Raw genomic sequence first — 72,089 nt, 5'->3', positions numbered from 1 at the left:
AGTTTACTCCAATATTCTCATCTACAATGTAATCTCCTCCTGTTCACTGTAAGAAGCTGCTATCCAGTGGAGGCACAAACTTAAAATATCACACTTGTATAGATTGTTAAGCACTGCAGGATGACAGGTACAATAATGTTATATCACTAGCACCTCTATTTCTTCACTCCAACAAAATATTCTTATAACACTAAAACATGACATGATTATTTCCATAAAGGATGTATGATAAAATCCCTGTTGTAGAGGAATTGTCCATTTGACTTTATAAGAGTACTAATTGTGCCAATTATTTCTCCCTAAATAAAAAAAAGTGTTGATGTATCATGAAAAAGTTTTTTTACAGTTCTTATTTTGCCCAAAAAGAAAATGGTATCTCTACTTCAGTTGTACAATGCTACTACAGGCTTTATTTTGCCCCACCATTTTGTTATCAGACCTTCTGTAATTACAAATGGTCAAATGTCTCTTAGCTACATCTCTGACAAATGATTTATGGTACCTGGAGAGCTACTGTAGGTGACTCTCCTCCTCTGTACGATATCTAGTTATTAAAACATGATTTCGTGGTTTTTTTTTTTTTTTTTTTTCAACAAGTGCAGAGGAAGGCAACAAGAGTGATTCCTCATTTACTTGTTCACTTTGTGGGGAGTATTTCCTTCCCAGGAAGGGCCATTATTTATAGCTATCTGAAGCATCCATATTACCACCAGTAAAGGACAGATTTTAGAGTCATTGCTTAGCTGATAATACTAATAGTATTTGAGATTGAAGCCGAGAAAGCTGAAAACAGTTTATCCCTCTCATAAAACAGTGGCTTAAAGGAGTAAAATACTGTAGGAATTTATGCTGAAAAGGAACAAAGAAAGCTTTACACAGTTGTGCAGAACAGGTATTAAAAGGGGACTATTTTCAGTGGTATTTTCCTATTCATATTTTTCAAACAGTTGGCACTGAATGTGGCACGGTAAAAATATTGAGTTTAACATCAATTACTTTAAAGGTTACTTTATTTTTCTGGTACTCAGAAATCTTTGTTAGCATCACTTCCTTTACAAGGAGAGCTTGCTCAAACATAGCCTGTGATTAGCCACCACAGGCTGCATTTGTGGTTCAGAACATGAGCTGGTGTAAGTCAGCACCGTCCTTGTGAAGTTGTTCAATAATGTTATTTTTAAGAAACAAAATCTCTCCCATTAGATGTGCAAACCCACTTTAGCCTTTTGGCATTGTATCATTAGATACACAGGGAAGAGGACACACCAACACAAACTAAAGCACTACGCTTCTCTTCACGTGAATGGGTTTGCAGTCAGTCATCGGACTGACGGGATTTCAGATCAGTGCTGTGTACCTGTGAAATCTTTAGCTCAAAAAAAAAATTTAAAAAAAAAAATCAAACTACATTAAATTTACCTCTGGTCATATTTTGACAGCAAACTCAAATGTAGGTTAAATCCTTCAAAACTATTATTAAGGTGGCATATTGATAGTTGGCTTGGGTGGGTTCTCAGATCACGGGAGAGCTTTCATTACTGTAAGTGTCACAGACATACAAACACAGAAATTGATGAAGGGCAAAACATCCTGTTTTCCCAATACAGTGAAACTCATTTTCAGAGCTGACTTTTCATGAAATTGAATTAGGTACATTATTATTTATTTATTTTTCAAGAAAAATATGCATAAGCATTTTTTGCAGTAAGAAAAATAAGAAGAAACAACAAAAGAAATATCTTCCTCAAACAGTTTTATTCAAGATGCATAAAAATGCACACAAAAAGGGAGTGCGTGCACTTTTGTACCTGAATATATCCTGACCAGCTATTCACCACTCCCTTTGAAAAATACCAGCTGAGACCCCAAACTCAGCTCTGCTTTTCCTGAAATTGTTTTCTTTTAATCATTTGAATTAATTAGGGAAAGCAGATATCAGTGTTATTCTTAATAAGCAGCATGGCTTGGAAAAATCACATCACCAGTATCTGATACACCTATCCCACTAAAAAATGCCAGTATAATATTAATGCAAACGTTGTTGTAAAAGCCAACATTTTTCAAGCACACAAGCTATTTTGACAGTGACTGCTGGCAGCCTATCAAAATACGGGAAGAGGACACTCCACAGGGTTCCTTACTGCAAGACATACACTACCCATTTGAGACTCAGGTGATTGTCTGATATTCTCTGTCAACAGAAACAGTGAACGGACTTTGGGGGGGATATAAGCTAAAACCATGATTAAGGTTTAAGCAAGCAGATACAAGATGCCCATTAAAGAGCACCTCAAGAGAGATGAGCAAAACACTTCTCTTTTCCCCTCCTTTGGGGTCAGGAATCTCTTGTGGAGCTGCTCCATTAACCAGACTGTTCCTGATGACACCTCTTTTCCTTTGTGACTAGGAGTGACAGCCTCTACCTCCCTCTGCCCCCAAGCGACAAACTGAACACCTTTCAGTCAGGTAGCACCCCTGTTTGTACACAGCTGTAAGGGTGAGGCTTTTCCGAGGGTATCAGTTATCACCAGGGAAAGCCCACCGACACTCCTGACTGCCAGGCTGGGAGAAAGTGGCCTTGTCATGAGATAGGGGTTTTTTCCCCCTTTTATAAAGTAAGAAGGACATTAATTATATTGTCTCCTGCAGCTGTAAGATTGAGATAGGCACAGACAATCTGATCATCTGACTTAAACCCGTCAGCTGACAAGTAGAGACTTTCATGTCAGCAGTGGGGAAATAAATGTTGAAAATCTCCTTTTACACATGCAGGCAAAGGCAATAGCTATACATTTCCTGAAGTGAAGCGCTTAGTCTCAATATCAGAGGAAATGAATGAGCTATGTAGCCATCCCCTGACCTCACAAGCTAAAGAAAAATTTCTGACTTAGAGACTACTTCTGCTGGCTACTCTATTATGCCATCACTGAAATTGAAATAAAAAGAAATCTAGACAAAGCTCGATTCAGAAAAATCAAGATTTCAGATTTTAAGACCTGATCAGAAGATGTTACCATTTGCAGAAATTGCAAACATTTAAGAACTTATCTACATTCCAAATTGTATTAAATCCTTGACTATCCCATTACAATGACCTTGTGGACAAATGCATAGGCAGAATATGGTAATCACAACGAGGACAGAATATATTATCTTTTGCAGAATATTCTCTAGTCCCAGATTGAAAAGAATAGGTTTTTGTTTTATGGTTGTATTTTGGGGGGGGGGGGGTTGGTTGTTGTTTTTTTGTTTGGTTTTGGTGTTTGTTTTTTTTTTTGTTTTGTTTTGTTTTTTTTTTTTTTTTTTTTTAGCTAGAAGTAAAATCTTACTCTCACCGAAGATACCTACAGAGCAAGGCTTTTTTGGAAAAACTCCGCATTACAAGGGAAGGTTTCTCTGAGCATTTCAGATATATCATCTAAGCTGCCACAGGCTACCAACTCTCACGTTCACTGCAAGTCTTATTTTTTTTATAATACAATTCTGGAAGTGTTTGCTATAGGAATCCTTAGAAAAAAATAAGCATGCAAGATTTCTATTTATTTCTGGGACTCTAGCCTTTGTAGTCGTAGCAAAAGCCATGAAAAAGTGTACCTAATTCATCCTGTAATCTCAAGGAACAAAGGGAAGAAAAAGAGGATGCCATAGACAAGAGGTGCGAGCAACTTCAAAATGCCTGAGGTTAACAATATTATAAAACAAGCATTCATATAAACAAGTCAAGGGAAAATGCTTCACGCTTTTGAAATTCCTTGAAGTATGTGACTTATTTTCCTCGTATGTGTGCATGTGTGTGTGCGTATAAAATCAGAGATAGTTTTCCGAGGACTGATGCTCTAAGAAAATAAACATTTTGGTTCTAGAAACCCTTGGTCTTAGTCTACCTTTAACTCTTCTGAATCAGTGGCTAAATAAAGATATTAAACCAACTGTGAAAAAAATAATCAGTCTATTTTCAAGGAGTTGCATACCTTTACTGAAGCTAACTTAGCAATAGGAAAAGACAATTAACCCTTATAGACAATTGTGCTTGAGACAAAACTTAGCTCCAAGCTAGATATTGTAGTTCTGTTCAGACACAGAGGAAAGATTTAGAGAGATAACATTACAAGCGCTGTCTCAAAGGCAGGCAAGAATTCATTATGCATTTCCTCAGCATTCCTTTCGTACGTGTTTATTATTTTTTCCTATATAAACATATCTGAGGAAGCTGAAGACTTTAAAGTTTCACAGGAATATAATTTTGCAGTCAGAGAAAGCTGCCACACCTAAATAGAATATCACAAAACCACTGGCCATTAGCTTTAAGAGACATGGTCAGTGGAGATAGTGTAGATCTAATGGTGTAACCTAGTCTTAAAAAAGTCTTAATACTAAGCAAAGAAGAAATTAAAAGTGTTCAAATAAAAATTGCTAGAACTACAGACCTTGAATTTGTTAAAAAAAGTGTCATCCTCCTAAGACCAGATAAGAGAACACAAAGGAAGCCAAAAGTGTCTTCAGTATTTTTTTTTTTTTTTTTTTTTTTTTTTTTTTTTTTTACACTTGCCCCTCAAATGGGAAGTTAATAGTAGCAGTATCCCCAGAGCACCCTCACCCCAAATCAAAATCTTAAACCGTCTGGGTCCCTCTCTGCACCTGGTCTGGTCCTGGTAACTCACAAAAGTCACCATGATAAGAGAGTACATTTACGAATTTCTCTAATCTCTTTAAAGTTTTTCAATAGTCCTAAATTAAATCCCTTTCACCCTTATCACTTTATCCATCAGAAAATCCGGAGGATATTTGGATTCAGACATCCATTGCACCACAGATCTTTCATTACAACACACAAACAAGCACTTTTATTGAACAAGAACCCAATTACTTAACCCAGCTTCAGGTTTCATTCTACCCTGCTGCTTCCACCTCGACATGGACCTACTAATCTCTTCTGACGGGCATTGCTACATATCAGTTCTGATACACGGAGATGATTCCTAACCTCCCTCGCAGAGAGCTACTGATTAAATAAACTGAGATCCCCATCTCAGCTTCTTTAGACCAATGAATAACAATGAGGAAATAAAGTTGGGAGATAAAGACCTTTTTCCCTTTAATATGAACAGCGTTCAGAAATAGACAGAAAATGAAGGAAAATAATTCACTAAAAGAAACAGGAATGGAAACAGCTAAGTGTTTATACTGCCTTGTATAAATGATTCATTTATTATATCAGCTAGAGGTTATGCTTCCTCCTTTTGTTTCTCTGCTGCAAATTAGTAAACAGTTTCCTTGCTACTGTAATAGATAAGTGATGGTATAACTTCAAAATGCTTACCAAGCAGAGGGTCGTAAATATTAGAACACAAAGACTTCAACCTGCTCTGCAGAACAACTCCACAGCTCAGTTAGCCGCAGTAACACATTAAGACCATGTTTCATCTCTTTCCCCAAAAGGCAACAGAATCATCACATGCTCCGAGCATATACTACCCAGATATCGACCATATGTACGAAAGTTTATTGCTGATGAAGCTGGGAAACTAGATGTGTAGGGAAAAAAAAGAGGGAGATGAATTATATAAATAAAATAACCTCTCTTCTAAATCAATTATTAGAAGTCTGGATCTACCAACCTGTTTTTCTATTAGTTTCAACAGCACCAGCTCTCAAACCGAATGTGTTAGATACAGCACTCTTGATAAAGAAATATGCAGTTCACCCATTTATCTAAGCATTATGCTATCTAAATCAACAGCGGTAAGTATACAAAAATACAAGAATCTGAACAATGACAAGGAGTCACTGAAAAATATTACAAATAAGGACATTGGTAAAAACATGGAAAGTAAATAAGAGCTGGATAAGAGGAAGAGAATGAGCAAGGGGAGATCAAAGCAAGACAGAACTAAGTCTGATCAGTGATGATGTAATTATACTGAAGAAGTAGGACAGATCTGATAGCACCCTGACTTCACAATCCATGGGGAGTTACGAAATACACACTAGTGACTGCAGGATTGGAGAGCTACTGTAATCAATTCCCTTCAATTACTATACTGTTTCTTTCTAGACAAAGAAAGACACTAATAGAGCTGCTAGCTTCATGTATGTTAATCACAATGTTAACTGAGACCTCCACTTAGCACGTATCGTTTAAATTTTGTATTGCTTGATGTCATATTTGTTTACCCTTCCCCTGCTCCCCAGATCTTTTTATCCCCTAACATGGAATTGGTGGCACAACTATTCCTTTTATTTGCAGTGTGGTTACATATTGCATTTTCTCCACACAGTAACAATAGAGAATTATAGTAGTGGATAGAATGAACATGTCATGAGAATAGCAATCATTAAATTCCTAGAACATGCCTTCCACCCACCGCAACCCCCCCCTCCCTAAAAAAAAAGCTTATTTCTAATTAGACAAGTTTCATCCCGCATTACGGGCCTCCCCAATGAAAAAAATCTATCACCTGCCCCAATTCTTCATGAGCAAAACACACAAACATAGATGATTGCTGTTTTCAAATATGCTGTGTTCTGACTGCCATTTTAGGTAAAATGCAGCAAATACAAATACAATATAGTGGTTATTCTGTCCAGCCACTTTATTTTGGACCTCATGTAATGTAGGGGAAGCTTCTGTTATAACATCCACGGTTGTTTTTAATTCCTTTTGTCATTGGATATAGAGTACTTTATTATATTAGTTAAATAGAGGCTGACTGATGTCATCAATGCAAATTAATTACGTCTAGTTAATGTTTCTGTGCCAGATTCCCTCGGCTAATAAAGTGACAGGTAAACGAAGTGTCAGAAAGGACCGTTTTCTTTTATTTTCAAGGTCAAAATGTCAATAAAGCTTTGATGCGAACTTACTGGGCAGGGAGAAGACTCTCTGAAGTAGGTCTTTCAATCATGTTTATTACTTCTGCCAGTGTAAATATATTACCTAAACTTGTGGTAATAATTTTCACAAGCAAACATTAGGCATAAAACATCTGCTTGTTATCATTGCAGGTCAATGTGAAGCTGCAGATCTATTTCTGCATTTACATCAACAAAGCTCTAACCTACCTTCTGTTTGTCAGTGTCACACATTAGTCTGTAGAGGTGACCAAAAGTGTCACTCATGTTCCATCTGTTTATGTGACTAAAATATCCTACTTATCTACATCAAGTGTTGCTGATCTGCATATAGGACAAACACTTCAAGTGGCTTTCCAGCCACTGTCTGTTATCTCACATTCAGAGGTTTTCCTTTGGAAGATGTAACTTTCAAAGCGGACATAAGTGCACTGAAAACTCTTAAAAATAAGGGGGATGAACAGAGTTCACGCAAACAATTCTTTCCCTACTAGTAACAGATATTCATTAACAAGAACTTACAGGAACCAAATAATCCAGGTGTGTCAGCACATAACTCAGAAGTTTAATTTAATAGTGGCCTCTCTACTACATATCAGAAGTGCTCAATAGTCTCTCTTATCTGTTAACTTTATGACTTCTTGGGAAACAGGTTTTCACACACTAGGAAGGGAAAACTCAGTGAAATACAGAAACAAATTCAATAAAAATTCATTAACACACAAACCCTAAAGTGATTTTTAAGTGCCTAACTGCTGAAACCAACAACTGAAGAGTAGTCTCACGTCTCAGTACTTCTGACATACATAACTTAAATTGCTGTGGGGTTCTCCAGGGGAGGCTGAGGGGCCCCAGGATTCTGTCTGCTTTCATGAGGCACAAACCTGGCCAAGCTCAAAGCAGTGTAGATACTTTGCAGCACACACCTGCCAGGCTGCGCAGCCGTGGGGTCTGCTCTTTATTGCTCATCTCAAAGTTCTCATTGACTTCAACACAATTTTTAACTTCAAGAAAACTCAATAGCTCTGTAAGAGTGTATCAGAAAATACTGATAATGTAGCTACAAAAAAAAAAAAAAAATTAGTTTGATATTTGGCACATTTGCCTCCAGGAAAACCTTTTACCAGATCCTCTAGCACTGGAAGGTCAGGCGAAGTACGAGAAACACTCTTCCCCTCATAACAGAAGCAGCTGAGTTTAGAGCTTCTGCCTTGCTCTACGAAGTGCTATCAGTACAATAAACGTGCAAAACCTATTAGGTGCTCCAAGAGTAATAGGCAATAACAAAAACATGCTTAACAAATACAATTGTAAAGCACAGCACTATTTTGTTTGGGCTGAAAGACATGCATGACATCCATTACAAACATATGGCCATATATTACAAATGCACAGTTATGCAGCAACACAAGAGACCCTTTTTGTCAGTCTGCCGATTCAAGCAAAGCCTCCAAAACGTGAACATTTTTGAACTTGCTTTAGTCTCTCCACTATGGGCTTTACGGGCTACACTAAGAGATTAAATGAAATATACTTTCATGCTATAATCTCCCCTTAATCAATAATTTATTAAAACTCTAGAAACAATTGTAGCTAATAAAGACATGACACATCCAAAGCCTCCACCCTTCAGAAGAGTCTCCTTAGACTGCATAGCTAGGATGTAAGCAACCAAGAGGAAGCCACAGATGAGTTTTTCACCTGACTGCAGTCAGTGCTTTCAAGACAACACAGAATACGACCTCAGAAATCTGAAGCTATGGTCGGTTCACTTCAGAAACAGCCTTGCCAGTTAAAGATGCAAATTAATCTCTCCAGCTGACTGTCACTACAGCTTCTTCCCCAAGAGCTGGAGCACTGCTTTTTGCGAGTACTTCCCATTCATTTCAGTACAGTTACTGAGTTATCTTACCCTACTATTTAAATATCATTCCCCGGCTTGAGAACATAGCCAGGCCCGGACTGCTAATAAAACCACTGTATTCTGTAGCACACATGAGCAGTAAAGCAAGTTCAACGGCACATCTTTCTTGCTAGTCATTTGAAAAAATACTGTTGAGCTTTTCTAGAAGGCAGCGGTCCGCCTGCTTCTCCTAACTGAAGGCTAAATTCCACTGGATAGAATACAGACTGTGTGCAATTATAGATGGTTTCATAACAATATTTATCATTTTTCTCTTAATAAAAAGATTGATATTTGGGATAATATTAGCTCCAAGTACTACAAAAAAAGTCACCAACCTCCTAGTTTTGACTTTGCTATTACTTTTTGATTAGAATTCAGATGACAATATAAACTGAAGTAGAAAGCACACTCAGATCCTGCAACATAGGGAAGTTAAAAGAACAAAAAAAGGAAAGAAAGAAAAAAGTAGAAAACCCCAAGCCTTTGAGGGCAGAACATGCACACACACAACTCCCAAAAAAGGCAAATATAACACAATACCATACAGTTTTTATGCTAGCTAAGAGTTTTTCCTCCCATTTAAGCAGTCACTTTTCTGCCCAGTGCTGCACTTTCATTTTCTAACCATCCCATTGAAAATGTTCTCTGATATGACCCTTTTAGGAATTAATAATTCATAGAGGTATCTCTGCATGGTACAGTTCTAAGATTAGATAGCACTGAGGGAATCTATTACAGTATAATGTAATAGCCAATAAAATATAAAAAAAATTACACTATCTTGTTTATAAATTTATGATCTTCAAGATACCTTTTCATATGTATACCCTGATTCAAGAAGGTATCAAGAAAAAAAAAGGAAATAGAAGTCTTTTCCCTACTTGAGCACATTTTAGTATGTACAGGCTCCCTAACAAAAGCATACATATATCTATATGTATCTTACATATATACACACACAAAACCAAACTTTTCATCAATATCTTAGCCCTCCAGCTTGTTCAAACAGAGCTATGAAATGAATGCAAAATTTAGGTGTGAATAAAAGGGAAAGAAAGAAAAACAAATTCTAAAGTATTTTCACTTTTGTATTTCTACTAACACTTTTTAGTGTTACTACCTAGAGGGCTGTAACAACAGAAGGCGGTTTTGCCCAGAGGCTGACAAGCTGAATATTGTTTATTTATAGCTTAAAGCACACAGTGGTTAAATAGAACAACTCAAAGATCTTAGTAATACCTCTCCCTGTCTAGTAGAATCTTACGGTGTATTTGCATTCTTAATAGGAAACTTATAGGGAGAAAATGTCACATTTATTTCATTCCACATATTTGGAAACCTAGGGATACCATGTTCAGCATGTTGTTGTCGTTATCTAACTGTGAAATACTATTAGCACATTTTTAAATTATCTTGATTAGAAGTGACTAGCTGCTGAATTAACTTGTTGAAAGTAAAACGAGATGTCTCTAAATAAGGGCACAGGATCCCACATTACTCTGTTTCCAATGAAGTAATTAAAAAAAAAAAACAAACAACCAACACACAAAACACTGAGTCATACTGTTGCACCTAAGGCTGGAAAAAAAAAACCAAACAATTAGAAAACAACATAGTGTGCAAATACGTTGGCCCACTGTATGTTACAGCTTTGCAAACAGGTACCTCAATGCCACCGAAGAATTACTATGTGCCATAATCACATCTTTCCCCCCTACTACTCCAGTTGCTGACATTGCTAACGGCATTGCTTTCATCTTACTAAAATTAAAAGAAAAAAAAAATCATTGTTGGAAACAATAGTGTAAACTGGACAATGAGAGAACATTTAATATTTGTCAAAGGGTCCATTTGCCAAAAAGCACAGCATCTAAACCCGCAATATTTTCTGTACCCATGGTAACTTGCACACTTCTTACTGAACCCTAGGCTTCCCTTGCTGCAGCAGAGCCACTCGGTAAGCTCCTGCCTCTCCATACTAGGCACGCATTTCAGCAAAGTGATTTCCACTGGTGGATATATCCACGGCAGTCAGCAGCAGGCAGGAACACAGGCTGCTATTCATCTGAACAGGGTGGGTGGGCACGCTGGAACATTTGTCTATTAGTTTTACTGTTGAAACAAGTGTTCACTGTATATGGGTTTTGTTTCCCTGTTTGAGATTAACTCTAACTTTACAAATCTAGCTAAAGGTAGACGAAGAGTGTCAAGTTCATTTCTCCTATATCTCGCATTTACATTGTTGCTTACTGGCAAAGCTGCCAATCTGTAAAAGTACCTGCGTGGCTCTGTGTCTATTTTCACTGCAAAATTCACCATATGAATGCAGCATATCATCCAATTTGATTTATCTACACCTATTTTTTCTTCTGATGTTTAAAGTACTGGTTTCATACACCTGCTGCTTGAGTTCAATGACAACCAAGAAATGCTGGAGTACTCAAAAGCTCCGAGAGATACCAAAAGACCTTGAATTAAAAAACCTTATGAACTTAGCTGGAGTATTTCTTTTCCCTGTTTTCAAGTGCAGCTGTAGAGAAATACAGTAATTTATTTTCTTTTATTACTAGTTTAACGGAAACTTGAACTGGAAAAGTTTCCAACAAATATCCCTTTTAAAGGACACAACAACTAGGAGGTTATAACTTGCTTCCTGCTCTACTGCCTGTTAATATCTGCATCACCCCAGACAAGGAGGTGCAGAAGGTATCCCTGGTCCGGGAGATGAACTCAAGAATGAAGAGACCAAGGCTCCGAGCGACCTGCTCTAACCTCAAGGTTAGTCCCAACAGCAGCAAGGGGGGCTCAACAAGATGGCTCAACAAGTTCCTGCTGTGATGTCACACAGGCAGATGGCCCATCCCAACCTGACATTAAACTAACAGGGAAACAATGCCAGTGAAATCGCTTCCTATGGCAGACAGTGGAAAGGGAAAAGCTGGTCAGTGTCCAGCTAGTGCTAGACCAATAACACCTTAATATGTAAGACTCCTGGACACCGTAGATAGTAAAAGGAGCATACAAAAACAAATAACAAAACCTTGCAAGTCTGCTCGAGTTTATTTGCTTCTTTATGCTATGCCGCACGTGACTCCTCAAAGAAAATGGATAATCTGACCATTTGAAAATGGAAGTTATTTGGAGTCAGGGTGTTTAAAATTGGATGCTTTGGTTAAAATATTTTAACTTGAAAGATTAATTAATATTTGGAGAGTGGAACCTTTTTTTTTCTTTCTTTTTAAAGGTTCAGTGCTCAGCTGCTCATTAAGCACAAAATTGCATCTTCAGTAATTGCTTGTAAAAGCCGAGACAAATTGTAAACATTACTGTAGCACAAGCAAGTGTACACTGCAAAGCAAGGTCCTTTTGGAAAGGAAACAAGACAAAAAGATAATAGAGCGAGCAACCCAATATTTTGAATTCTTCCACAGTCAAGGATAATCTTATCTTTATTTGTAGATTCCCTAGCTGAGGGATGAAGCACTGCACACACAAATGAAGTTCAACAGCCATGAGTTTAGGAGGATTGAGATTAGAAGGAAAGAGATCCCAATCTCTCTGCACACCATGTTCAACCATTAACAGCTGGTAATGCCAGCTGTTGTGCAACCCCATTGAGTTCTGGCATCTATAAGGGGAACTTGAAGCCAGGAGAGATGGAATGGCATTCACAGGAGCGGGCTCACTGAACAGGCATGGAAAGGTGAAGCAACCTGCCCAGTGTCACATGTAGAAGCCCTATGTCCACGCTTCTAACACAGCTCTAACTGCAAAGAGACAAGAAGTGTTTCCAAGACGGCAGTGATACAGAATTCAAACAGGGTATGTTTTTGATACAGCCAGACAACATATATTTCACATGCAAATAGTCTCAATCAAAGCTGATGCTTATACATATAAAATAATTTACATTTTCCTCACAAGGCATTTTGAAAAAATTCTGCTTAAATATGAAGTGTTCTGTTCCAGAGGGATTTCTTTGGCTATGAAAACAGTGACCTTTCATATTAACATTGATTCAAAATTATATTTTTATTTCATTTTGAAATGTCATTTTATTTTTTTTAACTGCCAAACCAAAACAAAGTGACATTTTAGCTTTAAATTCATTGAAAAGAACTTTGTACCTAAATGCCAAACTAAAATAATAAAAAAAGCATTTCTCATTAAATTATTTCTTTCCAAAACTTCAGAAACATTTGTTTCTTACCTCAACTGAAAAATGTTGTCCAAAACTTGAAATTAAAGTTTTATATCAGAAAAATACTGCTTTTTCCAAATATCAGTTGTTTTTATTATAATGTAAATATATGGATCAGGACGAGAACATTATTACCATTGCTACCCGCCATATTCAATCCCCAAACTGTCTAATCTTTTTCACTTGCACTGCAATGCACTAAAAAAAGAAAGATAATCACAGACCAACTCCCCCTCCACCACCATGCCTCACCTTCCATTTGAAAAGAGAAATTCTAAAAGTTTCTTCCATATTTTGGAGAAGTCAAACTTTTATTTCTTTTGCTGTCAAACTGATAAACCTATTAAGGTTTCTCTCACGTGAAAATAAGACATCTTACATGAAATATCACTCTTTTATGCCTTTTTTTCTTATGTCCAGTAGGAAAAAAAGAACAAATAAATCAGAGTTTAATAGTGAAGCTACATCTGTAATGGTATTCCTTTTAACTATTCATCTCTCCTGTTTTTTGTATTTTATTTTACAGGAATTTTTTTTTCCTCTACTACTTGCTCGTCCAGAAAGATAATCCAGTGCATATGTGGATATGTAATGCAATTGATACAGAAGTTTAAGTTTTAGGATTTCAAGTAACCTTATAACAGAGCAAGCCCTAACCAGAGACCTTCACAGTGTTCCACTATCAAGCTAGGATTTAGATCAAAATTCTTCTACAGTTCAAATACCTTTACCTTGAAGTACACACCAAGCATTTTTTAGTTTTAGAAAGGTCCAAAGTCTCTACCTTACACTTAAGGTGTTGGACACCTGAGACTAAAAATTTCCATTGTTTTGGCTTTAAAGTGCCACAACTTCCAAGTCCAAGAATAGCAGCCTTGCCTCCTATAGCTTTGGGCAAAGGCTGAAGTATGACTTGTTTAATGCAAACTGGTTAATTTTTTTTTCCAAAGTTATTTGTAAATGTCTGTACTACACACAAACTGGATTACTGTTTCACTTGGGTTCATATTGCCCTCCCCTAAGAAGGGGCTACAAGCATTATTGATGCATTTGGGGAAATAAAAAGCTCAGTAAGACAGGGGTTGCTCTGTGTATGTGAATGCCATTATTATTCTGTGATGTTGCAAAGAAAGGATTACGATTTTATCTCGTGGAAAAAACAAGGAGAGAAAACGGATTATAAGAAGAGCTGGTGAGGGAGGCAGGAAAAAGCAAAAACCAAAACCATGGCCAAACCCTCAACCCTGGAAAGCAAGTTCTCTTGTAACAAAATGCTGTTGAGTCCCATTAAGTCAAAGCAAAAGCCAAGTGGGGAAATAAGAGGAGTTATCACAAAAGTATCCTAATACGTATATGGAAACCAGCTACAGAAACAGGCTATTTCTCATGGCGAATGCTAGCATCATTGTTCTCTCACAATACTTCACTGCTGCCACCTCATGCTGCAGGATTCGGAAACATTTGTGCTGTAGTTCTTATAGCTCAATAAGACTGCAGCTAATCAAAATGATAACAAACACCACCTAACTGATAATTGTTCGTGTTCACCAGGGAGGATGTCATCCATTCTGAGCCATTTTCATATTTTTAGCGGCCCCCTTTTGTTTAGCTCTGACAGGACTGTGATCATAGATTGTGTTAGCTCTTCCTTTTTATTTCTCAAGGATTAAAGCAAATGCTCCTCAGTCAATATCCCCTCTTCCCACAGTTTTAATTACTCCTTTAAAATTATTAGTATTTTCTTTTATTAGGAAGCATTTCCATGGAAGGTAGACATTGGAAATAAAGAAGTCTTTCATTTTACATAAAGAATCATGGAATTATGTCCATCTTCCTAAAATGGGATTTTCAAAAGATTTAATTCTAGAAATACGAGTCCTACTGAAATGCATTCACTCTTAACGATTTATAAAGCTACCCATCAACTTAGCACCCGAAGATTCTTCTTCTTAAAATGGTAGAAAGTGCAAACCTCATCCTGGCTGCAGAGTGTAAACCCAAAATTAATTTCAAACTGTGACCTGCAAAGTTTTGTTCTCCCTGGTAAAAGCATAAGACCCAAAAGTGAAGTTAGCTGCAAAATACTTGGATCAGATAAGCACTGCAGCTGTGTTTTACTTCTGGCCTTATCCTAGCAAAAGTCAGCTGCTGCCAGCTTTTCTGAAGGGAAAGAATATTTTTTTTTTCCTGTGTAATTAAAGGAACTGAGAAAGAACTAAACAATGCTTGAGCTTCACATGCTGTAGTTTGAGAAAGACTCACACACACCTTTACAACCATCACACTTATAATTCACTTGCTCATAAACACATGAAAATCCCCTCATAATAGGTTTCTTCCCTTCTTTCTGTTATTAAAAAAGCAAATTGCTCACAAATAATGAGGGAAGCGCTTCAGAACCAGACCGGTGAGGAACACTGATGAGGGCACTGACACAGGAGACCTGGTGCAAGCCCTTGCTTGAACCTTCCTGCAACCTACGCAAGCGTGTTAGACACTGGGCTACGTGAAGTAGGTCTGCCTTGATGCATGCTGCTGGAAGCAGCCCTTTCTATATAGATAAAGAAATGTTCAGCAGAGGAGGAATATGAGCCTGGCTTTCAACTAGAAAGTCTCCCAGGCTCTCCTGCTGACCCCCCCATGTATTTGTAGTAGAGAATTACATTACAGGGGATGAAACCAAGGACATCTATTCAGCATCCTGCATCAGGACATCCCCTAGTTAAGGCAGACAGGGCAGAAACAAGTTACATGTGCCACTTCTGTAGTGCACTTGCCCCTTGCCAAGGTACTTCTGTGCTAGCCCAGTAACAGCAAAACCAGTGACTGTATGTTTCAGTTTTATGATACTAAGTCTGTTCCAGTTTAACATCTCTTGAAGTTAATAGTAAAATTAATAGTTTATCCCTACAAAAATAATGCCTTTCTAGAAAATGGACTTCCTCAGAAATGGTATTTCATGAACTGATTTCAGCTTAACAAAGTTGCACCAGTCCTGATGTTTGAAGATAGTGTATTTTTTTTTTTAAATACAAGATTAGCTAATGCTGAAATTCTTTTTTTAATCCTGGCCTTTGAGTCTTTGTAATTTAAATTTGATTTATTTCAAGTTTGAAAAATCCCCAGTTTAAAACTGTAAACACAAAATCATTAATTGTTTTATGCAGTAGAAGGGTAAACATATCTACCTAAACAAACACCTGGACAAACAGGTGCTTCCTCAATTCAATCTCCTATTAATAATTCCACTTACTTCTCTTTCCTGGTGATGCCAAACGATTTGTAAGGGATTTAAATCACAGTGGTACAAAGTGTAACCTGCTAATATCAACTTATATATCTTAAATATTCCAGGCATTTGAGTTTATCTCCTGTGTCTTGAGCTAAAATTCTGCCAAATATCATGAGGTAACTTCAGCCAATGTTGGAGAGACTCGAAATCAATACCCGAGTAATGCAGAGGTGTATCAGTCATTTAGCAGGTGATACTTTGCAGACTAGACATTGTGTCTGAAACGACAAGTTCCATACAAGTCGGTTCAGTTTTGGGGTTTTTGGGGTGGTGTGTTTGTTCGGGTTTTGTTTAAAGGCAGAAAATAGGATCCCAGCTCTTGGGTCTGATAAAAATTAAAAGTTCATTTTGTTAGAAGGAGAATGTTATTTGACCTAAGCATACTGGCCAAATGCCAGTTTTAATAATTACATCCTCAGCTCCCTAAATTCTGAATGAAGCTTCAGCTGGATATAACGACCATCCGAGGGCACAGAACTGAACAGTAGCCGTTTCTTATTCCAAAGGTGACTACATGCCAGTGCTGTGTGAAATGAGCCCTGTATATTTCTTACATATTTCACAGAAGTGTTATGTCAATTAATTGTTTGTAATAGGAGATCATTGGATGAATAATGGTGTAGAAGTACTAACAACAAGGATAAGTATCTACTGCTGGTTTAGACTTACACACTTACTGGAATGGGAGTGAAGACCAAGTCTGTCACTAACGTACTCAAGGCACCTGCTTTCCTTGACTACTTATTTTGTATGAGAAGAAAGGTAACAAAGACTTTGTTTTGTTGAACTAAGCTGCAAGGAAAGTTCATTTGGAAAAGCAAAAAGATTGGTTTAAGTGAAGTGCAATCAATCTGAACCTTCACCCAAGTTCAGTAATTCTAGATGAACGCAGAGTTCCTCTACAAGCAATTTCAAATAAGAAACTATAAATGCTCTCCCCACTTTTCCTTCTGCTATGAGCAAAGTTGGTGATGTTTTCAGATACAATGGAGGTCCTAAAAAAAAGGCAAAACAAAACAGAACTGCCAGCAAGGTAGATGGGCTAGTGAGTACCTACATACTCATCTGAATCTTCTGTTTGCTCATCCCCAGGATTTATGTATATTAGACCTTACAGGCAGATCTGTAAATAGACTGAGTGCAGGCAGTTATCTTTAATACCTTACTATAAAACCAACTCAGTTCTGTACTGTTCTTCAGAAAATAGAGCAAAGATCTCAAGTTTTAATCTTTTTCCAGGTGGATAAATATAATTCCCCAATACTTCAAGCCAGGCACAAAGTCTAACTTTAAACAGGAGATTTTATCACCAGAATTACTAAACTTCCAGGGCGGGGGGAGGGGCGGAATGCCATGTTTTTTTATTTGCAGTGCATCCACTCATGGGGTTGAGCCGAATCCTTTTTGGACTACAGAGAGCATAGTTCAAACTAGTACAATAGATGGAAAACTCTTCATTAAAAATTAGGCCCACAGAATTGTACTTTTATATGAATCACAGAACCACGGAATAATTCAGGTGGGAAGGACTTCAGGAGGTCATCCCCACACACAACAGAAAGCAGCTCTTGCCACAGATTGCAGTACCAGTTATGACACTAGAACTGGTTTGTGTTTTTTGAATAAGTTGTCTGATTGTAATAGGAAGTGGGCATAAAAATAGAGTTCAGCAACTCATCACACATGTTCATTAAAAAAAAAAAAAAAAATCTTTTCTCCTAGACTGCCAAATTAAAAAGTAGTAGAACTATTATCACAAGCAAACAAAAGATGAAAAAGCTGGACCCTCCAACTTACACAGCTAAAACGATTGGGTCTCACTTAGGGTCAGCATTCGAATTTTTCTATTTCTGAAGACATGAAAAAAGTATAAGAAATCCAGAAATGCATTTTTACATCTAGCATTGTATCTATTAGTCCTCTCCACTTATTTTGATTTCAACTAGTCTTTCAATTTAGAAGTAACATGCTTGCTTTTTTTTTTTTTTTTTTAACAAATATTTGCATCGTGAGAGAACCACTGTCATCTGAATTTTTCTATAATTCAATTTCCTAACATATTGAAGTGATGATAAATGATTTTCAGGGGTTGCTTTGTTTTGGTTTTGTTGTTCAGGGTTGGTTTTGTTTGTATTTTAGCATTTTGGCTGGCTATTGTTGGGGGGTTTTTTTGTTTGTTTGTTTTTGTTTTTAAACTAAAATGAGTTTACACACTATGCACTTAAATCTTTTACATTGAAATATGAGAGAATCTATTTGCGAGGGGATAATTCACCTCTGTAAGCTTAAATCCCTTGTAAGTTATGCATTTAAGAATCGCTCCCTTCCTGGAGAAGTGCACATATATTTCATGGCTATTATGCCTGGGTTTCTGTGATCCCCAAAGGCCACATAATACTGAAGTTCAGCACTCCATTTATAAACACAGACAGTCAAAATGAAGAGATGAATACTAGTTCAGAATCTGATCTAGAACATATTCCATTATGCTGTTTTTAAGACCTTGAAGCAGTAGCTTCCTCCTCTCAATTTTAACAATTCATCAGTAGCACAAAAAAAAAAAAAAACAAAAAAACCACAACCACAGACCCCAAAACTTCCAAGTAATTCTAAGAGTCAGAAGATGCAAGAAATTTTGTCCAAACTCAAATAGAGGGGAGTACTACAAATCGTGAGAATTGGTCAAACCAACCAAAGCACATCTGCTGGCTGGTTCTGTGCTATGTAAGAAGCTATCATTTATTTGCCTTAAAAAAGGTGAGTTTAAATAAGAATGAAGGCTACACACTCCAAGGCAGTTTTGCGCATGTGTCTTGTTTACATACCAGGTGTTTCTCCTACTTGATGTAAGAGAATAATGTATTAGATTAACTCCAATAGTTGGATCTCTAATATTTGTATTAAAGAATATGCTCACATTTTTAAATTTTTTTCCACAAGTGCCTTTTTAGAATTGAAAAGCTAAATAAGGAAAGGGAATGTGAGTATCAGAATGACAACAGGTACAACCCTTAAATCTGTATAGAGCTCAGTCAGTTGCATAGTAATCCATTACTAATTTTCCCCTCAAAGTTAACCACAAAATTCCTTCGTCAGTCCGCTTCTAAATCTACAGAGCAGGAATAGCAGTAAAATGGTAGATCCTGACGTACCAGCACTATTCCCACACTCACATAACCTCAAAGTAGTATTTGTTGTTTAATCAGGACTACGTGCAATAACAGTATACTACAACGGGGCATTAAGTTTATTATCCAAAACATAGAAGGCAAAATAAAACATAATTAGATAGACAGTGCTTTCAAACCCATCCTAAGTATAAATAACAATCTTCATTAAAAAAAATAGTGTGCAACAATCAGTGAGCTAGAAACATAGCATGGTCCTCAAAAAAGAAAGGATGGGACATTGCTAAAAAATCCTGTAGGATGTTCGTTAAACACCCCCAAAAAAATAGCGCACATAGTAAGGGGTCTCCTGAACATTTTCCTTTACCACTGCAAATTCATTATTATATTTGGCTTGGCAGGGCAACATGCTCAATTTTGACACCACTAACGATACCCAAAACTTCACAGAATGAATAGAAGCACAAAAGGATGAAAAAGGTAGATCTTGGAACTACTGGATTTCACATACCACATGCTGCTTGTGACTGTCTGAAATACAGACTGCAGAGAGATTTACAGCATTGTTCATGGAGCTGCAGAATAAATTCAGAAAGTAGAGGAGACAAGAACAAAAGAATAAAAAGAATTAAAGTGTTGCTGAAAAGAAGATGGAACTGTTAAATGCAGTTACTGAAAATAAAAAACAGCTGAACGTGTCAGATTCCAGAGAACTACATTTTATAACACAAGTTAAATAATCAGATATTCTTACCGGAAGGAATGCTGAATTTGATGTACTCTGATGAGAATCAGCTAAGTTTTCTCCTGAAAGAACATAAAATGAAAAGTATGTCAGGAAAAGGCTGCTCAAAAATTTCCTGTCAAAACAGAAGTGATTTAGATTGTTTATGTAGCATTAGTATGGATTCATTCAGGAATAAGTATTCTAAGTTATAACAATATAATATAATATTCTTCTTAACAGTCTTATTCTGGAACAGCATTTTTTCACCAAGTTCATGTTAAGACAGACGTTTTCACAAGTGCAGAGCAGCTATTATGCCTGCTTATTTATTATTTCTACTGTGGAGAGTCTAGGATTCCAGCTGTGGCCAGAGAGTACTTCGTGCTAATACCATACGGACACAAGAAGGTACAAAATGTTCATTAGAAATAAAATACTTGTTCTTTACATTAGAGAGTTTAGGTGCAGAAAACTAATGGGGTAGGGAGCGGGAATCACTAGGCCTGAATTAATCTGACGAGAATTTATATTCCTACTCTAAATCCCAATGGCTAGTTTAAAACACGTAATAATTCGGCATTAATGTAGGTAAGAGTTTGTGTTCCTGGTTATAGGCACACTGTGTGGCTATGCAATAAAAAAATCCCTGACTGAACACTTTTTACTGTCATCCTGCAATTAGAAAATCAAATGGTCAAGCGATTGGCAAGACATGTTGGTGGGTTCGAGCACACTCTCATAGATTATTCTACCAGAATTTTCACATATTTTGCCCAACAGTTGCTTAAAAGGGAGGTTCAGGCAAGAGGCTGTTTCATAGTCATCAGAAATTGACCTTTTGTCATTGTGTCCATCACTAGGCAGCAGCTTTCGTTACGGGATGGCGCATTTATTCTGTCATGCCAACATGCTTAATGAAGCAGTCACGTGTATTAATGGAGCATTATATTAGGGTTCAAACGCTGCCCTCACTAACACCGAGGCTGTTCTGTTGCTCCGTAAGGTAAGTCAGAAATGAGCCCTCCGTGTCCATATTTCCCTTCTGCAGTAGCAGCCAATTCTTCTCATGCCAAAGCCTGTTCTTATTTGAATGACTGCACTAACTCGATCAGGACACCTGTCTCCTCTCGGACAGTTCTGGGACAAGCCACACATGAAAGCCTCTGCTCAATGGCAAGCACTAACCTTCCTGCACACATTAAAAGACAACTTTTTTTTTCTTTTAGAAATACAGATGTTGGTTATGTTTTTCACTCAGTAACAAGGGATTCCTAAAGTCCATCTTCTCTGACTAATCTTATCTCCACTTGCTAATACCTTTTTCACACCTCTGTGCAAGTCACCTGGATGTGTTCCAGAGCTAACAGACTCTTCCCCCAACCACGTGTTAAGCTTTTCACTTTGCATTTCTACTAATTCTCTTCCCTGACTTATGCCATCATTATTGACTAAACAGAAGAGAAATACAGTTACTGATCTCCCATGAAAGTCTTCCTCCCGTATACATAAAGATGAAGAAATTCAAGACCAAGATACATGAAGTTTACTATAATTGTTGACATTGCTACTGTTGTGGAGTCCTTCCATTTTCCAGTGCTACATTACGCTGCACTGAGCGGAAACGGTGACAGATTTACCACTTCACGATCATTTTATTTTCATATATGACAGTAATAAGCAACAAGCTGCACTATACGTTAAATAGCATGACAATATAATAGGCAAGGTGTATGCTTTGAAGAAAACAGAGCATGCTTTAAGTTTAACTGATGGCAGTTAGCTTTTGTTACCACTGCAGAAAACAAGACACTGTAGTACAGGAACTTACAGCAAAAACCATCAAGTGAAATTGAAAGTGAAAAAGGTTTCTGACATTGAAACAGTCTTTCTGAGCCCATAAATGAAATTTCAAAGAAGATACTTTAAGTTCACACTGCTGACACGCACTCAATTCATACTCCTAAACGCAAACTGAAATGCTGAAGAAGCTCTAGCTTTACATGCGAGATGTAGAATTCGGCAGCAGTCTACGTTTTATCATCTGGTACCAGAACTTTTTCATCATGTACCTGGTTTTGAGAAAAGGGCAAAACCATGAAAGTTTTATAATATTATATTTATTTTCAAACGTTTTTCACACACTGCTTTTGTAACCTGAATGAATCTTTGCTTCACAAATTAAGGAATATAAAACCCCAGTTAAATCCATATTGAAAACACAACCTCAGTACACAGAGAGCACAGTAATTAGAGATGTTACATGATATATCATTCACATCTGTTTTCAGATAAAACATCTCCAGAAAAGATTAGATGAGGAATTCTACACTCCAGTTACAAATCAACCCTAAGTATTTTCCGTGGTACAACTATAAAGGCAAATAATTTATTTGAATTATTCAAGGAGAAGATATCAAATCAGCCAGAACTAATACATATATGCTTCAATCATTAGCATTTCTAAACTTCCATCATTAATGAGTTCAACAACATTAGGATAAGTGTGGTATTTCTTTCCCTAAAATAATACTTCAACTTTGGAAGAGAAATAGTCTCCGAAAATATGCTTTTTGTCCCTTCAAGCTCTTTAGGACACCTCACACGTTCGGGAAGGTGGGGAAAAACACACACAAAAAAAATAATCAGTATTTCTTTTGACACACTGCTTTGTAGAGTCTTTTTGTTAATAGATTATTTTATTCAAGTACAGTATAATTTTTTTTCTAATCTGTTGAAGCAGAGAAATTACTATTGTTTGTGTTAGAGTTAAAAATGACAGGAAAGCCAGCTTTTGTGCAGCTTCACCGGGGTGGAATGCACAGAAAGAATTAAGAAACTGAAATACTCAGTAGCTTCAGATTTCTAATAGCTGCATGTATACTGTAATTAGAATCTAAACTGAAGTGATATATACAGAAATAAAGCATGACGTGCACCAAAAATTAAAATTGTAATAAGATGTGCTCTACAGTCATTAATAGGTTTTCTAACAAATTAGTGCTAAAAGCCACGGTGTCTCTTCTGAAGGTCCAGCTAGCTAGCTTGCTTATGTAACTAATTTCAAAATACAAACACTCTATTGTCCAAATCCATATAAAACTGACTACTTCCCAGACAAAACACAACAGAAAGATGGAAAAAAAATTCCATTTTTCCTTGGAGACATGCTAGAGAAACATGGATGTTACTCTAATATAATTTTCACTCGGTAGATGTAAGGATAAAGCAGTAGAAGTGCATACATGCTTGGCTGGAGCCAGCTGCCCAGCCACCGTACTCCATCACAGTACAAATCCCTGCTCTGCAGCCGTACTGTACTGCAATACTGCCTCAGCTGACTCATGCCGAATTCAAAAATTCACCGTTCACTTCAATAGGGTGCTACAAGTTGCCAAGACCTTCAGAGTGGTTTTGTGTCAGTGTGTACCCGGCTCTCTGGATCTCAAGGTTGAACAGAGCCCACCCTGCCGTTTGCTTTACTTGCATAGAGTGAAAAGCCCAGTTCCCTCTGTGCACACTTGGGGAACTTCATTTCACAAAGGCAATGAAATCCTCCTGAATATCTTGGAAGAGGTCTATCCCAGGCAGTATCACACTACCTGAGGAAGCTTTTCCTAAAGAGATGTTATACCACTGCTGAGTCCTTCAGACTGTGCACTTGTCCCCCAGCCTGACAATAGGAAGCAATTTTAGTCTACCATATTTTAAGTCATTGGCAATTACTATGGACTCTCACACTGTCAGTTCCAGGTGGTATGACAAGGGCCAAGATAACCACACACTCTACAAGACCATGCAAGTAGGAGAGTAGAATCAGACTGATTTAGATTTGAGATGATCTCTAGAGATCATCTGGTCTAGGCCGACCTCAAGTTAGACGTAAAGCCAGACCAGGTTGCTGTATACCCAAGCAGAATTCTGAACATCTCCGTGGATGGAGGTCACCCAACCTCTTCTTGGCAACCTGCTCCAGCGGCCAACTACCATCAGTCTGAAACCACCCCCCTTACATTTAACTGGAATTCTTTTTTTTTGCAGCTTAAGCCTAGTCTCCTCTGCCCTTTTGCTGTACACCTCTAGGAGTCTTCATCTGCCCTATAAACTCCATATAAATAACTGAAGATGGCAATGAGATCCTCTCCTTAGTCTTAGAAGAGACACAGCTCTTCCAGTTTCTCCTCAAATATTGTGCTCCAGTCCTCTAACAATTATATTTTGATATCATTGATAATTCCAAGTTCAGCATCATCATCACGCCACCCTTGCTACTGGTGTCTTTCTCTAGTTACTGCTGCCACTGAGTAGGTTCATGAGGTCACTCATTTCTAGGATTTTTTTTCATTTTATTATACAAATATCTATTATACAAACATCTATTGCATGGCTGCAGAACACTTCTGACCAAAGTCAAAATGGATTTTAAGTCAGGCTTGGATTTGAGCCCTATTTCTTAACCAGGATGTCATTTACTAGTCTTATCTTCCCAACACCTAATAGAATAAGAACAGATGACAGAAACACAGGATAGAAACATGGGACCATGAAAATCATGCAGAAATATGACCTTTGCAGGCAGCAGGAAAAGCTCAGTCATTATCACTTAAAACAATAAGAGCACGGTAATACGAAATGGAATTATGGAGGATGACAGCAAAACTCCTCATATCTCCCAATTTGAGTTCAACTTTTCTCTGCAAGTACTCGTACTTTTTTTCTCCTCCTCATTTAAAAAAAAAAAAAAAAAAAAAAAAAAAGCCTTTTCCAGACCAAAATACAAAACCTAACGGAGAAATGATCTACCTACATCAGAAAATGAAATTTCAGCCAGCTATATGTGAGAAATCACAGTACTGGTCCAAGGTCCAGTAGTTTTACTTACACTGACACAGCAAAAGCTGTTGTTCTCCAATGCCTGCAGGGTTTGAGGTGAGGATGTGATGTGATGTTTTGATCTCACATTCCAGGGGCCAGACAGATGCCACATTAGGAACAAAAAAAAGCTGAAGGCAAGTTTGAAATCAGTCATCAGTTTGTATCTGAATGAGCTCGAAGTTCTATTCTGAATGGAAGGTAGTATATGTGAATGTATCGCTAACTGCAGATGCCACTTAGCTTTCTTCCCAGCTGCTCATCACAGAGTGCCTAACCATCCAGAGCTGCACATGTTCATTTTTCCTGACTCCTCACAAAGTGTCACAGCAATATTTTCCTTACTTCCTTACTTTTTACTGCTTTTTCCCTTCCTATCCTCTCTCAGCCGAAGCTTGCATACATTGATGGGTTAGACAGCTTTGGCATTAGATTGAGATTCTTCACCCTAAAAAAAATTGAAAGCGTTCTTTGTTTTCTCTGAAGCCATCTCTTTCAGTTAATTCAAAATTCTTACCAGCTTTTGTTCCCTGCCTAGGTACAGCCAGTTGTAGCTGCTTCCTGCCAGAAGCTCTGTGTCCTATGGATCTGCAATAATCTCTTTTAGAAGCGAGGGAAACTAGTACGGACAATGGACACAACAGCAGGGTAGGATCAGACGGGACATATAATACAGCTCTACTTTACACAGTAACACCTGGAAAAGGCTCTCAAACCAGGGCATAGTCTTTAGACAGAAGACTTCACTATGTCTAAAGAAGGCGACCTCACAAAGCTATAAACCACACGTTAAAACCCATCACACTCATGTCCCTAGAGTACAATTAAGCAGTCCTTGGTTTGGGGTATTTTGGGTTTTTGTTGGTTTTTTTTTTTTGGTTGGTTGGATTTTTTCTTGTTGGTTTTTATTTGGGGTGTGTAGGAGTGGAGGGTGGGTTTTTTGGGGTGTTTTTTTTTTTTTTTTAAACCATGAGAGCTTTTTCTCCTCCTAATGCCAAATAAGATCATGACTAAAGAAAGCTTACTACTGACTACAGGCAGACAGGATTAGAGATCTTTTGTATCACGGTCTTAGTGAAGTCACTTCCCAACAACAAGCAAGATAACGTCGTTTAATCAACGCCCGGGAAGATGACATTCTCAGATTTGAACATCAAATGACAATGCACCAGGAACGAGCACTTTAAGTAGTGGCTAATAATAACAACGACCTTAATAGCTGATTTGGTTGCCTTTTAAAAAGCACCTGCACACTCTGCAGACTGGAGGAGAAGGAAGCGTAACTGCTGCCAGCACTGGAACAGGAATGCAGGCATCATTAATGGATCGGTGATTCTAGTTCATGACAACTGCTTTGGAAAATTCCAGTTTCTGGGCACTACATGCCCTGACCTTCACAAAAAAGAACTTAAAGTGATTTTGCAAACCATCAGTTGAGTTCTGGCAAAATTAAGAAGATACTAGTGCAAGAAATTCAGCAGACGATTTCCAAATAAATGAAACCTGAACAATGTCTATTTTCAAAGGACACATTTTTATAGAATATGTATTATAGCATGCCCTCTGGAGTCCTGCTTCCACTACTAACACTATAACCATATGCAAAATATTTCCATAGAATTAGTTTATTCCCAGATTTGACTTCACAAGAGATTTCTGGCATGGAGGTAGACATGTAGAGAAATACTCTTCAATATCAGACCGTCAGCAGATCATATCAAAGACTTTGAGAGTAAAGCTGTACTGAAAGCAACTCGAAGTACTCACAAGTATTTGACCCTTTCTTGCTCCGACAAGTAAAAAAAAAAAAAAAAAAAATCAAGACGCTTGAAAAATAGTTTTAATTAAGAGGTAAGCAGCAATTAAGAAAATAGTACTACAAAAATTGAAGTTAACATATTATTGGTTCAAAGCGATATAACTTCAGAATTATTAGTTTTGCCTCTTGTAGTGTAAGTATTAGATATTTCTTAGCTTAATACAGCCACATATGCTATTGCTGGTCTAGTGTTGACAAATCTTAGTAAAGTGCGAGACCACCTGAGAAACCTGAAGGTGCACAAGTCCATGGGACCTGATGAGATACATCCACAGGTCCTGAGGGAACTGGCAGATGAAGTTGCTAGGCCACTAGCCATCATATTTGATAAGTCGTGGCAGTCTGGCGAGGTTCCTGCCAATTGGAAAAGGGGAAACATAACCCCTATTTTCAAAAAGGGAAACAAGGAAGAGCCAGGGAACTACAGGCCAGTCAGTCTCCCCTCTGTGCCTGGCAAGATCATGGAGCAGATCCTCCTGGAAACTGCTCAGGCACGTAGAAAACAAGAAGGTGATTGGTGACAGCCAGCATGGCTTCACCAAGGGCAAGTCATGCCTGACAAATTTGGTGGCCTTCTACAAAGGGGTTACAGCAGCAGTGGACAAGGGAAGACCAACCAATGTCATCTACCTGGACTTGTGCAAAGCATTTGACACTGTCCCACACAATATCCTGGTCTTTAAATTGGAGAGACACGGATTTGACAAATGGACCGCTCAGTGGATAAAGAACTGGCTGGACGGTCGCACTCAAAGAGCTGCAATCAACAGCTCAATGTCCAAGTGGAGAGCAGTGATGAGTGGCATTCCTCAGGGATTAGTACTGGGACCTGTAGTGTTCGACATCTTTGTCGGCAACATGGACAGTGGGGTCGACTGCACCCTCAGCAAGCATGCCCATGATACCAAGCTGTTTGGCAAGGTAGACACACTGGAGGGGAGGGATGCCATCCAGAGGGACCTGGACAGGCTGGAGAGATGGGCCCAAGCCAACCTCATGCAGTTCAACAAGGCCAAGTGCAAGGTCCTACATCTGAGTCAGGGCAATCCCAAGCACAAATACAGGCTGGGCGGGGAATGGCTGGAGAGCAGCCCCGAGGAGAAGGACCTGGGTGTGTTGATTGACGAGAAGCTCAACATGAGCCAGCAGTGTGCGATCGCAGCCCAGAAGGCCAACCGTATCCTGGGCTGCATCAAAAGAAGTGTGGCCAGCAGGTCAAAGGAGGTGATTCTGCCCCACTACTCCACTCTCGTGAGACCCCACCTGGAGTACTGCATCTACCTCTGGAGTCCCCAACAGAAGAATGACATGGACCTGCTGGAGCGTGTCCAGAGGAGAGCCACGAGGATGATCCGAGGGCTGGAGCACCTCTCCTATGAGGAGAGGCTGAGAGAGTTGGGGCTGTTCAGCCTGGAGAAGAGAAGGCTCTGGGGAGATCTTATTGCGGCCTTCCAGTACCAACAGGGGGCCTACAGGAGAGCTGGGGAAGGACTTTTTACTAGGGCATGTAGCGATAGGATGAGGGGGAATGGCTTTAAACTGGAAGAGGGCAGGTTCAGATTAAACATTAGGAAGAAGTTTTTCCACTTTGAGGGTGGTAAGGCACTGGCACAGGTTGCCCAGAGAGGTTGTTGAGGCCCCATCCCTGGAGGTGTTCCAGGCCAGGCTGGATGTGGCCTTGGGCAACCTGGTCTAGTGGGAGGTGTCCCTGCCTATGGCAGGGGGGTTGGAACTCAATGATCTTCAAGGTCCTTTCCAACTCTAAACCATTCTATGATTCTCCAGAAAGCATTTCAATATCACGAAGACTTGATGCTTGAAGTGTTAAATACGTTATATTTGGAGTTTTTATCATCCTGATTCAAGACAGTAATTTCATAACATCAAAACATTTTTATGTGTCAGTGTTTCAATACATAAAAAGTCGACTTTTCATATTAAAATTAGTTCTCTACAAAATATGAAGCTAGTAATATTCAGAAAAAATATTTTAGGCTCTTTGGCTATGAAGACTCATAATGATATAAACCAAACTTATGTCAATACTTCAGTCTACACCAAAACCCAACAGTTCTAATTGCATTGGTGTCATTGAGCCAGACTAATTAGATAAGTATATGTGCATTTACTGTATACTTTTGTATGTTTGTTGGGGACTAATCATAGTAAAATAAATCCAATACAGTAATGGAAAAGGTTGTGTTATCACTCATAAATATTTATAAACTTGAAAAACAGTAGTTTTTTTCCCCTGAACATCAAAACAAAGATTTATTTTCATGAATCCAGTTCTTTAAGAGCTTCAGTGTACAACATTTTTAATCTTTATATAAATGACCTTGATAAAATGAATAAATTGAACAAGACTATCACCTAGTGGTCAAAGGCAGCAACATTTTATTTTTTCTTGTGAGCTCTTCTATTTGCTGGGGAGGTGTTTTGGGGCTTTTTTTCCCCCTCCACAAAACTCTATCAAATACTAAATCTGCACAGTGATATTACATAAGCAGCAAATGAATATATTAAGGAACCCCACTGTGCCAGTGTTTTATTACTTGTAATTTATTTTTGTCTCCAGCAGCTTTTTTTTTTTTTTTAAACAGTTCTACTAAGTCCTTGATTTCACTTAGTGGCTTTCTTCTGAAGAAAACCTAAATGTCTAACTTAAAAGCCTATTCAGACTTCTTCAAGAATATGCAGTGTTGAGTTCAGACAACACTCCTTTGTCCGTAAGAAATGGAATGTGGAAAACCGAGATCTTATTTCAGGTAAATAGAAAACCTAACTGAAGAGGAAAGTGAAATAGAGTAGTTTCTAAAATAAGTGAAATCTAAAAGGAAATAATGAGTATCAATTCTGCATTGGAAAATAGTTTTGGGTGTTTTGGCCATGTGTGGGATATAAGTTTTGTTTTTATTTAAAGAAAGACTCAAGACAAAAACAAAACCCACAACTCTGCAATGCTATCGTATTGGTATTCCAAAGTCCATAGGAGATCCTGTCATAGCCCAGAGGACTAGAGACTACACCAAGACAGATCAAAGCCTGCTGCAAGCCCTGAGGAGCTTACTCTTTACACCTCCACGTTGGTATTATACCTTGGTGATTATGCTAGTCTGTAGGATTGCATTGTGAAGGGCACAGATACTACAGTTTCTGGGGTTTAACTGGATGACCAACACACTGTAATTATTTGTCACGCTGGAAGAGGAAACGGTTTTCCATCTCAGATGGTTCCTCCTTGTTTTCAGACAGTTTTCCATCTCAACCGAGACCAAAAACTAAGAATGAAAGGACATAATTCTCTCAGGAATTATTGGTGCTATTTCTCTTCAAACTGTTTTGAAAAGTTATTCTAAGCAGGCTTCGCTTTTTTTTTTAAAAAAAAAAAAGTGGTATTTGTAAAAGTAAAAAAAACATAGCTTCAAGTTGAAAAAGGAAAAGCTGGTGCTCCCTGTATTCTAGGAAACTATCATGACAAGATAGGACATGTTTGTACAGATACAGGATCTCAACAGCTACCTCAACCACTACAGGGGACTAGGCCAAGGGTGAAATACCGTTTACTTCGATGAACATCTCATTTCTTGGTTATAAAGTACATGTAACATGGAGATAACCTGGCTAGAAAAAGCAAGCAAGGAAACTCTATGCTGCTGTTACAATTTGTTATGCCTCATAACTACACTCGAAGGAATAGGAACTGACTTCCACCCACCACTGAAAAAATAGTGCAAGTAAGTGATATTTCAAAAAAGTCTCCTTATTACCACCTACTAGATTAATTTATCTTAATGACATAAGACCTTACAAACCCCAGAAGAAATAGGCACTAGTCTCTCAATCTGGAACTCTGAAGTAACAGACAACATCTATTTTAATTGCCTTTTTCCTGTGAATATTTATTGTTAATTAACAAGAGATACAAAAACTCTAAAAGAAACTAAATGCTCTGCTGCTAGAAGCTACTTACAGTGTAACTCATTAAATTCATAGTTCAGGAACCCTCAAGATGTTCAACTTCACTGTGATGCAAGTAATAATTGTTTACTTATTCATTCATTAGATTAAGAGAATAAGAACACTTTTCAATAGTTCCTATGGAATTATGGTTTTTTGCTTTACCTAAAGAAACTTTGATGGACTTAAACATGACTTTTATTCAAAGACAACTGGAACTTAAAAATGTTTCAAGACATTGCTAACCATTTACTGTACCTGATTTGCTGTGTCCTTTTACAAACACCAGTAAACCTATCCTAGCTCATTATTCTCGACAAAAGGTGCATTTCTAAACCCAGTGTCAGGTGCATTTCTAAACCCAGTGTCAGGTGCATTTCTAAACCCAGTGTCAGGTGCATTTCTAAACCCAGTGTCAGGTGCATTTCTAAACCCAGTGTCAGGTGCATTTCTAAACCCAGTGTCAACATAGTTCATGCATCTCCATGCTTGGGTACCTATGAGGTATCCAAGAATGTTGTCCCAGAGCTATGCCTGGCAGATTTATTCTTTCAGCATAGTACAGGTATCATCTACAGCAAGGGTAAAGTGTGTTTTGAGAGGAGACAGAGCATTCTTGGGAGCCAACCTGAAATGTGAAACGCACTACTCGTTACAAAAAGTCTGCATTTTTAATTCTCCAAATTGATTTTGCCACACTGCTTGTATATGCACAACACTTCTACAAACTACTTTAGGTGCAACTTCCAGTTGCTAGAAGAGGGGATCATCCAACCTACCATCTAACTGCTTTGCCTGGGCTAGCACAGAAAATAAAAGCAGAGTTCATATAGCACACAAGTGTCATTCAAAGGCTCCTCTGTGAGGAAGGCCATGAGAGGGGGGCATTCTAGGTCAAGTTACTTCAGGATAGTAAAAAACACACCTCCAGAAACCCACTGCTGTGGCTGCATTCAAGTTTCTCAGTCCATGGGCAACAATAAATCTGTTTTGTCCATGACACTGTAAAATATGTAGCAAGGAATGACTTAACATTATACTACTACTGGAAATAATACAGGAAAAGTTGACCTGAAACAGGAGTCTCCTGTTTATTTGAAAAACAAATTAAAAATATTTTCCCTTCAATTTGACCCATATAATTTTTTTCCCCTCAAGACCCCATCATTGTGTTTGCTTTGACTACTTCAAACAGGAGTTCAGTATTTCACCTCCAACCAGAAGGGCACTGCAGAATTCCTGAGGATGTGTGGAAGGTGCCAAATCCTGCACATACAGTGGCTGATTATAACTCACAACCCCAACCACAGCCCATGCAAAGCATAAACTCGATAAGGAACAGCATGTAAGGGATCCCTAGTGTAATATGAAACTCCACACAGAAAAAGTGACAGAAGTCAAAAGCAAGTATCAACAGTTTCAAATACTGCTCTCATCTTTCCAACACACTTCTTTCTACACTGTGATGATGAGTGATACACACTTTATCAGTTTCTCAGCTGTCTAAAAGCAATTACCTAATCGGTTGCCAACAAATGCCACCAGCATCAAAAATTTTTATCCAATAACATCTGCGTACCCAAATGATGGCTACAGCTGGGAATTGCCTTACCCATCATTATGTTACATGTATTAATGTTTTATTGCTGGAATCAGAGTAAATTCAGAATAGAGACACAAGGAATTATCATGTTGTTTAACGTTTAACATCTCTCGAGCTTGTTGCCAATCCTTGGCCTCTCTTCTTGACCCTGAGATACAGAAGGAAAGTCTACAGGGAACAGGGTGGGAGGGAGGTGGGTGGTGTACGTATGCCTTCGTGGAGGGTGACTGGAAGGCAGCTGGGACATGAACACATGAAGCGTTCATAAGTGAATGGCACAAGATCAAACAGGAATACTTTTGGAGGTAGATTTAGTAGATTTCTTGGCAAGTCAGCAAGTTGTGTCACATGAACTAAGATGGTTAGTTACTTTCTATTTATGGCTTCAGTTATTCAGTATTTTGAAACATATAGAAGGGATATCTAATTTCAACTAAAGAGAAGAGAATGCAGAAGTGTCTGTCTAACAATACGGAACAACAGGATTGACATCTTGTACTGGAATACGCAGTCTACAGCCTTGGAAAAAGTAAAATCCAACTGAGAAATACAGCAAGACTAACTATCATTAATATCTGTAGGTTTACAATCAATAGATAAAAAGGGTATGTACTTTTTCTTTACCATGCCTTAATATCTTAAGTTCAAGTCACTCTTCTGATCTTGTTCCTTTCACTCATTTACAGGCAGCAGTGTGGGAAAAGGGCTGCCATGAATGTATTTCTTCTCAACTGTTCGGATCAATTAGACTGGGCAATTGCCTTCCAGGTCTGCAACCTTGTGTAAAATGCTTTCAGCACTATAGATTCAGATTTAACCAACGTATATCGCCTTGCAAATAAAGATGAGTTTATTCTAGGTCAACATATCACTTTTTATTTATAACTATTGCAAATACCAAACCCTCTTTCTTGAAGCACTTTTAAAGTTAATTTTAAAACATTTTTTCTTTACTTATTTGATCTAAATTATCACTAGAAATTTTACTTAATTAGACCTTATAATCTCTCACACAAAATTAAAACAAGGAAGCATTGTCTCGCAATAGGGCTACTCAATGGGAAGAGATAACAGGAGCTTTTAACTCTTGTCTTACAAGAACTTCAGACTAGATTTGACTTCGGTGTTTTTGTTGTTGCTTTCAGGATTTATTTTAACTAGTTCTATGGGATATTCCTGAGTGCAGAAATTTTAACACCAGGGAAGAGACACAAACTTCTCTACCACAACTGTAAGAAGTTCATTTGTGATTGTCATTTTCAAAGATGATGGCAAACTCTCAATGCAAGCAGGAGAGCAATATTCATTCCAAACATATTCATACCTCCACTAGCCACAACCAAACTGGCTCAGGAACTGGTGGCAGTTGATCTGGGTGGCAGATAACTCAGTGCTATATAATTTATCATCTTTGAAATGTTTTGCAGCTCCTGTTGAGCTCTGTTCTGCCAAGAGTGCTACTAGTATCTGGCCTGACTCAGCTAGCATGTGTCTGGTCTGCACTATAATGCTGCTGTACTCCTGCTGGTCTCCAGAAGGAGCCTAAAACCAGGTGCTGTTGCTCTGAAACCCTACCACAAGATACTTGCCACAGTAAGACACTCTGGCTACAGAATGGGCATGTTAATCATGGCGGGAAATGAAAGAATCGCAGCACACCAATTGATTCCTGTACCTCTTTTTTACTATTGCCATTCTCATTCCAAGGATTTTGTGGTGCCTTAGTCCTGCACAAAGCACATATTCAGATATTGCCTACAAATTTTCACAGCTATCACTGATTACTGATCTTGTTTTTCCAAGTTTACAACTGTTTTCTACAGTATCGTTTCTGCTAAACCTTGCAATGTTTGGGAGCTAATCTGTCTGGCTCACCCTGTCCCAGGAAGGAGTACCCTCTTCTCCTTACATTCAGTCCATGTTTACTCCCACCAAGTTATAACATAACCAGTATTCATAGTAATCACATTGCTTTTATCATGACTTAACAAGTTACATTTAGAAATATAAATAGCAAGTCACAACTATGCTTTGTAGCAAATTCAGTACTGATGTTTCATATCTAAAAGTCTACGCTGAGCTTCAATATAAAATTGAGTTCCTCTTCTTCACTGATATCATCTGTGATCATATCTGCAGGTGTTAATTGCCCTTTTGATAATACCAAACCTAACCTTATTAAGGCTAACAATGGGAACGTGAACTACTGCAACTTATTACTAAGGTCCCAAAGTATAAAGAGATACCTTGTCCCCTTTTACTCCTCCAAATAAGATGGTTTAACATCAGCAGTGTCCAATTCCCTGAAGACATTATTAACTCAGGCCTGCAGTGTTAAATAAGTCAGATACCAGATCAGACAGAATTAGAATAGACAAATTAATCAGCAGAGGATGCATTGTACAATATCCAGTTCAACCTAACTACATTTATATTACTGTTAGAATTTAGAGACAAGTTTCAGTCTTTGATGACAAATTCACTTTTTTTCTTTGCATGCCAGAAGTTGGCTGACAAATGTACTGACTGGCAGAACCAGTTGAACAAGAAAAAAGTTTAAAATTGATGCACATTATTAGCACGTTAAGCTGCTTGGTAGTTTGAGATTCACAAGGCATATTACTTTTTTTAATAATAAAATTGAAACACACTTGGAAATTTGAGCTGTTTAGAACCTTGCTGCTTTGTCTGTATTTCAACTTATTTAAATTTCACTTTAGCTTGTTCTACTATGTTTTTGAACAGAACTATTTCAACAGCTTCCAGGAAAACGTTGCCTCATGAAGTATGCTCATCTCCCACGTTTTCAGGCCTCACCACTGCATTATCTAATGGATCTATGTCTATTCCAGATATAATTCTGTAATAATTTTCATTCACCCAGATTCTTTACTCTAGGCATTAAAAATAAGACTTACTTTCAATTAAGATGGACAGCACAATTAACCATGATACTTACTCAACAGGGTGAAAACAAGACATGAAGCAAGATACACAAGCCAAGTCCAAAACCAAAAAATATTAAGTGCAAGTCTCCCTCTTTCAACTATGTCTCCCATCCTCAAATGCCACATATATTTTAAAAATGAAACAAAAAAAAAAAAAACAAAACACACTCAGAAGAATTGACTACACACTCAAACGTATAAAACCATAAAACAGTTGTGGTTGGATGGGGCACCTGGAGTCCCATTCCAATCTTGGAGCAGGGGCAGCTGCAAGGGGTTGCTCAGGGTGGGATCCTGTTGATTTTTGAACATCCCCAAGAATGGAGATGCCATCTCTGGCCTACCTCTGCCAGTGATTGATCACCTTTACAGTAATGGGGTCTTTCCTATGCTTAAGTGGAATTTCTTGAATTTAAATTTGTGCCCTTTGTCTCTCGGTGGTATCCAGTTACAAGACGAGAAGAGTCCAGCTCTGTACTCCCTACGTAGACAACTGTAATCAAGTTGGAGGCAGAAAACATACCTGTCACTGAGGGTATCAGATTTTTTTCAAAGCACAATCTCCCATTTTTTTGGTAGGATAGTAACAACTCTTCATTTTAAAGAACAGCTGTGCAGAAAATAACTAGGTTGTGAAGATTTCATTATTTTTTATGAAAAAAATAAGGGAAATTTTTTCCCCTAGCACAAGTGAATTTTTAATGTCTAAAATTTCACTATGATAAATAACAATTTAAAGCTTTCACTCTCCAACTAAAAAAGGTTGGTTTACTGTTTCTCCTCAGTGAAATATTTCCCTCTCTACACAGAATTTCAGTAAGATTGACAAGATTTGTGAAGTACTGAAACTTTATTAGAATTTCAAGAAGTGTAACAAAAAAAAAAAAACAGGATTTTAACCACATTCCAAACAACAGCAAGCTACATAGTAACAAGCTGGGTATCACCCACCTCCCACTCTGTAGCAAAAGACAACAGCACATTTAAAATTAACTTAGCTTATACCCAGTGTCCAAATACCATTATCAAGCAAATACTGGATCCTTGGTGCACTGTGTGCACTGACTCAAAATAACGCAAAGTCTCCCTCAGAATCAAGACAACTGTTTGTCTTGGCTAAATTCAGCAACAATTCTCACTAAAAATCTCTTTTAACTATGTTGCATCAGACGTGAGAGGTAAGATTTATGAACATGCACTGCTATCTCTGTCTCATTCCAGAATGGGAACAAAGAACCCAAATCTATCCATGTTTGGCTCCATCTCCAAAAGCCATGGGACTTGGACAGAAGGTCATAATACAAGGTTAAAGTTAACCAATATTGATGAGATGCAGTATAATGTGAAGTCTGCTATGGGCAGAGTTACAGAAGAGTACAATTTATCCTTACTATTGTTTTGGGGAAAAACAAAAAGCAGGTGTTGAGATTCATAAATAATCTAGTTCTACAGTTTTATTCTGCTCTTTGTCTTCCCTCTGACTTCAGAGATCAGTACAGATTTCTTAGCGCTGGCTCAAATGTTATTAAAGATAAAACAAAACAGGGTTTACATAGTCTTGAGAAGGCAATGACATGAGAAGTGGGATTTGCATTACATGCATTTGTATGTATGGATTGGACTCAACAAATGAATTAGCTCAATCCAGCTCTTCACAGCTAGCACAGAATCTTGTTTTGGATTAATTTTCAGGCAGTAGAACTGTTTCACTCAGAAGATGAAGTGTTTTGGAATGAGTCTGAATGAGATAGTTAAAAACATCACATCTAATCTTTTCTTAAATCGCACACATTTAAATTGTCACAGCCAAAGAGCCTTGTTCACATTCTGCTTTCAGCCACACTAGAAAAAAAAAGTCCAAAGGAAAAATGCCATAAAAGACCTTATCTGCTCTGTAATCTTTTGGGAACTGCATAATAATAATAATGCTTAACAGTGATATAGCATTTTACCCCTTCAAAGCACTGCACAATCATTAACTGAAAAACCATCTGACAACAGCAACTTGTCTACCTCACGTCTGCCTTCAGCACTGCACTCCAAACGCTTGCTCTTCATTCAGTCCTGCTGAGAGCATTGTTGCAAAAAAGGACACTGCTTAGTGAATCCAACACCAACTTTCTTGTTTTCTTTCTCAAGTTTAACTGGTACACTTCCTGGATGAAGCAAAACATGCCGTAGAGGTAATACCAGTGGAAAGAGCACCTAGTAAGAAAGACCGTAGCTGACAAACTATCGGTTGCTGATGCTCCAGTGTTCAGGAGGATGCTGAACCATCAGCTCACATGACAGTAGCTGTGGTCCTCAGTCAGTGTATGACTGATGTTCATTTGTACCAGAAGTAAAATAATGACATTTTCTATTAAAATGAAACAAAACCCCACAGAAGTCTTCAACTTCCAGCTAAATATGGTTTCATTGCATAACTAGGAAACTCTTCTGCATCTGGGGGGAAGGGGAGGGCATGGGCTGATGTGTCTAAGAATAGCAAACTACTGACTTAATTTTACTATTCTCCTCTAAAACATCTGCACTTTAAAACTGTAAATGCAGGTCCTCCACAGAGATTGACTGACCTGATTACTACAGATACACCAGGTAACACTAAGTGGTTTAGCATTCATTTTGGCACAAACAGTAGGGTGAAGTAGTAATTTAGTACTAACTGGCTACTTCAAAGTCACCTTTACCATTGCTCACATATGCATCCTGAAGGATTACTGTACAGAAAGGAAAACCATGACAAGTAATTCAGAGCATTCAAGAGGTCACTTTCTGATAAATGCTCCCCGAGATAGGCGATACACAGAAAAAGGATCCCTGATATGGTTTGCTTGGGAAAGCAGCTGCAACAAATCAAACATACAAAAAAAGACAGAACTTTCAGATTTATTTCTCCCCCAGCCCATTTATTCCTTCATCTATATCTTTTATATAAACACTTGCAACTGTGCTGTGTGTTCTGGGCATTATGACAATAAATCCTTTATTTGCATTTTACCTTAACCTGGCTTGTGTAAAGGGGAACTTCAAGGTAACTCTCTAAAAAGGATATCTCTCCCAAAGGCAGACCAAGTTTATAAACTGCAGAACTGGGATTCCTTTACAACTGCTTTAGCTTCCCAGCACATTCTCCAAAACAGTAAAATCATTTGTCAAACACTGTTAGGTGGGTTTGAGCATGAACATTACTGGATCAGAAGAAAATTGCCTTTTAGTTACTAGGGATAATCTGTAGAACACTTCAGCTTTCTGCTAGGATAAAGACGACCTCACGTCATTTTCAGATCTTTATGGCAAGCACCACCAGACATCTGTTATATTCATAGCAACACCAGCCACTGATGGCTTTACTAGGCAGTTTTCAATCCCCATTCGTTATCAGAAAAGTTTCTATTTTCAATTTATTTGCACAGCGCTTACTGAACCTGGGCTTTATATTCTGCAAATATTAGCAAAAGCAGTATTTTTTAAAAACCATTTGTTTTATCAAAACCAGCTTTTAGATACATCTCTGACCATCTAGTTAAGGTGAAGAAAACATCATTGCTCCTGGGAGTACACAGAGAATGCAACTTGGGTGGGGTTCACTATATTATACCCCCCCAATACTTACAGGAAGCACAAGTTACTACATATAATCAGACATACATGCCTTTCTTCTTTTCTATGAACCTACATTTGGTTGTGTATATCATGGTTTCCATATCAACTTCTAGCGTGCTGAAGAGGCCTCCCAGCTGTGCATAAAATTAAGCAGTACTGTTGTCTCACAGAAATAAGGTTATCAGCATCAGAAGTACATTTACTATTTTTTGAGAAAGAGCACAAAATTTGCAGTTCTCTCTGCCATAATTAATTTACAAAGTGTTAAAGAAATTAACACTGTGTGATCCAAAGCTCTAATAGGAACAAAAAAGCAAAGATGTCAATTTGTTCACAAGTTAAAGCGGGTTCTTTTTTATTACTATTTAAAGGAGTGATTCTCCCCCACCCCCTCCCCTCCCCTTACTGGACTAATGCAATAAAAAAAAAGTTAGAAAGCTGATTTCTTTCCTCTTCCTTCTCTTCAAATATGACTGTAATTATTTTCTTCTGCTTTTGGTAGCTCCTCTGGGGCTGCAGGACCACAAAGTAAGCAAACATGCACATTTCCATTGGGTCATAAACCCTGACTAGATGACAGTTAACCCCAGTGGCCAACTTGCTAAGGAAGAGTCAAAGACATTTATAATTCATGACTAGTGTGTTTGAATGCATTTCAAACATTGTTTATGCCCTGTGGCAGTTTTACAGCTCTTCACAGCAAAGCTTACTTCTGTAAATTCCTGCCATTTCACTGAATAAAGTTTCTCTTCAAGGTGCCTACTTTCTTCAGGTGCCCCCGAACTGAGTTTGCACAAATGATGGAACTAATTTATTGTAGCAAGTCTAAGCTACCATGCCTTTTGTCAATAATTCATTCTATTACTCATATCTATTAGTACTATAAAAGGGTGATTTTATCATTCTTTGTTATTGGAGACACACATCCTTCAAAAAAGTTTGGAGGATTTTCTTCCCCACAGAGATCTTCATGAAACAAATCAAGCCATCAAATATTCCTACACAGTATTGAAAAATGTGCACTTGCACACCTAGTGCATCACACATGCCCAAATGCTAGCACTGTCAAGATAGTCAAGGATGACACACATTGAGCACAATGATAATATACTTCCTACCTTTCAGAAATTAGTTTCCTCATGATCTTAGCTCATTGATCTGTGACTGCACCATTTGGTCTTTTAATACTGCTATGTCAGCTCTAGCAGTTTTTCCACAGAAGAAAACGCAACTCTAAACCATTTCAGTAAAAAATGAGATTGGTCCTGCTCCCACGCTCCTTAAAAACAGGCAGTCTATATACCAGTGCAGCAATGACTAGAGAAGCAGGGACACGTTAAATTAGGATTCAGATTCATCTGCAGCATCAAGGTTTGTTTTCCTCACCCCCAAGTGTCCCCTTCCATTTTTCTAGCTTTCACTAATCCAGACAATTTGGAATTAGCAAAATCCCAAAACAAGCAGAAAACAAAGAGAAGTTACTTAAATGAGACAAGCAATGTTACAATGGATCTGATTTAACTAGCCATAAAAAGAGACATTGAAGCATGGAATTTTGCTGAAACGCACAAATCACAGCCACATACGCAAACAGTTTGATATCTGTTGGACAGTACAGTAACTTCACTGATATTGCGGTGTACCCAGAGCAACCTGAAGCTGTTGTTGCTGTTCTTTCCTAAGTCTGCAATGTGAGTTATGATGAGCTGGTCTCACTGTCATCTTCTGTAGTCTTATGCAATTAAGATCTCTCCTCCCTGCTAAAAGCTAGCCCTAATGAACTTTTGCTATTATCACATCCCAAAACCTAAGTAAGCCACCCACATTGTCCTGTAGATGTGCATTAAACATTCTTACTCACAAAGAGCACATATCTTGCCTGGGCAACTGTCACACACAGAGAAGAGACATGTTTAGAGAAGAAAGTGTATGAGAAGTTATTCATTCAAGCATATGATATGCAGTTCCTATAACATTTTCCTGGGGGGGGGGGGGGGGGGGGGGAAACAGACAAACAAGAAAACCCCACACAGTCTGTCAGAATACTTCAATCCCATCTAAAGTCCCAAATACGACTCACTCTTTTTGGTCGCTGCACACATACTATATTAATTTTTAATATCAGAAATAGACTAATTAGAGCTCGAATTTAGTATCAGATTATCCAGATAGGGTTTTTGTTATATCCTAAGAATTGTTTTTATCTTTTACTGAATGCAGGAGATGAAGGGGTTTTGATTTTTGTTTAAGTGGTAGAATTTAATTTCTCTAGGAACAAAGATCATTACATTTGTTTTACCAGATTAGCACTAATCTATTTTAATATTATTATACAGAAAAAGAGTATAGCCTAGTTATGAAAAGCACAGAAATCGGCATCATTTAAAGCCTCCTGTCCTGACAAACATTATCTTGACAAACATTTATTTAGCTCTTGTGAACTCTTTATGCATGGTTCATTACTGAAACAAAGCTTGCAGCTAGCAGCATTTATCCATCTTCTCCCAAGTGTGCTCTTAAGGAATATGTCTCTGCCTCTTGTTGATAATACTTGGCTGCTAGGTGGGAACCTTTGCAAGAAAGTTAAGAATCCTCTTGCCTCAACTGCACCATGTATTCCAGAAAACTAGTATATATGAAGAGGAAAAATACTTTAAAGTGTCTTTTGGGGGAGGGGGGGAAGTGTAGTCAGGTTCATACTGTTCACATTTAATAAGCAACTCTTACCAGGACTGGTATCAGCACATTGTTTTACTTCCTTACAGGGACTAGTAGATAATTTATCAGTTTGGTATTTTTTGTTGGGCTTGCTTCCAAAGAAGGTTTTTGTTCGGGTTAACTTTTTTGGGTCCGTGACCCTCACCCCACCCCGTGGACAGGAAAGCCTGTCCTGGGGAAATCAGGAAGACCTAAGCCTTTTCATATTTTGAGCAGGTATAAATGTTTCAAGTCATGGATTTATAATGGACCTGAAAGAAATATTCAAGACCCTCCTGCCCACCCAATGAAGTCTTGAAGAGGAAACCTGAAGAGACTGGAGAGTCACTAGGTAGTACTTCCATGAATTACCCACTGTTTACAAGCTTAGATAACCAAATAAGCATCAAACATGACATCAAAGTGGTGGCATAGTACTTTTGCACTTTTTCTACTTTCCTTCCTTACATGTTGCTGAAAGCCATGGAAGGAAGAAAAGTTTCAGTTAAAGCACCTCATCGGCCTGGCAAATTGTAGGGATTTCCATCTATTTCCTGAAAGCTACAAAATTCTCTTTTAAAGCGACATACCAGCCGCTGATATTTCAGAAAATCCTAATTCACATTTAAAAGAAGCCTTGGTGTCACTTATTTTCATCCTACTAGGGCATATTGGAAACAAAATCTGAAGTACACACTCAAGAAGGCTTTACCAACATTAAGTTTCATCAATGGGAATTTTCTCCTACTGACTTTAGTGTACCTTTGGCTCATGACTCAAACTGGCTGAATTATTTCTACTCTTACCCATTAGCCACTGAAGCAGAGTTTTAGTTACTTACCCCTTATCACACAATTATTGCCTACCTGACGCCTGCCTATGTGATGAGTTGGGAGCCTGGCAAGGAGTTTGCACACTGTAGACAGAAACATGTCTAAAGCACACAAACCCAAACTTGTTCTTGTTCATTTAATAAAGGGTTCAATTGGACTTTTTTTTTTTTAGATGTTTGTTTTCCTCATGTTTAGTTAAATTTGATACCTACAAACTACCTTTTGGGCACAAAGTCCTTGCTAGCAACCTTTTAAATTAAGTGCAATGCCCTACAGACTTATTTCCAATAAGCACACACCCATGCATTTAAGTGCATGCACCCACAACCATGCAATTCACTGAAGAAACACTAAGTATTAGTGCAACATGGCAGAACTTATCGTTCCCTCGATTTTATCCTGTTAAGCTGTGCTGGTTGGAGGAAAGTCAATTCAAGTTGCTTTAGTTACTCTCATACTCAAAGTCTGAACCATTACCTGGAGAACTGTAGCACTGATTTAACCGTACTCAGATCTATTTTGGGCCTTACTGAATTAGTCTATGCCATTCATACAATACTTGAGTATAATGCAGTATTTTCCAGTTAATTGTTTAGGCACTGGCACATTTACTTTGTCTACGAGACAAAACTGTGAAAAGAATACAATGTATTGTTGTCATCAACAGGGCATAGGTAGAAAGCCCATCATCCTTCTTTTGGCATTTAAATAATAGGGCAACCAAGAAAAGCAACTTCACTCCTCTGTTGGTACAAGGTGAAGTATGCCTCCTAATGAAGGAACAGCTGAGGTTTTCCACAACAATGCCCTTCCCATATACAAACCTGGAATTTCCCCTTCAATAATATTTTTCCTAGTAAACATTTTTTGGTTGAAAACCGAATGGTCAATTTTGCTGAAATTTCAAAACCACAGAATTAATATTGAAAAAGCTGTCCTGCAGCACATCCCACCTCTCATTTGAGCAATTTGAAGTTGTGCGCAGCAATACCTTGTGTGCTTTTGGTCATGATAGATAGAAGTATCATCATTTGGGGAAATTCTGTTTCTCAATATCCATGAACTCTGTGTGAAGCAAAATTATCCACAAAAAAAAAGTGTGATGGGGGAAAAGAGTCTGTCCAAAAAAAGTAGTCCCAGTCACTTTCTGACTTTCTTCCAGGCACTGGTTCCGGGTACATTTTTGGACTGTTTCTGTGACACTGTTTCCAAATTAAGCATTTCTAGCATATTATACAGCTACTTTATCTAGCCAGGTAGCATTGCACAGGAAGACCAGCTTTACTGCTCTCTGCTACCATTCAGTTGTGCCATAAGGCTGCCCAAACATCAACAAGCCTAAAACAAGGTTTCTTTGCACAACCTATCTTCATAGTTGTTATATTTGCCACAGCAGAACTTTAAGTGCCCTGTTTCAGCCCTATAACCAGGGCAGACCCCCTTGTGTACACCGGCCGACAGCACCACATCCCCACAGCGCAGGCACTGAGCAAGGGGACTGTGTCACGGCCGTGCTAGCCCAGCATCAGCCCAAGATAACACCAACCGCTCTCCACCTGTGCAGCACTGCAGTCCCGTCTGGGGAGCTTTGTTCACACCTGGCCTTAACACCTTCCCTTTCAAACATATTGTTTGCAGCAGTTTTGCTAACACTGGAAGAAATCGGTATAGAAGAGTCATCCTTCGTATTCAGTCTTTTTAAGCAAAACAGTGCCCTTTATGTAGCAGCTTTCCCCCCAGGAATGTCACTATGGAAAACCCAGGTAAGGCAACAGCTGGGAAACTGACTAGCTAAAACCTTGTTACAAATTTAAATTCCATAATAAATGTTTATATTTGTATGTCACTTTTCTTTGGCTGCATTTACAAGCAGCTTATACCTACACCACTTGGAGTGAAAAGTATTATTCAAGGAGTAATTCATAAAATAAACTTCTATAACTGTTTGTGTCCAAGTTTTGTTCTGTATGTGTAACTAATAAAAATACCTATCACCATCCAGGCCTCAACAATTGAGCTGGAACAAACCTAAGTAGTCTCAAACGGAATGCAAGCAAAGACTGAAGGCACCTGCACACCCCTTGCAGTGTGTGTTACATGCCTTTCTTCCCCAGCTTCTCTCCAGGCCATCAGAAGGACTTCCTCAGTTCTCCTAATGAAAAACTGTAGTCTGTGTCCTCAGGCAATCAGACAGAGATCTCCTCTAAGAGGACGGTCCTAAGAATCAAGGTCAAGGGAAATGCATTAAAATAATATCTGTCAGCTACTTATGCTGCAGAGCTGAGGAAGTAGTTTGTTACCTGAACTCTTATCTTCTTGCTTATTAACAATAATTTGCCACCAAACGAAGCAAACGTCATATGCAGCTATCAGTCTCTTTCCAATAGCTTTCAGGAGCTATTAATATTGACAATCATAAAATAACTTTATTTTTGCCTAAGTGACCCAATGTAAGAACAGATAAGGATATTTCAAGGGTGGAGGATCTCTTCATCAGGGCAAAAGGCCTAATTTAGCCAACTTGATGTTGAGACTGTCCAGGCACTTTAAAACCACATCAAGAATTCCAAATGCTTCAGCAGCACACAAGAAGCTTCAGCAGAGAGGTCAGCAAGACAAGAACCCATTAATCAGTCTGTGGCCGCAATATGGGAACTGGTGGTTATAAGCACATAAAGGGCATTCAGAGATAAGATGGTAAGAAGCCAACTCATTATAGTGACAAACAGCACCCAGATGCAGGAACGTCTGCTCAGAGCTGGACACCTGCCCTTGCAAAAAGCTACTGTTCTCAGCCTGCAGGCAGAACAGCCACATGACTGGAGGAGGACAGCTGTGCTGGCATCCTGGTACAGAGACAGCCGATGCCCCAGCTAGCAGAGACATGAGCCCTGCTCAGCCTGGTGGCACCTGAACCCTTCAGTGCAGGGCACACTAGTCCTGTGTCCTACAGTAGCAAAGGGAAGTATTTTCTTATATGATGCCAGAAAAACGCAATGAAAGGCAATTCCCCTTCCCATTTTCCACCATCAGTGGATCAGTTATTGATTTCATGGAGCCCCGAGTTTAACTCGTTTACAATTCCTACTAATGACAAATATGAAATCCAGGAACACAGAAACACAGTGAAGGGAGATATGCAAGCAGCAAAGCTGAAAAGTAGCATCTGAATGGGCTCAGGCAGAAAACCAAGTAAAAAACAGAGTCCAAGAATATGTTAAACAAGGGACGTAGCCTAGCAAGGGCTGATAATTGTAGACTCTGTCCCAGAGCTCTTTAAAAGGGCTCAAGAGAAGAGGACTGTTTTCAGGTAAGATGCACTGCCTTGCAGACAAATGGTGAGATGCAGAGGCTATCAGGAAAAGATGCTCTTTTAAAGACAGATTGAAAAAAGTAAGTAGAAGTATAGACAGTGGAATGCTCATTCTTTAAGGAAGTACACTATCTAACTAGATGTGCAAGTACCCTTAATAGGACCCACTAAAGGCTAGAAGTAACATACCATTAAATGAAAGGAGTAGCTTTCCTCACACCCCTTTGACTAATCAGGAAGTTGAGGCTTCTTACTTAGTTGTCCAAACTACTAGATGCCCTCAATAATGCAAATACCTCAGGCAATACAGTACTTTTGTTTCATCTAGGTGTCTTCCAGCAAGTAGTACTGAAGAGATTGAGGTAAAAAATTATGGTATTAGAAGTGAATGAAAGCAGAATATGAAGTCAGCTACAGTTACTTAAGGAGCATAATAGCTACTTGAATTATTTCCTAGAATTCATTCAAATCTAGAAGAAAACTTTCAGGCCAAGCATTTTCAGGAATTCAGTTGAGACCCCAGAGGACAGCAGTTCACTGAGGAACAGGACATTAGAGTAACAGGCATGAATAGAAGGCCTCTTTAGATCACAAGAAAAAGTCATTATGGGCAAAAAGTTAAGGGAATCCAAGAAGCTCACTGTCAGAGCACATCGCCAATTTAAGAACCGAGACTGGAATTACTGCAAAGCTAGTTTCAGTAATGACATGACACAGCTAGGCCTCAGTTACCCTAACCGCAACAAGTCCAAGATACCCGCATACCTTTTACACATTGGACCATTGAAGAACATGTTGACGTGAAGCTGTTATTGCGCCCACCCTGGTGAGGCAGATTGCAGCAGTGAAAGAACCCTGGATGAGCACTGCCTCTGCCCCATCCCTTTCAACCCAACCCCCGGTTCACTTCCAGAATTGTATTCTTACAGTCAACATGCACTAGGGACACAGCTTTCAGTGCTCAGAGTTGAGCTTTAAGTTCCAAAACCTATTCAAAAATCCATACTTATAATGGAATTGTGATTTTTGAATGGAACCAAGTTGTGCTTCTCCCACTCCTCCCATTTCATAAACATCAATACAAAAACTCAGTTGGTTTACTCATTTACAACACTTTTTGCCACATACCTAGGGTTGAAGGGTAGGTCTTTATCTATATAGTTTTGAGATGCAGAGACAAAAAAGCTTCATAAGCCTTTTGTTACCATGGGGAAAAAGCTGCAAGTGCTGTAAATAAAAGAAATAAAACCCTCTCTGATTACATTCGCCTAAGATTAGCAAAGACAGATGCCCACATATCACAGAAAGCAGATAAACACAAAGTTAATCTGTAAATACGACTACATTTTTGATATTGAAATGTGAAGCTTAAGCTATAATGAACTAATGCACTAACTTAATTTTAGCTTGCCAGGTATAACAGAACCACTTAGTTTATTTTTAATTGCTCTATCAAAGTTGTTTATTCTGAAATGAACGCCAAAGTAAGTCATGCAGGCCTGAGCATTTTGTAGATCTGCATTTCTCAGTCACCTCAAAGAGCATTCCTCATGAATATGTCTTTTATAAATCATAGCGCTTTATATAAACAAAGTCACACAGGATTAAGTTGCTTGTTAATTACTGTAACTCTTTTTCATCTTGAAACGTGCTACTTCGTTGATTGACTAACAAACTTATTTTTCTAAAAATCTGATTGCTTTGGAAACATAGTATCACATAGAAATACATGCAACAGCCAAAAACTTTTGTCCCTGTAGCAAACTCTCCAAAGATAAGTTAAGATAAAAAGCCTATTCCCATTCAACCTGTAGTCTCATCTTCTAGAGTAAATCTGCCCATTGGGCTCATGATAAAGACGAAACCTAAAATAATATTACAAATGGCTCCACTGAGCTTGCAGCAAATTATGACTTTTATAGGTGCAAAGGGAAAGCAGTTTTTATGGTAACACTAAAATGACTGGTGGAAAACACTATAAAGCTTGCTGCTGCTGGTGAAGAAGTGCTCCATATTTAAGAGGTAAAAAAAGGTGTGTGCAAACATGTATAAAAATAATGGAAGTGGTAACATCAAGTTTCTGTAAACAGTTGGACATTTAGATGTGCATTTCTTAAGTCTGTTACAGACTAACAAAAACTTGCACAACCCCCCCCTCAAAAGTCTTCACTACCTTTGTTCTTAAGCTTGCAGCACAAGAGCAATACAAGTACAAGATACAGGCTGTATCTGTTGTACAGTTTGAAGGCTGCAATATAGGGTTCCATCTTCAAACCTAGAAGCAAAGCATTCCGGTTTACACAAATCCTTTTACATAAGCAAAACCCAACACCCTTTAATACTCAAGCTGTGAGCGTTCCTTAAATGCTCTTTAAAACATTACTGACCACTAACTAGAGGATGACCGATTAAAGTCCTTGGGAATAGATAATTTTACATTGGTGCTTTTGAAAAATCCCTCTTCTTGCAACTACACACCTTTAAAACCAGACTCTACACACAGAAGTCTAGTTCTGTAGGAGTTTACTGGAAACCTAAGCAAGCTGGGTCCAATTACACAACAGCACCCTACCCTACTGCCATAGAAAGGCGGGGTGGGGGGGGGGATCTCTTCCCATTCTTCGGAAGAGTAATGAATCCCCAACACCAGCGAACATTGTCACCTTATTACCTACAAATGGCAACAGAGAGAAGAATCCAAAGATTAATGAAACATTGCAGTTTTGACACCTTTACCACAACCAGGCAAGTTTGAGAACCATTCTATGAACTTTTAATGCCAAAATAATCCAAAATATTTGCTATTGCAGACACTGGTTAAACTTTCTATTCTTGTTTTCTGTGTCAGGTTCAGGTTTTCATAAGAATGCAAATTTAAGGATGTATCAGGAGGTAAAGAACAGGAGAATTATGAAGGCAAGTTTTTCATTCTTCTTTTAGCCATTTTTCTAACATGTCTGCAATTTTGCAGAAATCTGATCAGCAGACCTGCAAAGGAAATATCCTCCCTCTCTAACAAAGATTTATGATGTTGAATTCTGAGAATTCAATATATGATGAAAAACAATCCTATTAAACAAGGATTTTAATCTTTTTCTTATTGTGATGAATTATCAATATCATGCCTTATCAAACACATATAATATTAAGTAAAAATAAAGTTGATGAGGGCTGTTGTGCTGTATCCAAGTTTTATTCTTTATGAATAGCTATTAATATCTACTATAAAAATTACCATATGAAGAGATGCCCTTCTATTTTTGCACCCTGATTAAGAATAAAGGCCTTGCAACTATAAGAGCTGCTCAGTGCTAACTAAACCATTTGTAGTTCCCGTTTGCAAAAATGTCATCCTTCAAATAATGGCAGTGATTTCTGCCTCACAATCATTATGCTGGGTGGGTTTGTTTGGGGACTTTGGATATCTTTTCCCAAACCATCATTTAAACCAGAAGGAAAAAACCCAGTAAATTAACTCTCAGACAGAAGGATAACATTTCAGTCCACTTCAAAGAGTCATCCTATCCACATCGCATGACCATCCACATTGTTCATGCAGAAACCAGAACATAGCAAGTACTGTCCATCTGAAGCAGCAGGTATGGCTTTTTATAAGTTTTTTAAACATAGGTTTCACATTTTGCATTTCTACCAGGTTTTCTACAGTTCCTTCATTTATAATGATAAAATACTATCGGCAAAGCTATTCAAGCAATATTCATCTTGCTTAACAAGTAACCAGTTTACCAAAATTACATGTTCCTATTTATCATGTATCAAAAGTTAGGTGTAACGCAGGCTTAAGAAATACAGCTGCAGAGCAGCAAACATTAAACCCCGTGGAAAGTAATAAATTAACAAAACGCGCTTTGATGTTACTTATCACAGAGCTACAGCACATTCACTTGAAAAGTGGGAAAATGTCCTGGCACTTAAACAAGTATAGTCAAACTCATTGATTTCCAATCTCTACATTGCAAGTGTCAGAATATGACACAAAAATAAGAACAAGCTCACATTTTTGGAATGAAGCTCTGCTACAAGACTGTGTTCTTATCAACATACATATGCTGGGTTAATGATTCCAGTAGACGGTATTACAAGACAAAAATCAAGTGACTGGGTGGTCAAGTTGTAAAGCTCTTGCAATATTCAGGGCTACAAAACTGCACAAAATTGGCAGTTCTCAAACTGTAATCCATAGTCAGTGTCATATAGAGTACTTTCTAGTGATTTCATCATTATCTGCTCCTGGCTGCTCATTACAGCTACTATTATTTTTCTACTAGGAATAAAAAGTAAACTTCAAAACAGGGTTTTCTTTGTTGCTTTGTTTTTTATAATCTATTTTATCTGCCTTCATTTCCATTGAATGCATATCAACACAGAAGAATGCGCACCTATGCCAGCTTGGCAGATCATGCCACTTACGTAAGTGAACCAGAACTTGACTCAGGTAGATGTCTACAGCACAGCCAAATTATTATACAGAATAATCTAAAGTTTCCAAACTCAAATGGTCACAATAATAAGGAATTCCTATGAAAAGTATGGATGTTTTCATCAAGGCAGAAATTCATGGAAGTGTTGCATTCATGTTTTGTGGTTTCTGACTGCTTGCTAATTCTGAGACAGACATTTGTTTCAGCTTTACATTCCATTGGTTTGGATGCTTCAAGTTGCAGCAGTGTAACTTAACTCTTATTGCCTGGGGAGAGTTATTATACATAATAAAACAAATTAGGTAAAGTAAAGGTGAATTCCTCACTACAATGCTTTTCTGTCAATACCATCTCTCTTGGAAGAAAGCTTTCTGCTCTTTAAGATGCATGTGCTAACATTTTGTGACTGTAACTCCTGAGGGAAAAAGAAGCTTACATCAGGACAACATTAGAGGACATAGCTAAACTTAGAATTATAATGGAATTTGTTGGGGAAAGAGTGGCCTTTCCCTGGAATCCACCTACAAACATCAATATAAAAACAGATGTTTCTATGAAGAGAGAAGAACGACATTGTATTTTGTGTGATTAGCATCACACACTCTCTCCCAAGTGTTAAAGTGAGCAAAACCAAGCATGAAAGCAATAAGCAAACAGCCAAGGTGAGTTATTCATTCAACTTTTCACAAGAGTTCTGATCTCAAGCATTAAAGGCATTTTGCTTTCAAAACAATCTTGTTATCAAAGCTTGCAGTATTTACACGCGCTATATGGATAAGAAATCACACATCAATTTAATCTTTTTTTTAATTAAGGTTCAGAGAAAATTCCTTAAAAATTGTATTTTACCAGCCCTTTGTGTGAGGCTCTGTATTCATTCCTTCACTAACACTGCTGACACCCAAAGCAAGGAAATGATACTTGCTCAGTCACGGAGAAGTCTGTTGCCATGGAAAACATGACGATATAAACTTAGTAACTGGTAGCAGGAGTAAATGAAACCCCACTTTTCAAAGATACAAAGAAAGTACAAAAACATACAGAGCTACGCAAAAATTGAGATTTAGTTCTAATTTAGGCAAGGATGTGTGGTTTTTGAGTATGGTAGCTGTATCTGAACAATCCATATGCAGTTGACACTGGTTTTGTTTTAAATTAATATCCTTCAAAAATTCCTCTGTTCTACCCATCTAGAGAGTGACATAAGTAGACCTGCACATTCACCCCAGTGCACATTTTACTGTGAAATGCTTTCCCCATACAGGTCTCAAGGGGTTCAGCAAAATAGACATGAAAATAATGTATCATTGAGAATGAACTCATCCTTGAACGGATTATTATGTAAAACTCCTTTTTAAGGTGTAAAACTTACATAACCTTCTAAAAAACGTAGAGCCTCCTCTCAGCTAGAATTCAAGTATGAAACAAATAATTTTAATTTATTTGTAAGTCACTTCAAAATGTTGTTGTACATGTTAATGTCTGCAAATCTAACGTAAAGTTTTGCTGACAAAGCACCAAAGTTAAATAATTTGTAACTTGCTAATGACAAATGAGATGAAATGTGGCGATATCAATGTAATAGCTTCATAATTTACTCAATATTCAGAGGATTAAAACTTTGTTATTATTCAATAATCCATCAGCCATGGTGTTGTGAAGCACATCTGCTATTGATATTGAGATTTCTACTAAAATTTTTGAGTGGAACAAAAACTTGGGATGATCTGTTCAACTTTGCAGACATTACTACAGTGATCAATTAAAAAAATGCACCGGCAAAGCACTTTGGTTTAGTCTGACTTCAGATTTTAAGGTATCACAAAACACACAGACAATCTCCATAGTCAAATGTATCAGGAACGCTAATGGTGAACCCGAGGGCCATTATTCAGTACTGCAATTCAGATGAATCAAATACTCTTACCCCATTTCAGACTAGCATGTATTTTTCTATGCCTATACACACAGCTCATGTTCCTGATAGAAATAATGTCTGAAGGTCTCCTACACTCCTTCCCAAACTGAAAAAAAAAAGCAAAACCACAAACACCAAAAAAACATCACTGAAGATACCTGGTGAAATTATTTAAATTTCTATTTTGTGCTAGCTTTTCAGTGTTCTTGGCTTCTTAACAACGACACCTAAATGCAAAGGCTCACTAGCACCATCCTGTCAGTGGCTGCTGTCCAGGCCAGCAAATGGCTCACAAAACACTCAGTTGAGATTTTGTTTACATGTTTGTTTTATAGTTTCAAGGGTCCATAGCATCATGTACATAAATACTTTGATGTCTCATACTGTAGAGGTCACTTATGAGAGAATAACTTCAGAGGGTAAATATTCATCTTAACATCATTATTATTGTATAATAACTAATGTGGCAAGCCTCCAATTTTAGTCTTGAGCTAAAAGAGAAATGTAACCACTGTGCTGAGATCTCCCCCTACTCTAGTTTTATAGCCAGAGAATAAATATGCAGATTCCTTATTCCACTATGGGCTCCGTAGAATGTTTAGATCAACACAACCCTCCCCCCAATTAATTAGAGAGCAAAAAGTATTAAGATTACTTATAACATTCTCTCTCTCTCAAAAAAAGTACACGCTGCGAAACAGACTTTCACAGGAACAAATTTATAGTCTAGATTACTTTGATTTCAACTTGTGTTCACTAAGTGTTACATTCCTCCTAAACCGAATCGGTCCCTTGGGAGGAGAAAAGTAGCACAAGCATTGAAGTTGCCTCATCTTGGAATAAATAAAGAACATGCATTGAGGGGCTGCCCTTAGCAAAGATGACAGTAAGAGTGCAAAAGCTGAAAGTCTGAGAATCCTGTCTAATGAACATGTTTACAGGTTTATCCTGTAATGGCATGCTAGCTGGTAACACTGAAAAGTTTTGCTTGCAGCTTGCATTTCAAGACATGCCCAAGTAATCTGCTTGACAGGTAATGAAACTTTGTGCTATTATCTTTAGCTTGAAGCAGAATACTTAAAATATCCCTTTCATATTGATTTGTGATGAAATTAATTATGTTTTCCTGCAAGCTGGAACCTACAGCTAAAACCACAGTCTAATCAAACCAACTGGGGCTAAGAGAGTGGTAAAAGAACCCTTAAAATACAGGACAGGAAAAAAGTGACTCCTGGTCTTTGACAGAGTGACTTGGCTCCCTGTAGGGGGATAAGGGTTAAATCTCATCACAAACAGCCAGAAGCCCTTGCAGTCCACTAACAAGGGTGGGGGATTACCAGGAGCTCCACATCTGTTATTGACAATGCTGATGAGCCTAATTGGCAACATGCAGCTGATCCCCCTGAAGCAGCAGGGGAGAGAAACAAATAAAGAGCAAAAAGGTGGATAAGACAGCTTGAGCAATGCACTTCCCAGAGTGGCTCTCTGGATAACCTGCTCTCACATGCTGCGGCTCACTAGCCCCCTCTAACAGAGAAACCACTGAAGGTTGGGGGGCTGCTGCGGGCTTTGCACCAGTGCGACACTGGAGTTCCGGCAGACAAACAGAACAGACATGCAAACAACATACATGAAAGCAAAACTTGTCAGAGAAGGCCATTACTTTCCATTAGAATGAACAAACGGTACCCTACCTGCCTCCCACAAAACAGTTTACTAAAGAAATACAGTTCTGACTTATCAAAAAAATCCTGAAGTCTGTGACACTACTTTTTGTAATAAATGCATTACAATAGTCATTTATTTATACCAAAAAAAGTTACCTGCATTTACCAGCTTAATTTCTGATCTATTATGAATATGCTTTAACAGTCACACTACACTCAAAGCAGGATATTCTTGTTCATTACCAAAATATTAATCCCATGTAGCACAGCTTGGCTTTGAACAGGGCTCACTCTGCAGTTCAATTGCTAAGTTGTTACAGCATTATAGTAGCCATCTTAAGAGTCAGAAGGAAAAAAGATGTCATCAGGCCTAATGTCATAAGATTAAGTACACCCCAGGTTCCCAAAGTGACCTGTGATCTCTTATTATCACTTACAAAATACTAGTCAGCGTCCAAGGAATTTTATTAAAAGGGTTTCCCCTTGCAAACAATAACCTACACAACTGGATTCCCTTTCAAGCCTCTTTCCCCAGCAAGATCCCAGCTGCCAAGACACACTGTCAATGACTCTGAAGTACACTTAATTAAAATATGATTAGAATAGTGATGTCACTACATGCCAGAAATATGCCAAAAAGAGAGCCAAAGTGTATAATTAGTGAGCAACTGCAGCTACGCAGTCCTCAGAAAAAGCAAAGTTAGGTGAAAGCGTGAGTCCAGCCTGAGTACAGCTCACTCTTACACTCTGCCAAGGCTTGCTCTGGCCACCAGTGACACCCATGCTGACCTCAGTTTCCTAATTAGTTTTAAAGTGTTTGAAAGTCATTGTAAAGACCCTCTGGAATTTTATTTTTTTTTTTAAGCTTTTCATTAGCTTGTGAGGTCAATACATTCTCTTTGTACTAATAGAATAAAAGGGACAAATCAGGGCGAACTAAGCCTGATTTGCACCCTTCCTGGATTTTCCCAGACTTCATAGGTACCAAGCTTTACTCTATACTAGAACAGATTCTGTCATTTAATTTACTTCCCTTTTAGCTAAAGGTAGTCACCAGAAAGACCAGTCAGGATTTTGGTATTATGACCCACCTTAATATTGACAACTATAAAAATCTGTCCAAACACTATTATAAACAGCTTGGCCTAGACATCCGCCTCAGTTGAATTCACAAAGTGTGCAGCAAAACAGTATGATGATTCATCTTTCATCAGCAATCAAGGAAACTTTTCAAGCAATTATACTGTTTTCTGTTAGCATGAAGTCTCACGATGACTGCCTAGTTAGAAATTAAAGACATCCACATTAGGAAAGATAGGTGGATTAAACATGTCCGTCTTTCTCCAAGGATTATCAAGAACTAACAGGGAAATAATTCAAAAAGGCTATAACTCATAGCATCCTAGAACTCTTCTTGAAAATACACTCTGGCAGATCCTTCAGTTCTTTCACAGTCTTTCTTTTTTAAATACATACTTCATAGCTGAAGTTTATTCACAAATTTTCTGAGATCATAACTAATATCCTTCCAGGTGGCATTTGTCAACACATTCCAGAGTGTTGAACTGCTATGGGAGCTGTTTCACCATTTGGTATTATGAACGCCCTATCCCAAACACCTCAAAAATCCCCAGATCAAACTTAAAACACCAGCTGCATATTAAATAATTTTATTTCAATTACTATTGAAATGAACGATTTATTTGGTGAAACAAGCACAAAATTATTTGTTCTCCATGTTCAGATAGTAGCCAGACTTAAAAAGTCATTTAGAAAACTAGGCTTGCTGAAAAGCTGTCTGCAAGCTCTGCTCCAGCACCCACATAAGCCTAGTGCCCAACTGCACGGCCTCCTCATACCTCACCTGGGGTTTTGCATGCTTCCAAAATCCACAAGCCACATAGGTCCCTCTCCAGACACATAAATACAATTTTAAAGCAGGACACATCAATTCAGCAATCAAATCTTAAGTTCAGACAGTATTCTCCTCTGCCTCCAGAAGGCAGCTCTCCCATTCTGTTTATTCTCACATGCATTTAATTGAATTCCTCGCTATTTCATGTGCATTGTAATAGATTTGTTTTACATCATCAGGAAACAAGTTTTTAAATATTCACTATGCATTAAATATCACATATATTCAGCAGGGAAAGAAAAACATTTCTGGAGGAGTATAGTAATTTTACAGTCTCTGGTTTCTAATAAATTTTTACAGCAATCCTGAACTGCATTAGCAAGTTCCAGTTTATTGTCAAGCTTCCGCACAACATCCCTCACTGACATGTCAAATCTTTACCAAGGCAGTTGAACTCCTAAAGCTGTCCTCATTGGCAGGAAACTTGTCAGATTAAATTGCCACCTCCTGTCAGGTAAAGATATATGATCCGATATCTCTCTGGTGCTGATGACACAGACTGTCCTTTCACTTTGGATGTATTATGAATCTCCAGTGTTTCTCACTATGAGCAAAGATGTAACTCATGGTGAGAGGGAAAATATTGCTTGCTGACCACTTTAAACATGGTTTATCATATAGATAGAATATGAGTCCTCAATTTTATAAATTCTGTTTTGTCTAGTTTCCACATTTTCTAGGGTATTTGCTTATCTGTCTAAGGAGTCAAAACATAAGAGTATTTTCATTGTCTGTCTCCCTTGAGTGCCGTTTTACATAACATTGCTCAAATGCATATTTACTATTTCTAAACATTCTTAAATATATTACTACATGTTATTGCTACTCTTCACAACACAACCCTAGCAGCAGAGTTTTGCAAGCAATAATTAACTGTTACAACACGTCCATTATTACATAGCACATAGATGACGGAATAGATTATTGGATAGAACAGAACTTGGCTTCGCATAATGCCTTTTACAATCACAGTATGTCAAATTGCTTTATCAAGTTAAATACTCATATTAAACAACAAAACCAGACAAACCAGTTAAGATGTAGCAAGTCTATCACCTCTGGGATAGACAGCAGTACATAATGCCAATACGTACAGATTGAAGGTACCACAAATGCTGTTAGGACCATTTCAAAGCCTCAGAGCAGTCAGTGGAAATTTCAGTGCAAGACAGAAGTCATCCAGGATGATGGGCTGAACTTTTCCAGGCAAGGATTTACTAAGCTAAGAAGCAACTTCCATGAAGTCAGGAATGCATGTATCATCTGATGCAGCTACACGACTAGCCAGTCACATTCAAGCAGCATCCACCCCCATTCATTGAAAGTTTCATACCATCTTTCTGAATATAAAGTCATAAGAGATGGCCAGAAGTACAGCACTCTTACAGTATAGGAGTGTCTCTAACAGCCCAACACAAAACTTAAACCTTCCGAGGAGTCAGCTTCTGGGTCCCAGATTGCACACAAGACTTGAGGAACAGAATAGAAATGTGGAAAGTACCATAAGTATTTTTTGCGGTATTTACATTGAATTTTTACTTCCATGAACTGGAAGTTACAGGTAATGCAGCTTAAGTTCCCTTCCTGTGGTCCAGAAAGCCTTAACTTCTGCACTACCTCAAAGTCAAAATTCCATTGAGCTGCTCTTGCATACTTTGGAAAGGCGATTGTTGTGGTTCAACCCCAGCCAGAAACTAGGACTACACAGCCACTCACTCACTCTCCCCTGCCCCCAGGTAGGGTAGGGAAAAGGAAGGGAAAGGGAAAAAAGCCAACCACTTGTTGTTTGAGACAAAGACAGTTTAATGGAAGAGTCATGGAAAAAGAAACTAAAAATAACGGTAAAAAGAATATACAAAGTAAAATGATACAACACAAGTCACTCTCACCACCCGCTGACTGGTTGCCCAGCCTGTCCTGAGCAGTGATCAGGGATCCCTGTCTGCCAGCCAACCCCCATTTATACACTGGGCATGACGTCTGTGGTACAGACTATTCCTTTGGCCAGCTTGTCCTGTCTATGCTCCCTCTCAGCTTCTATGAGAGGCTGAAAAAATCCTTGACTTAATGTAAGCATTACTTGGCAACAACAAAAACAGTGTGTTATCAACATCCTTCTTATACTAAATCCAAAACACAGCAGCTACTAGAAAGAAAATTACCTCTGTCCCAGCTGAAACCCAGACATTGATTCAACTATTCAAAACAAATTCCGAATAGCAGGCAGAAAGTTTTTTAGTCCTCTGAAGAACTAGTGCTGATTAGTACTTTTTATTTCCTCACCTGCTTGCAGGAACACAGATTGCTTACTCTGTTCTCATCACAAACTGAAATGGCTCCTAGCAGTGCCTGGGAGCATAATTAAAAAAAATTGTGCCCCAGAGAAGGCTGCCGAAAAGCCTGAGCTAACTCAAAACTGCATTCACAGCTTTTCCAACTGACAGCAATAGGTGGGCTGCACAGCAAGTTCAATAGACATCAGATTTAAGTTGATGCTGGAAATTTTCTGGGATTTTATGAAGTTTTACAAACTTCACCAAGCCAGCTGAATGGAAGTTCAAACTGCAAACAACCAACACAGAATAGATAAGAATTTTAAGCTGGAAAAAGTAGGTATCAGGTGGTGTTTTTGGAAGTGATAGTATTGGTGAATAAAATAATTCAATTTGAATTTAACCACAGAAGTTTTAAGTCATCAAAAAATGCTCAAAAAGGGATACTTTTTCTTTACTTAATTTTATGTCTTACCCAAAATGGACTCTTTCCACTAACCTTTTCTATGATCCTAGACCACAATTCAGATGATCCCATTATCATCTTCAAAGAAAAATATATTAGGAAAATGAAGCTATAGACTAATGTTACCTTATTAAAATCCTATTTACATAGAATTAACATAAATACAAGTTGGTAAACCATATGCTATCACATCTGTTCTTCTGTGTATTAATAACAAGACTGTCCCCTATAGGGCTCTCAAATTAATATGTATTAGAATATATTACAAAGTTATTTGGATTCTCCTGACAATATAATTTGTAGCTAGATTATTTGTAGGTTTCTAGCTTGGAATTATTGCTGTTGCACTATGCATCAGCTGCTTCTTCTAGTGTGATTAAAGTACAACACCTGGCTCTTCTGGTATTAAAACTTTATGGAACTGTGTCAATTTTCAAATGCTCAGCTTATTACATTTCAAGTATTTTCAAATTAAAAGTGTCAGAATATTTCAGTCCTTTGCCAACCACAGCATCATTTAGGAGCTTTATTTTCCAACTTCCAGGACACAATATATATTGAACACCAGCAGTGTTTACTAACTAGGTTAGGAAAAAAAAACCCACAACAGAAACAAGAGTTTTAAATCCAAAACTTGAAAGGTACATATTCCATTTCAATAGCCAAATATTCTTCAAATATATTGTTTGCATCTTCTAATGAAGCTAACAGATGCCTCCCTGCACTGAATAAAGCAGGTGTTTGTATTTGCTCTTTAAAGACTACACCACACCAAATAGCATAAACCAACTCTGGCTTATTTGAAGCAGCATATGACTACTGCCTCTCTCAAAAATCCCCTCATTTTATGTTCACAGCTATTACAACAAACATTAATCAAAATAAGCTTGAAAGACATAAAAAAAGTTTTGTCTTTTATTTTAAAAAAATGGCCTACCAAAGAACTCTATTTCAGCAAGAACCAGAGATTAAGCTTTTGTGGGCTGTTTCTTGCTCTTCCAGACTGCCACTGGCCATGCAAAAAAAAAATAATCACACCTCTAGAAGAATTTTAGTGGATTATCACCATGATTTTTTCTGCCCCACACTATTCAAAACAAGAGTCGCATTTTCATACTTGCGAACATTAAGACAACCTGTAGTAGCACAGAGGTAGGCAAGGAATACCACCTGCAGCTCCATTTCAAGTGGGACTAACCCCATTCAACTGCAGCCATCTCCATGAAAGCAACTGCTTCATCAGTCATATTGCAGTATGTGTAAGATTCCACTAGTACCAGCAGAGAACTGTTCTTCCTGAATATTAGTTTCCTGTCACTATTCTTGCTTCTCTTTGTTGCTTATAGGTAGCTGAGAAAAGAATGGTCAGATACATATGAAAGAAGCTCACACACTGTTGTTTGCATCACACTGTCCTTATAAAGATGAGAATGCTTTTAGTTACTTCACTAAAAGGACACTGATAAGACTGGGGGAATATTTTGGGAGACCAGAAATATCTTTTATGCCCTACTGGGTTTATACTTACATTTATTAGTTTTCTTTGACATACATTGTGCAACTAAAAAAATAGCCACAAAAACTTTTTTTTTTAAGGTCAGCTACAAGGTTTCTGTGTATTTTTAAAAACTAAGTGCCAAAATAAAATAAAAAAACCCCAACCAGATAACGCATCTTTAGAACTACTATGGCCTCTTCTTTGTAGAGGAAAGGCTACCCTCAAGGACTACCTATCAAACACTGCCCTCACAATACCACTGTAAAATGCCTCCCCCCTTTTAAAAGTTAATAAAAAAAGAGAAAAGTTGTATGCGGCCAAGTCATTTAAAGAGCTAGACAAAACCAGAGTTAAATACAACACCTCCGAGTCTGTTATTAATATCCAGCCCCCAGGGTCAGTACACTGCACTCCCAGCGGCCATTTTGTGGCAGGAGAAGGGGAGAAGAGGCTGAAGGAGAGACCATCATGAAGCCGAGGCCAGCAGCATAGCGCCAGCTGACAGGAACAGAGATGGGTGCCCTGGGGTGATCACACCATTTCCCACAGCTCTACCAACATTTCCACACTCAGGCAGGAAAAGCAGCCTCACCTCACGGCCATCTCACATCTTCCTTTGTGCTTTGCACTTTCTATACTTTTCAACCTCAGGATCTTTATTTTGGCATTTCTCATTATTTAACTCCTCAAATAAACCAAGGCTAACCAAAGACATTATTAAAACTCACCAGGTTGATCACACCTGCTGTTGTAGGACTGTTCATACCTGCCGTCCCTCTTGGCCTCGCTGTGCCTCAGCCACCCCCCCGAGCTGCTGGGCACAAGAGCCACCCCACACACTAACTGCGTGGCCCTGCCTCACACACTGGGAGGCAGATTATTAAAAAGCAAAACAGCATTGGAAGATGCCAGCTCACTTCTCAAGAGTAACTTATAAACCAAACCAAACACAAACAAACAAGCCAAAAACACCCAGGTGCCATCTTTGTCTTTTTTTACCTCAGCCACAGGGGGTGATAACAGTCCTCTTCCTGGAATCAGCACCAGCATTCCCACACTTTTTCAAGCTATCTCCTCAGCAAATGCATCACAATGCACCAGTGGCAAAGCATTTTGACAGACACAAGCTGTGGGCCCAAAGGAGCAGCCCAGCACCCGCAGCCAGCTGGACCCTCAGAGACTGGAGGGGGACACCAGGCTGACCCCGGGGCCACACCTCCCCTCCACACACACGTTTGGAGGAGAGCTGGCAAACTGAGCCAGAGGTGGTCCCTTCCACCTGAAGGTAAGAACACATTTATTGACTCTCTACCAAGCTGGTTATGTAAAGAAATGCTCAGCTTAACTCTGAACACCTGCTGCTCCATACCAATAAATCACTGTGCTCGTTGCACCTTCCTTCAGACACCTGTGGCTCATTTGGTTTCCCGGCTAAGGGAGAGTCGGTTTAGTTTTTTCTTGTGGTCTCCAAAGCAGTGCAAAAAACCATTGCTGCAAACTTCTGCTCTGTGGATAATTTTATAGTTGAACTTCATCACTTCTGAGAATGACAGGTATACATTTATAAATTAGAATTACATCTCATCATTGGGCTACTTTAGGGTTTAGCTTTCTAGAACATATTTCTAAGAAGTGCACCTGGAGGTTTAAAGTCCCTCAGTCTTTTCAGATAGGTGCGAAATGCTCCAAACCAAACCCCATCACTCTGACATTATGTCTCCAATGTTGTCTGTGTGCTATCCCTGTTCCCAGCTGGGAAAAAGGAGGCTCAGTGAAGTGGTGGGAATGGCACCCCCGGCCAGGAAGAGCCCCCCATCCCCAGGGGGGAACGCTGGGGACATGCTGCCTCCCTGACCCCCTGCCACACAGGCTGCCCACCATCCCCGACACGTTATAAGATAGCTAGTGATAGGCCCAGAAGCACAGAAGTGTTGACGTTGTTTTTACTTTCATACAATTGGACCAACTGTTGCTCCTCCATCTCACAGCTGAGTTTATATAATGCCTCAGCATCTATTATAATAGATCATAGATTCATAGAATGGTTAGAGTTGGAAGTGACCTTAAAGATCATCGAGTTCCAACCCCTCTGCCATGGGCAGGAACACCTCCCACCAGACCAGGTTGCTCAAAGCCCCATCCTGCCCTAATGCTTTTGAAGTAATACCGAAAAGTACACCTGACTTTTCAAAAAATTTAAATAAAATGCATTGTATAGAAAATATTACTAAAAGATTGTTCTTACTGTATTGTTTTACTCTCATTGCTCTGGAGCCTGACTCATGATGTTTAAATTTTCAGACTCTGCTAACACCAGAAAGTATCCAACATGTCATTCTTTTTGTATCTGCAAAACAATTAGCAACATTGATGAAACAATCTTTCCTCTCAGTGTGATTTTCTTCCTGCAGTTGTGTACTGAGCAACAAACAAGGCACTAGCTAAGGAGCCAAGGGATGGAAAAGGCCAAGTGCAGCCTTTCCTGTTCCAGCAGTATCACAGGAAGCCTAAAACTTGTCATAAGTCCAGGAAAGCAGGCACCGCACTTGTGATTCTAGGTGTTAGGCACTGATTGCACCTTTTCTGGGATCAGAGGAGCTTTAAAGTGAGAGGAAGAAATACAAAACTGAACAGTCCTCAGCTCGTTCCACACTGGGTCTTCTCCAATCTTAAATCCACGTAATTTTACTTTCAGGATCATACAATCTTCTGCCTGCCTGGCACTCCAGGAAAAATGCAATGGTGCACTGCAGGACACAGTGCGTACTGTGTCGTCTGCTGGAATGAAAAACAGTCCTAAAAATAAAAGATCATCATAAATTTTAACTGGTGTTAAGCGACAGAGAAGGAATTGCAATATTCAAAAAGCAAATCACTTGAGCAGTATGGGGACAGAAGCCATGCAGACAGGATTGTAACTGATTTTTAATTCTCAACTGCAACTATTAGATTATTCTGCTTTATTATGTACATTGTGTAAGGCCCCATTATGGATCAGATTGCTGCATAAGGTATTACGGAAGTATGTGAGCTCTCGACCTTCCCATGGTCAATTTCATCATGCCTGCAAAATTTCCTTCAGTTTTGCATATTCATTAATTGCTTGTGGTATTAGGTCCTGAAGTGTTTCACTAATTTCCAACTTAGACACAAAGACAATGATTTTTCCAGCCAAAGACAAATAGATCGGATCAAGAGTAATCCTACTGAGCTCTGAGCTTCAAAGTAGTGATCACAAGGGGTTTCTCAGTTATAGACCAGTGACCCTTTTGAATAGTATCCACATATCATTAATATAAGCATGTCTTAATAAACCATATGCTCACTCAGCTGTTCTCTGCTGTATTAATAACAAGGCTGTCCCCTAAGGGATTCCAAAATTAATGTATATTAGACATATGTATCCTAATAACCAGAAGGTAACACAGTTGTACTTGACTTACTTTAGAGAAGTATTTAATCTAGCATTATTTTAATGACTTGAACAAAACATATGTGCCTGTCAGCTCAAAAATGCAGTTTATGGAATCGAAGATATGCTGAACGCTAGGATAACAAACCTCACAAATGCCATTCCTCTCCATTATATATTAATAACAAATGGGATTCACGATAATACATATCTAATGCTCTTACCTCAGAAAAAAGAGAAAATGGCTATAAGGCAAAGTGCAACATAACCAAAACTCTGAATACATCATATCGTTTCAGCTCTCATTTGCTGTTGCTCATTACCTTATGACATGGACTATAAGAGAGTATTGCTCTTCACAGTATTAAAGTAGGCAACCCTATTTAAATAAAATAATCACCGTTATCTCACACAAGGGTTCAGCTGATTGGAGTGACCTGAAATTTTCAACCACATTTTTTTTCTTTTCAGTTGACAAATACTGATTTATCACAAGCAATTTATTTTAAAACATCCTAGCTCACCCACACTTCTGAAAGAAAAGGTGGCAGAAGTAAGTTCTGGTCAAAATCCTAGAGTAAGAGCAGCCACCTCTCAGTAGAAAATAGACAAATATTAACTGGAATAAAAATTCCTGTGTCTTCCACTTTCCAAAGGAAGACCCAATCACTGGATTTCTACCTTTTCTAGGATGGACCTCATTTTCACAGCAAGCTTAGAAAGATATCAAACTGGTCCTGGTGTGATTTTTTAAAATCTGAATATGCTTTTGTGGGATGGGAAAATGGCTTAAGTCAAGCATTTAAATTGTACTGTCCCATACCTTTTTGGTGCTTTGTAAACATTGAACTATTCAGCCAGAACTAGGGGCTCCGATTTAGGTGGTCATACTTGCAAATTCAACTGTCTGCTCCCACAGAAAATTGCAGTTTTCTCCAATCAGTATATGTTCCAAGCGGTAAGCTGTTCCATCCCCATGTGCTCCCACAGGACAAGAAACTGAGGAAAGTGTTCCTCAGTCTCAGGTCTTTTTCCTAGTAGACAAAAAGGATGGAAAAAAGGTGTTTGCCTTTTTATTTGTATAACTCTGTTACCACTTGCTATCTGCACACCTAGTACTTCCTTCAACAGAGGCCTTCTGTACGTCCACGATAAGGTCCCATATCAACTATCTTGTATATAATACACCTGGCTGAATAATTAATGAATAACTTTTTCTTACACTGTTTTCAATGAATGCCTTCTCTCCCCTCCCATGTGCACATTCACTCGGTGCCACTTTTAAGTACAGACAGAAGATTCATTTTTTTGCTGTTTGTTTGGCTTTGCTGCTGGGTACAATAACCATAGGTGCCCGGAGCAATGGGGAAACCGTACGAGTGCTGGGGGCATCCCAAATAATAGGCTCATGTTGGATGAAACTTGCAATTATCATTCCACCCCTTATACAGCTCTGCATAATACGATACAGACCACAGAAAAGCTCAAAGTTACAGCTCCATTTTTCAGAGCAGATGTGATCCCCACCTTACAAGATCCACTGATAGTTAACAATACACTTGTCATTTTGAATCAGATAAAAAGCAGCTGTTCTAAAAGTGTTCATTTCAAAAAATACACACAGTTTTCCAACAAATGGTAATTAACTGTTATAAGGGGAATGTTGAGAGCAGTTCTCCAGATAAAATGCTGTTGTTTATCATTAATTTATAACAATAGGTCGCAAACTTCAGAAGTAGATGCAGGAGTCATACAATAATGAAGCCTTAATATTCTGATCAAAACAACTACAGCCAGTTAAACATCTCCACTGGGCTAAGACAGCTGAATTGAAGTGTCTGGTCTGGTCTCAATTGCTTGTTGCCGTGTTGTGCTTTCACCAGCTGACATGAGGAAACTTCTTTCCCTGACAAAAGACAAAACATTTCTGCCAGCTGAGGTGACATTGTGTTCATTCAATAATGATACAAGGCCTCGAGGTTCTTCGGCAAGAAAGATAACAAAGAGAATCCTCATTAACTAACTGCAGAAGAATGAAGGTCAGCCCACAGAGAGAATTTCATGCTTACATGTCAGTTAGAACATTTGTTCTTCATTAATTCTTTAAACCCAAGCTGGGATATCATCTAGCAGCATTTTAATGTCCTATACTCCATCAGAAATTACTCTTAGGATGTTGTTTTCTTTGTACTACACTTAAGAGGCCATTTTTATAAGCACTTGACTTCACATCATTGGGCACTAATAATGTTTTAGGATTGTTAGAAGCCTGAATATAATATAGGTAATAATAGCTTGGGTATTTCAAGATGAAATAAATGAGGACTGTCATAATATATTCCAAGAAACTCGCTATATAGACATATAAAAATAGTACTGCTATTATTTATGTTTGTGCACTAGTTTGTTATATTTTTAAGTGCTTTGTGGCGAATCAAAACATCATATTTCTGTGAAGAGTATATTCCCCATGAGTAGTATAATTTTATGCAAGATACTGCATTTTCAAATATGCATTAGTGAATATTACTAGCAAAACCAAAGCAGAAATATTCATTATTGTTTCTTATAACACTCACAAAATTTTATTCTGTGTTGAGTTTCAGAAAATGTCATGATTCCTTAATTGCCACATTTTTTAATCAACTATTCATATTGGCCACATTCAGGAGATTTTATACTATTGTTTTTCATTAGGCTTAACATTTCTACTTGATCAGTTTCTCACTGGAAATCAGATAATACAAATTTCTTAAAAAAACACCTATGTCAGAGATTATATTTCCTCCACCCAAATCAAGATGATATATAGATCTTTCAGTACTTAATCCAGAAGTTATTACTCAGAAAACACTTAACTATGAGAGTTAAGTGAGCCTCATATTTCCAAATCCATGGAATTTGGATTACTTGGATTTGTTTTGGTTTGTTGTTTTTTTTTTTCCTATCTCAAGATGCTGTTTTAATGCTGGCCAGAATGTCTTCCTCCAGTCCACACTAGTTTATTGAAGCTTGAAACTGTATGACTCCTTTGGAGACATACATGGCTAATGATAACTCATTTACAAATCGTCTTTATTTTCTTTTAATTAAGATAACATCCTGATAGTATTTGTATAGTAACACAGTATTTGCGATTGGTTTCTTCGGTCATAGACACATAAACAGGTTAATAATAGGGCAGTGAAATTTGAAATTTTCTAAGATCGGCAACTTTATCCTGATTATTCCAAGTGCATTTATCATGGTTTCAGATGCGTGTCTTTCAGGGCACAGCTTTTTAATTTCCAAGACTTTAAAATACATCACTTGGTCTGTAACAATGTGACATGCTCCAAGTTTCTATATATAGAGCTTTGGCTTCCTATTCTGTATCCACAGCCTTACCTTGTGTAGTTAGAATAAAACTTTACGGAGGCAACTATCAATATTTTGGTCTATTTAAATCTGGGAGTTTTTGGAAGTATACTGTGTAACGCACCACTAAAAAGCTAGTCTATGATCATAGCCATGTCTTTTTTTTCTTAGACTTCACCAAAAAGACCATCCGCATGTCAGCTTGTGGAATAATCTTCCCTATTTTCCTCTTCCTGTGACGACCACAAAAAATTCCCACAAACCTACAGCCTTCTGTTTCGGCAGGTTTATTATACTTAAGTACAGCTCAGTTCTCATAGAAGTAAAAAAAATAAAGCACATTGTATATGTGTGTACGTATATGTTTAATGGACATCCTTGTAAAAAATTCTGCTGTTTCCTACGATTAGAGTGTGAGGACATTCTGCATAAAATAGGATGTGAAATGTGAAACTTGGGAAGACTTCCTGCAGTGCGTGAGCATGAGCAGGGACCTTCATTTGGTCCTACTCAAAACGTCAGAAGATTCCACCTATACAGCAACACTGCCAAAACATAGTATCAACGCATTAAGCTACGATGGTTGACTGAACTGAACAGCGAAGGAATTCCCATACTTTTCATGCCATGAGTCCTGGTAACCTTCGTCTACAAGACAGTAACATCCTAAAACTTTGCAGCTCTTCCTAATTTTTCCCTGTCTCTATGCCTTATGAATATTCTGCTTTTGGTTTATTTTAATTTACATATCGCAATTAGAGGTATCAGAGACATCAGAGAGAATTCTGGAGAGGAAACTGCCAAATAGTTACTGCTTTATGCAGGGCAAAAGAACCTGCAGCTAACAGCAAGGCTTATTCTTGCAGCAATTTTGTTCTAAAGCAGTTGGAACTCCACGTGTTTTGTCCTCACAGTACCACATATTATTGGTTGTATTGGTCTTCTCTGGATGCTTTTAGAAAAAACAGAGTAAAAAGATGCTGGAGAAATAACAGAAAAGCATGCGTATTTTAACTGAATGTCCTGTTATTTTTTCTTCCAATCCGAAGTCAGTCGTCTTACATCTCCCTTTTATCCAATGCCATCCTGATATCAGTATATTGTTCAAGGAACACTGTGCAAATAAAGAAGCATTCTTGTTTCTCAGCAGAGTTTTGTTGATTTGTTTCGGCTTTAATCTCCAGGTGACATTAGATTCCTAGACCAGCCCAGAACCCCAGCGCTGTCTGCACAATGTCAGGAGACAGCCTGTGTCAGGGAAATTTGACTGATCAGCGCGCTGTCTAATCTAACATTGAGAAAAAGCATCTGATTCTTTGCCTACATTTTCAAATTAGAAATCTGGTAGTAGTAAATGTTATACTAAGACAGCAGCGACATAAAATTTTAGAATACCAAAACACTAAGGCGCCCGAAACAAAACAGACCTCAAATTTAATTCAGCTCTGTTGTTCTAATCCAAACTAACAACGAAGCAAAGTGTCTACCTGGATCACAAAGCAGGCTGTAGCCCCGAGTGGGCTTATCTAGCTGGCTTTTAAACTGTTTCCATCCAACCTTGTCCACTACAAAATCCTCGGTCCAACACCCTTGTTTCTGCTGTCAGGCAACACTGGGAACATGACGTTTTCTCTACACTCCCGTGCACCTGTAGAGTTCTGATGTCTGTTCCTCAGACAGCCCAGCAGACAATTGCTCTTCTCTTTCACATCTCCTTTTTGTTAGAAAGGCAGCAAATTACGAGCTATTCTCTCTCTTCCAAAACTTGTCCTGATTGGCTTGAAAGGAGATCGCTGAGCCACCCTGCCACAGCTACTGCACAACAACCCACCTGACAGTTTTAAAAAGAACAGTAGTGGTATCCTGTGTTTTCCCTTCCCTAGACACCAAGCGGCACATCAGTTCTACCTCAGCTTTCCCCTCTGCTGCTGCCTGGGGTCTTGATTGCACGGGCAGCCTTGCTTCTGGCAGCTGCCGTTTCAGGTTTAATGGCTGCAGCACCCTATTACAGAGCATGGCAGAGAGACACGAGTCCTCGCTATCCTATCATACTCTACTGGGGTATGCTAAGTAAACCGAGAAACAGAAATGATAGATTAAAATTACCACTAGACTTAGGTGGTATGTCCACCTTAGCTGTTTTTTATATATTCCTTAAATCACTGCCATAATAAATTGACATATACAAAAACCTCTCACGTATATACTAATTTACAAAAAGAGAACCGTAAAAGACTTCATAGTTTAGAAAATGGCCTGTTCTGTTCCAGCTTTTTTTCTTTATTCCAATCTAATGTTGATCAACAAAACGGCTTTAGAGAGGGCAAGATCCTTACCTAGCAGGTAGATAGGTAGATGAAACACAGAGAGCTGTCTGCAGCACAGACACAGAAGCTTCCTTAACTTCTTCGCTTGTGCTTGCATGGTTTAGAGCACAGGATTTGGTCCCCCCTCTTCTCTGCTGAACAATTATGAAGTAATGTCTGGTCTACTTAGCAAATGGTGCAATTTCGTCTTTCACTTTTATTCACTTATTTATTTTATAATGAAGAGAGAGCTCTCAGAGTGAACGAGCAATTATCCAGCACCTTCCTCTGGGATCTCGCTGAAAGTAAGGAACAGAAGCACTCAAACATGATTCCAATCCACCTTTGCTATCATCCAGCGGTAGAGTCAATTTGAAGAGCTGCTGACATATCCAAAGGTCTTACAAGCACTTGCATGAGTTAAGTATGTTAATGCTTTCCTAATCAAAGAGAAAGATACAAAGTTCCTATTGAACATACCCAGGAATTGTTAACAGATTATAAATGTGTGTGAGAAGTTCATAGTCCACCTCCTAAAGTTTATAAAAAAATTAACACTTCTAAAAATTACCTGAACATCCTGAAATTTTTGTAACAAGATTGCTGAACTCAAGTGTGAAAATGCCAAATTTTAATGTGCCTTGGACTAGCTTTCCACCAATGTCAGATTAAATTGATGGATTTAGATCCCTTGATCAGAATTTAAATGAAAGCAAGTGAAGACGGCTTTTGCAGGGGGAAGAGGATACTGTAACATTACATTACAAAATTAAGTTAAAAGATGCAAAATAATACTCATTCAGTTACAGGAAGGTATACAGGTTACCTCTGAACCAACAATTTTCTGAATCCAATCCTGCTATTGTACACCCACTGCAAAACACAAACCTTTCAGTAGTGGAAAATCATTCCTTTTCTTCTCCTGTGAAAACATTAGCAGAAACTACATTCTTTTATTATTTTCTTAAATAATAATTCATATCAACTAAGTAAAACAGAATCCAAAGAGTCTTCTTAAAATACCACAGCATTTAATGTCATATTATTGGATAGGAGTATGAACTTCATGGAGGTTACGTATTGAGGTAAGAAAAGCGACTATTTATTCAATATACTAAGCCAAGTTCTCGATTATCTTGCCCTTTTGATAAAACTATACAAAGGAGGTCTGAAATACTGCCATCCAAATTTGCCAGAGTTTACAACTTTCTGTTAGTGGCTAAAGAAGACAGAAGACAGTAAAGTAAGTATCAGTTCTGCTTCCAATACATTTAAATAGACTGAAGGAATAAATTTAAAGCTTTAGAAAATCCTAATCAACATGAGATTTTTTTATACACGCATTACTATCTTGTGTTATTGGGAAACCAGATATTTTTTCTCTTCCATCAATCTAAGTCTATTTATTTTGAAATTACTAGGTTATTAGAACTGCTATCTTGTCTCTGGCATTTAATTTTCAATCTGCATTACATTTAGATATCCTAGTGACAGAGAAAGAGGCGGACGGTTCCATTTCTGTAGCTTCCAGTTCTGTAAAATGAATCTCAGTGTGAAAAATTAAGATTAATGGGCTTCATAATCATTTTGTTCTGCTAAAGCCAATCTGAATAAAAGGGAAAAAGGGTTCAGATATGAAAACATCTTTGATATCTTTGGATAAAAATAAGCATTGTACACTTGTGGACAAATTGTCATTTTATTTTCTCTCATGCCTGTGTGAAGCATCATTACCATATGCACACTGGATTTCGGGATGCTCTCTTTCAAACCGTTACTGATACGATGTGCAGGAAAAGGTCTATGAGAACATAAAGAGACGACCACTCTGGGCATGTGATTTTAAGGATTCCACGTACACGTTGATCTTCCCAGTTGCTAATTTATCTGGTTACTTCAACTGAAGTGTAGAATGGTTCAGCTTGAGATAGAAATAGCAATTCTGACCCCCAATTGCCTCCCTGGTCCCTCTCTGAGGTACCCCATGTGGTTGATTTGTAGCTAATTAAGGGTACCACATGGCAAGAGTTTTGTTTTTGGAACAGCTAGGCATCAAAAGATACCGCGTAGCTGCTACCTGAACAGCTGAGACTTCCCTGCACTGGAGAAGGAATGTCTGAGGGCGGAGCGGTGAGACCTCTGTCCCAGAAACCAGCCAACCCCGTCATCTGCCAGCCTCATGAACTGCTAGCGAACTTAACGCGCACAAGGTTGGGCCTCTTCTTTCTTCTGACATAAAAATCACTCTCTCGTATGACATCAAGTGACATTTGATCAAATGTAATCCAAATTAAAACTGCTACCAAGCTGGCTGTATAATGTTTAACGTATGATCCTGACTAATTTTCAAGGAATAAAACCAGATCTAAATGAGTTAAACTAAAGAGCATTCCATTCCTCTCTGGCTGCAAATTACTGCACTAGCATTTTGTTTTTTCAGTCTTGAGTTGTGGAGTTTCTTTGAGCGTAGTCCTATTTCATAGGAGACTAGGCACGTTTTAAATCCTTCAGTACCGGATAAAGAAGAGAGCAGGTGACATGCAGTAAAGTATTTCATACCTATTCAGCTTCTTGTAGCATCTCCAGACCAATGATCTTAAATTAGCAGAGCGGTTGCTTGAGAAAAGCCCTATGCCACAACTCTGACCAAGTCCAGCATTGATCCAGTGGAACTGCTTTCTCACTGCTACAAAGCCAATATATTTCAGCCTCCACCTTCTGCTTTATTTTTAACTTTGCCACCGTATCTGTTGTCACGCTGTTCTGGCATGTTGAACACTACCCTCCGGTAATCAACTGGGGAATGCAGCACATTACAAATGTATGTGGTATTATACTACATTAGGTCGGAAATACTGCAGTATCACCACTTCCCTGAAATCTTGCAAAATCTCACTTTCCCTTCTAGCAAAATACTACTGAATCCATAACACACACTAAGTATAATTTAGATTTTTGTAACTGCTGGCTGAGCACCAGCCCATGAGAATGATAAATATTTTATTGTTTCTGGCATCTGGCACTAGCAAAACTTTTCTTTTTAGTTTGTGTCGTGTGATTTGACATCACCTCAGATAACCCGCT

Source organism: Vanellus vanellus (assembly GCF_965231255.1).
Source record: "Vanellus vanellus genome assembly, chromosome: 13".
Taxonomy (NCBI): Eukaryota; Metazoa; Chordata; class Aves; order Charadriiformes; family Charadriidae; genus Vanellus; species Vanellus vanellus.
Note: the sequence above shows the minus strand (reverse complement) of the source record.